Source organism: Malania oleifera, chromosome 1, assembly GCF_029873635.1.
Source record: "Malania oleifera isolate guangnan ecotype guangnan chromosome 1, ASM2987363v1, whole genome shotgun sequence".
Lineage (NCBI taxonomy): Eukaryota > Viridiplantae > Streptophyta > Magnoliopsida > Santalales > Ximeniaceae > Malania > Malania oleifera.
In genome coordinates this window covers 31,891,379-31,963,467 of record NC_080417.1, presented here as the reverse complement: position 1 = coordinate 31,963,467, position 72,089 = coordinate 31,891,379, and the positions used below count along the sequence as shown (strand labels likewise).

General features: G+C 35.3%; 1 protein-coding gene across 2 annotated transcripts; it reads right to left on the bottom strand.

Moving 5' to 3' along the window:
• Positions 1 to 19,881: 19,881 nt before the first annotated feature.
• On the bottom strand, positions 19,882 to 47,897 carry LOC131154695 (soluble inorganic pyrophosphatase 6, chloroplastic). 2 transcript variants are annotated; one of them, XM_058107531.1, is made up of 7 exons: positions 47,592 to 47,897; positions 42,160 to 42,412; positions 40,510 to 40,670; positions 22,924 to 23,024; positions 22,628 to 22,809; positions 20,800 to 20,898; positions 19,882 to 20,398 (listed from the first exon to the last, which is right to left on the bottom strand). In XM_058107531.1, the coding sequence occupies exons 2-7, from the start codon at positions 42,400 to 42,402 to the stop codon at positions 20,306 to 20,308; spliced, it is 879 nt and encodes a 292-aa protein (XP_057963514.1). In that variant the 5' UTR covers positions 42,403 to 42,412; positions 47,592 to 47,897; the 3' UTR covers positions 19,882 to 20,305. The 2 variants fall into 2 exon arrangements, with proteins under 2 accessions (XP_057963514.1, XP_057963513.1); XM_058107530.1 differs by having other exon boundaries at positions 42,160 to 42,406; positions 47,592 to 47,896.
• Between the last annotated feature and the right edge of the window lie 24,192 nt (positions 47,898 to 72,089).

Below are 72,089 nucleotides of genomic sequence, written 5' to 3'. Positions count from 1 at the left end.
TCGACTAGTGAGACACTGCAACTCATCAACTAGTGCCCTACACTCGTCAATGAGTGTCCTAAATCAGAAAAAGTCATCAACATGAAAGTTGTGGGATTTTTTCTTAGCTTTTCAGGGATACTCAAGGCTGCACTACGTTAGTGGAAGATTGCTCTGTTTTTCTTTGTAAAAAAGCCTTTAAATGACTTAAAACATTTTTGGACAAAAGTATATGAAATATATTAAGTCTAATAAAGTTTAATACTTATCCAAGTGAGTTTCCCCATGAATATAAGATATCTTGTTTGATAAAACACATTTGAAAGCTTGTTTTGATATCTTATATGTCAATATGTCCTTTAATGAAAATATGCTTGACTTCTTGAAGCTTTTGGACATAAGACTCGTTTTAATAAAATTGGGATTAAGTATGAAGATGTTCAAAATACTAAGATGTTGAAAACTTGTCCCTTTGGAAAACTGAATTGAGTTTATGAATATTTTGACAAATTCTTTGAATTAACTTTGAAAACCATGAAAGATGAGTTTGTGACTTTAGGTTAAATCTAATAAACTCACGTGTCCTAGTATGCATGTATTTGCTCAACTCTTGCTTAGAAATCATGTAAGAAACAAAATACAAGAGCTACAACATAAACTACCTCAAACACACACCCCATTACATATAATACAACATTAAGCTTCCTTGGATGTGCTTGAATCCTTTCCGAGTACGTGTCCATTTGATCTTCCTATTTGAACGTCAACTCGGTCCGATCTTTGCCTCTGATCTTAGTACTTTGTGTAATTGTCACTGAACCTGTACTAAACATGATCTACAAAGATGGAAAATACTAGAAACCATATATAAGTTAATATCATCAAAACACATAAGACCATGATAGTGTAGCCAAAAAGGCTAACAAAGGATAATCCTTTTATTTTTAATGATGAATGTCAATAAGCCTTAGGTAAAATTAAAGAATATTTGAAGAATCTACCAGTTTTGATGCCTTCAATAGGATGCTATTGATTTTGTAATTAATAGTATCAGGGGAGTCTATGGTTGCACGTTGTGCCAAAATAATGAGATAGAAAGAAAAGAAAAAGTAATTTACTATATGATAAAAAAATTTAACCATTATGAATCCAAATATTCAATTATGGAAAGAACATGTTGTGTGCTCTAGCTCAAGTAGCTCGAAAATTGAGATAGTCTATACTAATCATACAACTTGTATGATATCTTGGATGGATCCTTTGAAATACATATTTGACAAAGCGACATTATTAGGAAGGATAGCTAATTGGAGCATGTTATTATCTAAACATAACATTGTGTATAAGTTAGCCAAAGCAATTAAGGGACAAGTGGTAGCAGACTACTTATCGATCATACAGTGAGTGAGAAAGGAATAGCTAGCTTGAACTTTCTTGATGAAGATGTCTTAGTTATGGAAGTTGAATAATACTAATGGAAAATGTAATTTAATGGTGCAACAAATACTTATGGATGCAGAGTAGGGTTAGCGTTGGTATCACCACAAGGGGAACAATTTCCTATTGCTATTGTCACGCCCCGAACTCGGCAGAGGGACCCAGGGTGTGATTTAGTAACCTAACCTGTCCCTATGTCATACAAAACACCAAAGATACAATAATGACTAAGGGTCCGACCCCATGGGGTTCCCGTACACCCTATACACATTCACATACATGACCATATATGTAGCGAAAAATGTTCTTTCTATACATACATTGTACCATACCAGAGTCTATAAAAATAGAGTCTAAGCTCCGTAATACAAAACATAAACCCAGGTACCAACCAAAACCCAAAACGACAACCCGATATAGTCCTAGTACTTACACAAGTACTTCACGTAGCATACCGACCACTACGCTTCCAAACAAGGACGCTAGTTCTGATTACTCGAAAGACCTGAAAACATGTAGGTACTATAGGGGTGAGATACCCCTTAATAAGGAAGAATCAGGTTATATCGGTGTGTGGCATATAAGTGTTATTATGACACAAAACATACACAGTTCAATACAGTTCTAGTATTTTCACAAAACAGTTCTAGTATAGTTCTCATCACACCCACACACACATGATCAAGTAACTCGGTGTCGTCACACCCTTCGACACGAAGCTGCCCCGCATTACACGGCGTCCCGGGCACATGGCGTAGCCCCAGGATCCCACGGCATCGTACCAGTACAACTGGTGGATCCACACCCTTCGATGATTAGCAAGTAAGAGGCGATATTTTACGCCCTCGGATATAGACTCATACACTCTTGCCACTGACATGTGGTATTTCACACCTTCAGATATAGAGCCGAACACTCTTTCACAACCTGAAACAATTTAGAACCCTGTTCCTATATCTCATTTCAGCAAATCACAACTCATGCATGTTCAATTAACAATTCATTCCACACCTATTTGGTAATCTAAAAACCATGATTTTTTAAAAATACAGTTTAAACAAGTCAAGGCATGGCCATCTCCATAACACAATATATATATCACAATATATCCACGGTTTTCCAATGAAACCAGTGATGTAACCCAATGCCCCCCTTTTTCAAAAAACTGTAGCATGAAAATCCCGTAATTTTCACCCGTTAGATTTCCCCAAATGAGTAGTCAATCAACAACCCATTTGTGGTATTTACAAAAGAAGTAGTTCAATACTAAGGAATAATTACTAGTTATGGTCGAGGATTACCTTTGACTTATGATTATTATGGTGGTTTTTTGGTTGCCAAGGGGGTGAGCCTACAATAGAATCTTTGATGAACTTATTTCAAATGAGATAAGGACCATAACATCAACACACATCTATTGAAAATAATTCCTTTGCAAAGGGATTATTGACACTACTACATAGCCACCCTAAAGGAGAAGGTTGAAGATTTGGTGATAGATAACCTATATTCCAAGGAAAATAAGTTAGGTCAACGAGTAACTCTTATCAGAAGTTTGGCATAGGTTAATCTACATGTCGGACGATATAAAAGAATGGGTGGTCCAAATCAAAGTTGAAAGACCAAATTATGACCTTTCTTTAAGGGAATCCTTGGTTTCATAATCACTAGAAGGAGGATAAAGGTGAATCTCGCGAAGAACTAGGCCCATGCTGAGATGACACCCCTCAAAGTTCATGCAAGAAGTTCGCTTCATCTATATGTTGGTTCAGATATGCTGCCCTATCTTCACCATTCTAAGGAATGTAGTGAACTTTCAAAGGATCCCAAAATGTCAAGAGTCTTTTGAAGATCTAAAAAATATATATATTGGGCCACCTTAACTCTTGAAAAGGTTAGAGAAAGGAGATGAGCTCTTCCTTTACTTATCTATCTTGGATCACTTGATTAGATTGGTACTAGCATGAGAAATGGACAAGAAATAAGCATTGGTGTACTATGTTAGCAATGCCTTTAGTAGGATGATGAAGTGGTTAGTAAAGCTCATAAAATTTAATATTCATTACATCCCCTAAATGCCCATAAAGGCTTAGGAATTTATAAACTCCATTTTAGAATGCTTAATGTTGTTAGATGAGCAATAATGGGGTAAAGAATGCCAATTGTACATGGATGGATTGTTAAGTAAAAGGTTTCTAGGGTAGTGTTGATCCTTCTTTTCCTAAATGGAGACAAGTATGGGTATGTGCTACTTTATAGTGTCAAGGCTACAAAAAATGTAGCTAAATATGAAGCCTTAGTGTTCGGGTTATAGTTTGCAATAACCATGTATGCACAAGGATTTTCAACTCATTGTCAATTAGATAATGGTACTTATAAAGACAAGGAAGCAATGTTGTAGAGGTATCTATCTAATGTTAAATACTTAATACTATATTTGCAATTATTTATCATCCTTTAGATACCTTGGGAAGACAACACACAAGCCAGTACCCAATTAAAGTTGGTGACCATATATCCTTCTTATCTAAAGAGGTTAGTGAAGGTTGAAACAATGACATAGAGTATTAAATATGGAACCAAGATTATGAATATAGAGTTCATATTGGATGGATCCCATCATTGCTTATCTTCGACATGGTTAACTATAAAATAAAAAAGAAGTTGTGAATCTTAGGAAAGATCTATTCAATTACAAAGCTAGCTTGGCGGCAAAAGGTTTTAAACAGGAGTATGTCATTATTTATAATGAAAATTTTGCTCCAGTTGCTTGTATTACAACAATTATGATTTTCCAAATCTAGCAATGCTATACTAGGATCTTGGAATTATTTTAATCCACATGTTTTGCCTCTTCATTTTACTTATCTATGCGAACGACATGATCATTACCAATGATGACATTTTGGGAATTCATGATCAAAACACTCACTTAAACAATAGTTTGAGATGAAAGACTCTAGAACATTTAGACAAGCATATGTTTCAATGGTTCTTTTCTCTCTTAAGCCAAGTATACATATGATCTTATAGGTCTTGTTGGTATGGCTATCACAAATGTTGTTGACAATCTAGTAAAGTCAAAACAAACTTTAGCTATAGATGAAGAATCCCTCATTCATGCCACAATCTGTCAACATATCGTTAATAGCCTTATCGAACTTATAGTACCTTGTCCTAATATCTGTTATATAGTTCACCTTATAAACTAATTTGTGGCTACAACATGCTTAGCTTATTTAGTTGTTGTCCTTCGCATTTTAAGATATACAAAATGCACTTTTTGCATAGGCTTTATTTCTCATCTTAATCATTGTTAGATTTTTGTGCGTACTCCAACACTGATTGAGCAGGAGATCCAATTGATCAACTATCAATCATAGGGCATACTAAATAAGCTACTTTGACACCCAATTCCTAAAGGAATCAAGCTATGGGAATGGGGAAAATTGGTGAGTAAAATCACTTGGCGTTCTTTCACCTTGGTTAGCTCCACAAGGTGCCATATCAACTAGGCTCTTGTCGAGTGCGACATCAACCAAAGTAGCCCAATAAGGTGCTGTAAATTTAGGTCAAAATCAATTGCCAACCCAAATGCACCAATGAAATGCACTATCTCAAAGAATATGCTTATGTAATAATCTTATATTAGGTTTTAGGTTTTTTTTGTTTCTAAAAATATACATTCAAAGAGCAAACATAAACTTTGGTTCCCCCCCCCCCCCCCAAAGTATGTTAGAGGGCTCAGATTCAATCACTTGCTTCATTGGCACCATTCATGGATACAAACCATGTGATTGCTAAAGCATAGAAAAAAAATCATGATTTTCAAAGCAGCTTGATTTTTCTCATTTATATGTGCTACATAGTGTTTCTTCACTCTTGTTATTTCATATAGCAGGTATTTTATTGAAATTATGTTCATTATTAAATTATGCAACCCTTTCCTAACATCAATTATCTTTTGGGGTGTCATAATCTACAAGTGATATGCAAAGAAACTAATTCAACAAATTATATATATATATATATATATATATATATAGCCTCAATTCGCAAGGTAACTTGTTTTTAAAATTTACAGCTTCCAAGTCGGAATTACTAGAATGCAACATCCCTCTTTCCTTTTTTTTTTTTTTTTTTTTTTATTGCCATGAGTTTGCTTAGGCTTACAAATTTTTTTTTTTTCTTCTTAGGTTTGTTTCATCTAAAATTAGCAGCTCTAAATACATAAGAGATGAACTTTGATTTATATCATTACTGCAAAGTTAGATTACATAATTTATGCATTCATGTAAATAGGTAAGAATTTTATGTATTGGGAAGTGGTTATTATAGTTTTAAAAGAAATGGTTAGCAACAATGGATTCTTGTGTAATTTTTTAACCCGAAAAAAAAAATGAATGGTTCGTGTTACTTTTGCATCGAGCTTTATAAATAGAAAATAGATTGACTACTATATTGTTTTTTGTTTTCCCTTCAATTTGGTGATGCTTTTTTTTTAATCTTTATCAAATATTAATTTTGGTAATGTTCAAGTCCTCTATTCGTCTATTTTTTCTCAACTATCATTGTTATGCTTGCAAAAGGCGAAAAATCTTTATGTATAATTTGTTTTTCATATGCAAGCCATTTACTATCTAACACATTATAAATAATATTTACTCTTTACTATTTAAGACTAATAAAATATGCTACCACAATGACATTTTTTGCTTTTGGAAGTCGGGTGATGTAGTGCTAAACTGGGGATAATATTCTTATTTTCATTTTAAAAAGTTATGTTGTCTATTAATCTACATGTTGTTATAGATTAGTTGTATTTTCTCTCTCTCTCTCTCTCTCTCTCTCTCTCTCTCTCTCTCTACATGTTGTTATAGATTAGTTATACTTTTAACGACTTGACTACATACTTAGCAATGCACAACTTTTTCCTAAGTCATTTATTATTATTATTATTATTATTATTATTATTATTATTATTTTACTTTCTTCTTAAAGAATTTTTTTCTCTTTCTCTTTCTCTTTTGCAACTTCTTTTTTAGTTTCTTCTACTTCATACTCTCTCATTCTTTTCGAACATTGTTCCTTTTGAGTTATTGTATGGTTTGACGTATATAAACTAAAATGAAATTTCAAAAACTAGTTTGACATTCACATTTTGAGATTTAAAATTTTAAAATTACTCCATTGAAATACATTGCCGACATAATAAAGTAACCGATCACAAAAACCCATGATTTTAGCACTCTTGGTGATCTATCTCGATCTCCACTATAATTAAGAGAAGGGTAGTGGGTAAAAGCATATTTAGTTGTGGTAAATAATTTTTATTTTTCATTTTTAATTTTCTAGAAAAATACAAAAGTAATATTATTTTCTAATTTTTCAGCATTTACATAAGAATGTTGGGAAACAATAAAAAGATGTTATCCAACTTTTAATAGGAGGCACAAAGCCCAAGGGTCCAATGATAATCATTTCACAACCTAGTTTGAGTTTGGATTAACGTTGTGCAGAAATAAATGCGCTGCTTTAGTTTTGGAGCATGGAGGTTATAAGTGAGACATGCAAAGGGTAGGACATGTTTATACATATGAAGAGTTGTGGGGCATCAACCGTTAATCAAAATTTAAAATGTTAAACTTCTAAATTTACTAATTTCATCCCTCTTCTCTTATTGAAGGATAAGTCTTGAATCAACAATAAGGTTACTCCTGTTGAGAATTCCACTTGTGAGTTTATCCCACATTGAAAAATTAGAGTGGATAATGGGTGCTTATATGCATGATTGGGTCCAAGACCTAATAGACTTAAGCTTTTGGGTCAAGTTGGTATTCACTCATGTGTATCAAGTCCACTTATAATTGTTGGAGCTGGAGACAAGAGAGCCAGAAGCTAGAGACACGTGTGAGTTGAAAACATTTATCTCCATTTATCTTGATTGTAACTTCCCATTTGTGATTGATTATATTTAATTGTGATTAAATATTGATTAAATATCAGCCCTATAAATAGAGAGTTGAGGAATGTAATATGTACAAGAGAGGCACAAGAGAAGCTCAGAGAGCAGAGAGAAGAAAGTGAGGAGGAAGAGAGTGAGAGTTGTAATTTTCCGACGAATAGTGAATTTTTTTATGTGCTCCGTGGACGTAGGTCAATATTGACCGAACCACGTTAAATTTTTGGTGTTATATCTTTCTGGTTGCTCACAGGGTCCTAACAAGTGATATTAGAGCCAACGGTTTGTAACTCTGAGTGAGCGACATCGTAAAAAAATCGAGATGTGAAGTTAATTCTCTTGACGTGCTAACAGTTGGAGGACCAAGTGTGTGGTTGAGACCAATAAGGATCATCTAGGCTACGAATGGATCCGAATAGGGTCAAGACGTGAGAGGTAGGATTAGTATGGAGGCACGTGGAATGCAATTCGACGCACGTAAGGTGCCAGTGGTAAGGCCCATTTGAGCAACTGTTGGAGAATTGAGTTTACTCCCAGAAAGGAGATGATTTTCGTTCAAGGGGGAGCGGTTGGAACTCACAAGTGAGGGGAAGATTGTTGAGAATTCCACTTGTGAACTTGTCCCACATTAAAAAATTAGAGTGGATGATGGGTGCTTATATACATGGTTGAGACCAAAACCTAATAGGTTTAAGCTTTTGGGTCAAGTTGGTGTTCACCCATGTGTATCAAGTCCACCTATAGGCTCCTCCGGTCCTAACAACTCCTTTGTGACCAATGGTCACGAGTTTGAATCTAAGGAAACAACCTCTTTACATAAAAACAGGGATATTGCAGATATTATGACAAGCCTTCCCTTACCCCCGCAAAGCGGCTCAAGGATGCCCTTCCTATTCTCTTGTCACTATCATTAGAGTTGCACAAGCTTTTCCTTGATAAATGCTTAATTTCCTCCTTTGAAAAGTTTTTGAGTCTTTAGGTACACCCTTTTATTCTTCTCTTTCCTTGAGGAAACTCATCCTTCTTGATGAGGAGAATGACCTTGAATTCAAGGGTTCCTTTAGGTCTTTTGCTTATGTTGTTGAGAGTGGAAAACAAGCAATAAATAGCCTTTGTTGCCATGTTCCATGATTGGAGTTCCTATGCTCCAACATGGGAACCCTTATTTAGAGGTTAAGGATTCTTCTTCTTCTATTTACCCTTCTTTGTCTCCACTATCCTCCTTCAAAGAGGAGGGTGCTAATAGGCTCTACAAAAATCCTAGGGCTACCAAGATTTCTTGTGTCTTATGCCTTGATAGCATTGAATCATTTAGGGGTATGTATGAAATCCCTAATGTTTCCTCACTTTATCTTCCTTATCCCTTTATCTAGGCTTGTGATACAAGCTAGGTCAAGTTCGTTTGTTTAACAAATCTATAATTATTGGCCTCCATATTCCTTTTGCTCCATTTATAGGGGTTGCCTTCACTTCTATGATCTTGAACCTGCTCAAATTACTCTCATAGTTGGAGAATCCTCTTGGGGTTTTGTTGTCTCTACATAGATACACAAAAGGGTATTTGCATCCTTGCATTCCAAAACTTCTTTAATTTAGAGAGCCGTGTTAAATAATGGGTTTGGTCTATTTCAAATCTTATAAAGTTGTCACTTGTTACTAAAACCCCCTCACGTCTATCAAAATAGTGTTTTTCTCTTTTCTTTTTGGGTGCAAAAGATCTCAGCTAGTTTATTACTGATGGGGTACTATACCCAAGCTTTGGGATAACACTCCCATCCTCACCCATGAGGAACCATGACATCAAAAAATATCAAGTCCAAACTTAGGAAATTCCATTGAATTTATCGCAAATGAAATATCTTAATCCTCTGTTTGTTTAGTGGCAAGTAACTCGAGCAGTTAGTTGACTAGTACCCTTCTGAATTTCCACATTTTATTTTCTCAAGGGTCCAAAGCCTCCGCTAGAAGGCTAGTGAAAATCCCAAGGGCACAATCCCTTAAAAAAGGAAGACACAAGACCCCAAAGGACAAGGGCAAAACGGTGATTAAGGATACTAGACAAAAGGAGGTGAGAAAATAATTAAGATGCCGGTGCTACCAAGCCAAAAGTGATAGAAGTAAAGTCGACCATTGACCCCAAGTTCGGTTACTGCAATATTATGAGAAACCTACAAAATGAATTGGGTCATTTCCGTTGGCGGGAGATAAAAAGAGGGGTCTATCCTGGCAAGCTCTTCATAGAATCTATCTTCTAAAAGACTCAAAGAAGCCAAATTGACGCCACCTCCTATTTGATAGTGCTCTTCACCAGTTATTAAGGGTAAGGAGATCATATAAGGAGAAAGACAAACAATTAATTGAGTTGTTGACAAGACAATTCAAACAAGACAATGAGCTCTTTTCAGAGGAGGCAGCAAAAGTAGAATGAATGTCGAAGCAATTGAGGCATGTATTGTTAGAGAAGAAATTAAGAGCGACAAAAACATTCAAATTGTGGGATGTCATCTAAAAATGGGTGTACTAGAATGCCCAGAGCATGTAAATTGAACACTCCTTTGCATCTTGAGAAAGTGACAAACCAGGTAATCATTTCAATTTATTAATATTTTTAATTTTAAAATTGAGTTATTTAAGAAGTTGTCAGCATGGGCTTGTCAATAAAAATCCAAACTTCAGACCCCAAGTCTGTCCTTGTCAATTTTCTATCTCCAAAAAAATGTCCCCCATTCAAGTATAGGACTGAATTACTTTAGATTTCACTACAACAGAACATCAAAAAAACAAAATAATAAGTCTCAAGTAACTAGCCCACTAATTACCACCTTACATTGCACAAGTCCAAAACATTTAAGTCACTCTTCCCTTATCTTATTTTCTACACGAGTTATGCCTAACTTACCGCAAATAATATATAGATTTCAGTTGTGCATCGTAAACAATACTTGTCTGAACATTCACACATGCCGACAAGTTATCTGAACTTCTAGGTTACAAGATACACTTTCAGTCACAAGTTATCTGAACTTCTTGGTTACAAGATACACTTTTCAGTTGCAGGACACTTTTCAGTTGTTCCGTCTGGTGTTTTTCTATTTAGAATGTTCATCTCCAAGTAGCACTTGTGTTATATGCAAACCAGAAGATTTGCATAAGAAAATTCTGTTATGCATTTAGACTATCAAGTGCTGAAAATTCTACTATCTTGATCTGCATGTGGATTTTTTGAGCCAGTTTCTAGCATGGCACATGAATTGGTGCATGCAGTTAGTTAACCACTGTTAACTGCCAGCTATTAGTTTTGCCTAAAAAGAAAATTTTATGATACCTGAATTATTTAGATTGAACAAATATTAAGGCAGGCGCAGAAACTTCTAATTTCCAGAAACAATGTGTTTCTGCAGTTAAACTGTGTTCAGTCTAAATCAAGATTCCTTGAATGAGCCAAAATTTTAGAACTTCAATTCATGTTTGATACAAGAACAAGCACAACAAATATGTTGGAAGCACTAGCTAATCCAAAATGTAACAAGCATGATCAAATATCTAATTCTTACATACTCTAATTCAAATATTGGAGGCATGAAATATCATCCAATAAAACTTATATAGACTGAAATAGCAAAATAGCTGAGGGCTGACACTTGGTTTCTTAAAGCTGGTACCTTCCCTAGTTTAATGTTGTCATGTGTTCAGCAACAAGTAATATATGAGGACTAAATTTCAATACCAATGGAAGTTTTGGGGGTGGTGATGAAAGTAGCATTCAGGCTTCATTTTTCACTTCAATTGCTTCATTTTTTTTAGGGCTGAGAGTGATGAAAGTAGCATTCAGGCTTTTCTCAAACAGGCCTTCAGCAAAAAAAAGATGGAACACAGCCATAAGATCAGGTTTGAGAATTCCCCAGCATGCTTGGAAGAAAGCCATTGTAAATCCATCTGGTCCAGGCAATTTATCACCATTAAAATTTTGTATGACATCAAAAATTTCTGCCTCCTCAAATGGTCTATCTAACCAATCTGCATTATCACCGGATATTCTTGGAAATACTAAGACTTTTGGGAATGATCGACTAACTTGTTGCTCAGAGTATAAATTCATGAAAAATTGAGTGATGTAATCAGCAATCATACTTGTTGGCAGACATCCCAATCTGCACTTAACTCACGGGAGAATTCCAAAACTTTTCTGTTGGCAGCGTTGGAGGGGGGTTGGAGAGATGATGGTGGTAGCAAGAATGGAAAGCAATTAATGCCATTCTCAAAATTCAAAATTGAGAAATCATAGCCACGTTATTCGTGACTTGGGTACTAGGAAGGAACAAGCAAAATCAAAGGCAAATGTTTCGGTGGAAATTACTGAGAACGCTAGTGGTAACACAAAATCTTATGTATCTCTGAATATAAGCCTCATATTGCATAGTGGGCCAGATGGAGAATGGGAGGTAATATGGTCCAAAGTTACTCAAGCTCAGGAAGTGGGTTGTACAGAGAAGATCAAGGAAACTGATAAATTTTTTAAGCCCAAAGCTCCCTTCAAGCCAAAGCCCATATCTAATCCCAAGCCCAACTCAGTTTGGCGGCCCAAACCAACACAAGCCCTTCAAAACAATAAGACCCAGAATCCAAAATCGTCATCTTCAACCTTGGGGAGTTCAATGTGAAGGGGCGATGTTGTGGTTCTCAATTCAAAGCAATCTGAAGTTGATCACCGAAGCGTGTCGATGCTAGCCTAGTCGATGAAATCTTCCGATGAAACCAGGACTAATAGTATCGGCACCAATGAGACCAATACTGAGCTCTTAGGCTCCGACGAGACCGATACGGAGCACTTAGGCTATGATGAGGCCGATAAAGAGTGCCTCGACACCGGTGAGTCAGCAAACACATCCGATGATGAGGGAAACTTGCAACGAGACATCCAATTGATTCTTCAAGAACATTCCGGCAATATTTTCAGGAAGTGGGGAAATTCTGAGCACTGTGTGCATAAGCTGTGAGATGGAAGAAGAGTTGTGTTCCAATTTAGATTTCTTTGCCACCTGGTGAAGTCACAAAGGGTTTGGAAGAGCAAAACCAATTGTCTTTGGTTCCGTTGAAGCCTGTAGATATTTTGGAGGTGTTACCAGTTCAATTTAATGGGAATGATGTACTTGTGCAGGATTGGGCCTCGAACAATGATATAGAGGTTGATGAGCTACCTAAGGAGACGGGTTTGTCACCTTTAGCAGTGGAACCACTAGCCTACTCTTTACCCTTGACTATGGAAGGACAGGAAGTTGTGGATGTGGGGAGTCCGGTGATGAAAGTACCTTATTTCGAGTGGTTCCAAAGAAGATTTAAAGGGTTTGGCAAATTTCTGAGCACATCCTTACAGGGTTTGGAAAATCAAGTAACCACTTCTTTGCTAGCTATTGAGGTTGAATTACACCGCAGTGCTACTTTGGAAAAAAAATGCACGTGACTTGAAGAGAACTAATGTGAAAGGTTTAAGAGAACTGAAAGGTTTATTCAGTTCAATTAATTATGGTTCTACTTCATCTAGGCGCAGTGGTATTAATAGGGAGCGGGCTCTCTATTTCTAAATGAATTTGAAGATACTTTCATGAAATGTCAAAGGATTGAATGAGGTTGAGAAGAGGCTTCAGAAGGTACTTCTGGAGGTATTGTCCTAATGTGGGATCGAAGGGTAGTGGAAAAGGTGGAGGAAGCAGTCGGGTATTTTTCTATTTCACGCAAATTTAAAAATGTTGGTGATCAATTTGAGCAAGAAGCGTAGGAAAATGTGGGAGGAGTTGACAAGGCTTATTAGTTGGTGGGATTCGCCATGGTGCCTAGGAGGTGATTTTAATATAATCCACTTCCCATTAGAAAGACTAGGGGCTGTAAGTTACACTCGGGCTATGCATGAATTTTCAGATTTTATCTTTTCTCATGAACTGATGGATATATCAATGGAAGGAGGCCTTTACACCTGATCCAATTCTTCCTCCGCTTCTAGAATAGATCGGTTTCTTGTCTCTCCATTCTTGGCGGATCACTTCACTCAATCTTCACAGACAAGGTTGTCCAAAATACTTTCTGATCACGACCCAATTCTGTTGGAGGGGGGGAGTCATCAGAGAGGTAGAACTCCTTTTCACTTTAAAAATATGTGGTTGAGGGTGGAGAACTTTGTTGATAAAGTGAAAGAGTGGTGGGCATCCCATTCTTTCCAAGGAAATCCTAGTTTCATACTAGCTAAGAAATTGGCAGCATTGAAGTTGGATTTAAAAAAGTGGAACAAGGTGGAATTTGGGAATGTCACTGTTAAGATAAAGCAACTTTGGAACAAATTGAATGACTTGGATGTTAGAGAGGAAACTCATCCTTTAACTGCTGAGGAAGAGTTAAAACAAGCTACTCTCCGCCCCGCTATTGAAAAGCTCACTCTTTTAGAAGAGATTAGTTGGAGGCAAAAGTCTAGGGTGCTACATTTGAAGGAGGGGGATGCAAATACCAAATTTTTCCATAGAATAGCTAATTCTAATAGAAGAAATTATGGTATTGAGAGCCTTGTGGTTGATGGTGCCTTGTCTTCCGATCAAGGTATGATTGCTGATTACATCACTCAATTTTTCATGAATTTATACTCTGAGCAACAAGTTAATCGATCATTCCCAGAAGTCTTAGTATTTCCAAGAATATCTGGTGATAATGCAGATTGGTTAGATAGACCATTTGAGGAGGCGGAAATTTTTGATGTCATACAAAATTTTAATGGTGATAAATCGTCTGGACCAGATGGATTTACAATGGCTTTCTTCCAAGCTTGCTAGGGGATTCTCAAACCTGATCTTATGGCTGTGTTCCATCATTTTTTTGCTAAAGGCCAGTTTGAGAAAAGCCTAAATGCTACTTTCATCACTCTCGTCCCTAAAAAAAATGAAGCAATTGAAGTAAAGGATTTTCGCCCTATTAGTCTTGTTTGGGGGGCTTTATAAGATCATTGCTAAGGTCTTAGCCACCAGACTTCGCACGGTTATGGAAGATATAATTTCAACTTCATAGAATGCTTTTGTGAGGAACAAGCAGATTCTTGACCCTATACTTATTGCTAATGAATGCCTTGATAGTAGATTCAAAAATGGGGTGCCAGGGCTACTTTGCAAATTAGATGTTGAGAAGGCTTTTGATTATGTAAATTGGGGTTTTCTTATGCAGTTATTAGAACGGGGTGGGTTCTCTGCCAAATGGAGGCAGTGGATTTTCTTTTGTATATCTACAGTTTGTTTCTCCATTCTGATAAATGGCACTCCTTGTGGGTTTTTTGAGAGCTCTAGGGGGTTGAGACAAGGTGACCCATTGTCTCCTTTGTTGTTTGTCTCGGTTATGGAAGCCCTAGGGAGAATGTTGGATAAAGCTGTCCATGATGGTCACATGTCAGGCTTTGGTGTGGGGCGTATAGAGGGAAGAGCTTTGGTAGTGTCTCATCTTCTCTTTACGGACGATACTCTAATTTTTTGTGATGCTGATCTGGATCAGATTTTGTTTTTCCGTGTAATACTTATGTGGTTTGAGGCGGTCTCTGGTTTAAAGATAAATTTGGGCAAGTCAGAGTTGGTTCCTATTCGTACGATGTTTAAGTCTGAGTTATTCTTGCACGTCCTTGGTTGTAAACAAGGTAATCTTCCTATGAAATATTTGGGGCTTCCCTTGGGAGCCAAATTCAAGGATAAGACAATATGGAACCCAATTTTGGAGAAGATAGAATGAAAGTTAGCAGGGTGGAAATGTTTGTACTTATCTAAGGGAGGTAGAGTCACGTTAATTAAAAGCACTCTATCTAATTTACCCACTTACTTTCTATCTTTATTTCCTTTTCTGCTGCTGTGGCTAACCGTATTGAGAAACTTCAAAGGAATTTTTTATGGGGTGGCATTGGTGATGAACCAAAATTCCATTTGGTTAAATGGGATACTGTTTGCTCTCCCATTTCTTCAGGTGGTTTGGGGATAAGGAAGGTAAGACAGTTTAATGAAGCTTTGCTTGGGAAGTGGTTATGGAGATTTGGGATGGAGAAGGCTGCTCTTTGGAGGCAAGTTATAGAGGTGAAATACGGCTGTGAATGGGGTGGTTGGTGTACAAGGCCTGTTAATGGTCCACATGGTATTGGCTTGTGGAAAAATATTAGTCGGGGATGGCCGTCTTTTTCTTGCCACATTCTGTATGATATTGGAAATGGGTCTAAGGTGAAATTTTGGCAAGACCATTGGTGTGGTGAGACATCTCTTGCAGTCAGCTATCCTGATTTGTATAGATTTTGCCGAGATAAAGAAACTAGCGTGACTGAGTTTATGAAGTTTGATAATGGAGTCTTGTTTTGGGATGTAAGTTTCTTTAGGGGTATGCATCTTCGGGAATTAGAGGCCTTGACTGGTTTTATGGATACCATATATGGTGCACCGGTGAAGGGGTCCGGTGAGGATAAGATGTGCTGGAAATATGATACAGAGAAGGGTTTCTTGGTTAAAGGTTATTATGGTATTTTAATGGGCTCAAAAGATTGTGGCTTTCCTTGGAAAAGTATTTGGAAACAGAAAATTCCATCTAGAGTAGCTTTTTTCATTTGGACTGCTGCTTTAGGGAAATGCTTAACGATTGACAATTTACGAAAAAGAAAGGTTTGGACATTGGATTGGTGCTACATGTGCAAGTGTAATAATGAGACGGTTGATCATCTTTTTATTCATTGCCCGGTTGCAATGGACTTGTGGGTTATGGTGTTTGGTTTGTTTGGAGTGAGCTGGGTTATGCAATCTGTAGTGGGACTTCTAGCATGTTGGCAAGGCAGATTTGGTCGTTATTGAAATGGGTTTATTTGGTTGATAGTTCCTCATTGTTTATTGTCGTGTCTTTGAAGGGAGAGAAATAGTAGGTGTTTTGAGGATAAGGACAGATCCATTTTGGACCTGAAGCTATTTTTCTTTACAACTTTGATGAATTGGTTGGCTGCTTTGTGAAACCAATCATTTTCTTCTGTTTTTTATTTTCTAGATTCTTGTAATTTCTGTTTTTGATTTGTTTACCCCAAGTACACTCCTTGTGTACTTGGTGTTCATTTTTTATATCAATAAACTTATTGCTTATCAAAAAAGTAAACAATCTGGCCGAAATGTGATTAAACAATTCAACGAACAGTAACAAATAAATCAAAGTGTAGGTGTTTGCATTTGGGAGCACAAGAAATGAAGCTCAAAAGCATGAGAAACATGATCAATATTTGAAACTTGAAGAAAACACATTCAAAAGACATGAGAGACCAAAAACAAGGAAAATGATCAGCATTAGATTCAAACCAAAACAGATCCAAGTGAAAATAAAGAGATCTGCAGATGAAGAATAGTTGTGTACCTCTGCAAACACTGGAGCTCAAAATGGAAGAGAGGAGAACCAGAGAACCCTAGCACGAAGAAAACGGCTCAACAAGCGAATAAGATGCTCTTGTATCTGCCATTGCAGCTTCTTAGGCCTTACCTAACAAGTAACTGTAGTGGTCTAAGAACCCTGAGAGAGATGATAAGCCCTAATCCCAGTGGGTTGAGCTGCTCAAGCAAAGAGAGAGCAGGTTGAGACTTGGAGAGTTGAACGAGAGCTCAATTCGTGAATTTCAAGCATAAAGAGGGTTGAGTGGGATAAGTGGGGGACTCATTTTAACTCTTTCAATTAATGGGTCAAAATGAGTGACCTATTTATTACCCATTTAAATAAAAAGGTCTACCTATATTCATTACTATAAGATGGGTTTGGTTGAGCAAATGGGTATGGATCAATATTGCCACCCCTACCCCCATCAGAACCAACTTCATTTTGAAACCACCATATTTTGTATGTTGAAGCATTGGTACTGCTGCCATGGAGTTTCAAGTGGAGCTGGCAAAGCAATGGCCTGTTTCCTATACAATCTCAAGTAGCTATATATATTAATGATTTCATGTACCCTGATCGATAAATAATTATTCACTTATTTATCTACAGGCAGTCCGAAATTGACTTCATTTATTTTACCTCATAATAGGGAGTATGTAGCAAATATCAGATGTCATTAAGGATATGTATGGTAGAGCAACAACTAGCATAGGATTACATGAGGAGAGTTTAGAGAATTTCCAATTACAATATGTCTACATCAAGTTTCTACTTTGAGCCCCCATTTGTTTACTTTAGTGATTGACAAACTCACTAGGAATATCCAAAATGTGATCCCATGGTGTGTGTTGTTCACATATAATATTATTTTGATTGATGAAATTAGGAGTGGGATAGAATCAAACCTAGAAATTTGGAGAACTTCTTTAAAGTCTAAAAGTTCTAGGATAGATAGAAAGAAGAAAGAATATATGAAATGTAATTTCAACCATGTAAGGAAGAACATTGAAGATAAGATTAAACTTGATAATCAAGAAATCAACTGCACTAATAGATTTCAATATTGGATCTATTAGCAAGCGAAGGAAGAAATTAAAGAGGATGTTGTACATAGATTTAATGCAGGTTGGATAAAACAGACAAGTGCTTCTATTGTGTCATGCGATTGTACAGTACCATTAAAAATTTAAAACTAAAAAATTCTATAGGATGGCGTCATGGCGATAAGACTAGCAATGCTATATGAATTAAAATGTCAAGACAAATAAGAAACAACATATTCAATGACAGAATTTTCAGAATCCTTGGTTCACAATTTGACATCTCTTCGAGCTATCATCCACAAAAAGACAGACATATGGAGAGATTTTTAATGGGCTACTAGAAGAGTACCTATGTCATTTCGTTAATGCCAATAAGAAGAATTGGGTGTAACTACTTGATGTGGCTTCGTCTATTTAAACACCCAAAAGGGGCCAACAATCAACAAAAGTCCTTTTGAGCTTGTTATAAGCCGACAGTCGTTGTTACCTCACAAAGTGGACAACCTATACAGAGGAAAGAGTCTCAGAGCATACATCTTCACCAAAGAATGGAGACAGAATGCCGAGATCACTCGAGCCACGGGAAAGCTTCAAAGTTGATGAAGAGATGGACAGATCAGGGGAGAAGACCACAACACTTCAACGTAGGTGACTTAGTACTTGTTAATGTTAAGCTCAATCCTAAACAGATCAAGTCACTACGAGGACAAAATAAGAGACTACTTTGTAAATATGAAGGACCAGTCCCCATCTTGGCCAAAGTGGAGAAGGCCTCTTACAGAATTGACCCTTTGGCTTGGATGAAAGTGCATCCCGTGTTTCACGTCAACTACCTCAAGCCGCTCAATGCCGAAACCAAATATCCAAGCAAAAGTCAGTCAACCAGAGAAAAAGTGAAGATAGTGCAACCCGACATACAAGAAGTTGAAGACGTCCTTGCAAACAGAGAGTTCGCATCCTTAAGGAAGAAGGGGCAAGAGTTCTTAGTGAAGTGGAGAGGCCTTGGCAACGAAGAAATCATCTAGGTTTCTGTAGAAGATATGCAACCATTTGTGGACAAAGTAGAAGTGTACCTAGCGTCAAAGTCTACAAGGACATCGACCGCATAAGTGGGGGAGCATCACGAGCCAAGCTTGTTCAGGGCATTATGCTTGGCTATGGCCACTTGTCTCATGCGTTTGGGATGGGCTTTTCCATCATGTAAAACTAGTGTAGGGTTATTTTTTAGAGATAGTTTTTCCCTAGGCTAAAAAGGGGAGTATGACTCCTCGATCATATTGATGCTTCCTAGTGCTAGAGTGAGAATAGCATAATAAGCTCTTTAGGGAGGGTAAGTGTTCATCAACTTGTAAAACTCACTAGCTATTGTAAATGTGTTTAACCTACCTACCTCCCTCACTAGACACATATTGCTAATGGAGGTGTTGATTAATGAAATACGTTACTTCAATGTTTACTGTTTGCGTGCCATTGCTTTCATAAGTTGCTTACTATTTCCACTTCTTTGAATGACTATGAAAGTGTTTTGTTGGTGAATCGTGGTAAATGCTAGGTTGGCTAGTTAAACAAAAGTACTTTAACTAGCGCCACACAGACCTTCACAAAGGTGTCAAATATTCGGTCCGTGACACCTAGTAAGTGGTTGAAATGTGCATGTTAAGGTGGATGAGTGGTAAACATAAGAGGATAAATTAAGGAACGAATATATCCACCAGAAGTTATGCATAGCACCAGTACAGGATAATATTAGGGAGAGATGGTTTAGATGGTTTGGGCATTTAAAATGCAGTGCTAGCTAGTCATTATTAATGGTGCAAGAAGAGGAAGGGGATATACCTAAAATAACATGAAAATGAGGCAGTGAGGAAAGATTTAACAGCTCTTAAGCTAGTCGAAGAAAATGCCTTTGATCGAGTGAATTAATGGGAATTAAGGCTTGTTATTGTTGTTGTTGCTGCACCTGACAGCTTCCATGCCTCTTTGTCAAAAGACTTGCCGGGGGGGTGGGTGAAGAACCAACAAAATGGTGGGAGGAGTTTCCAAGTCCATTTCCCCTTTTTAACAAAACAAGGGATGGTATCATATTTTAAGTAAAAATACACATCTGAGATTATTCCCTGCAGAGTCACACTTTGATGGGAGGAGTTTCCTAGTCCATTTCCCCTTTTTAACAAAACAAGGGATGGTATCATATTTTAAGTAAAAATACACATCTGAGATTATTCCCTGCAGAGTCACACTTTGACATCTGCATTACAATTCAATGAAATGGGATAGTGTAATAAAAACCAAGGGAAGAGAGGAAACATTTTCCTGCTCAAAAAAAAAAAATCTTTCTTTCACATCAACAAATAAATATTACCATCTGCATCACTGCCAAAAAAAAGGTACCATATGTTGCCAAGAGCTCCAGCAGCAGCAGCAATCTTAGTTGTGGTAGTCTGCTGCAGACCCAACTCCACAAATCTACGAACAGAAATTACACAAGGGAGAGCTCGCCAGAAGGAATGGATCTCTTAACTAGTTTAGCCCAGGATTCGTTTGTCTCAGTGATGACTTTAAGAGCATAATCCTGTTTATGTCACAGATATTCACTCCCAAATCAGAATTTAAAACAAAAAACAAAAATACAATGAACTCATTTAAAAACTTGAAGGATAACCTATTGAAAGGCTTCTGGTATTAAAGAATGTCATACAGCAAATCATTTCACTTTTGGTAGGTTCTACACATAAAGCATCTATGAAAATTTTTGGCTGAATAATATAAAACCAAAAACCAGATCATACAAAAAACTCAAATTCAGTGAGCATATATGCAATTATTTGGAGAAAAAAAGTTACCAATCAAGGAAAAGTTTTTTAGCAGCATGAGGCTTCCCTAATTAGGGAGGAAAATGATGCATGAAACAAGCATTCTTACAAGGATTTAAGCAGGAAAATTTACCGTGGGATAAAAATTAAAAATACCTACCTTGCTTGCTGCCTTGTTGCCAAGACCAAACTTATTAGCAGGTTTTCCATCAGGAATCTTGTAGTCCCTAAACCAGTCCCTAATTGTGGTGAGAGTGCCCTGAAAATAACAGCATGATTAGACCCAATGGAATTTTTCTGAACTGTCGCTGCAGCTGTACAGTGATTTGCCATATTTGCTGTAAAATTATTCAAGTCTTGATAATTAATTTCCAAAGAAAAAGGTTGACTGGTTTGACTTTGGTAGCACCATTTCAAATTCCAAATCGCTTGGTTTTCTTGTTAATCATGGAGTCTATTCAAGTGACAACCATTCAAATGTTTGACACTGATTATTCCTCAATTCTCAATACTACTATATATTAATCAATTAAATTAAACCGTTGACCATTTTTCATTACAACATCAGATTTGATAATAAAAAAAAATTTTAAATATATATATATATATATATCTAACGGATCAAGCAGCTCCATACATCTGCCTTAACAGTCTCATGAAAGCTCCAAACACATGACTCGAAGTCCAACATATGTATTGATACACGCAACCAACATCCAACTCTAGAGAACATGACAGGCAGTTATTGCTGCATAATTTTGCTCCATTTCTCTCGACATCAATGTCATCATTTCATTGAAGATTGAAGAAAGGATATCTGGCCTACGTCTACAGCTAAACCTAAAAAATAAAAAGAGAATATGGAATATCTTAAGAACAGACAAAATATAGATGCTGGAACATGGATATAATGACTTTCTATTAAATAAGAGTTTCCACCATAACAAGTTTCCTAAGAGCAGGTCCATGGCCTCTAATTACCGAATATACAAAGATTTAAGAAAATTTTTAAATTTTTTGAATTACCTTAGATTTACTACTCAAGCAACATGTTTTCAAAGTAATCCTGCAAAACAATACTATGATTTTATAAAAGAATGATATCCAACCAGTTGAGTACAGAAAATCAAATAAAAAAAAGGTTAGGGGATACAGAAATGCCATTGGTAGCGCACTGATGTGTAACCAGCTCATCAGAAACAGGCCCTCTCACCATTTTATCAACTCAATTTCTCCTGGATTATTTTCAAACTATTACCAGAACACATGTCACAAGCTACCTAGATATTTCAAAGGCCATGTCCCAGGTGACAGAGTACAGCATGGGAATTAATTTATTTTTTTCTATTTTTTAAGGATATTTTATTTATTTTTATTGGGTAATATCTTTATGATTCTAGGGTATTAGTTTTAGGATAGCAGTATTTTCATTTATTTCCGAGTAAAATTAGTTTTCTTATTCTCCAGGCATTGTAAGCCTATAGAAAGGTCTCTTTGGTATTAGTTTTAGGGAGTCAAACAAATAATTAAAATCGTTGGATGCTTTGTCCCCCTTTACAAGGATATTGTAAATTGGTACAACATTTCTGCTAGCGAAAAGAATGTAAGCCTACTTTTTGTCAAAAAAATACTCCACATCCGCAAAACCTGTTCATTATCATATTTCTAAAATTATGTTAACGTAAGCCTATTTTTTGTCGCAAAAAATATTCCACATCCACATAATCTGTTCATTGCAAGTGTTTCTAAAACCACGTTTCTAAAACAATACCCATAGTTATCAATAAAAGGATTGGCATTGTTTGACTTACCAATTTCAATTATTACAAAACAAAAAAATTGCATATTTTTCACACAAAGTTCTAATTACAAATTGTTTCCAAATTTCGAATAGATAGAAATAAAAATCATGAACATGGTGTGGATGCAGGTATGCATGTCTCTGTTCTTAGGGGGATCCATGCACACATAGGGGAAACAAGGCATACCGGGAAGTGCTTCTCAACATCATCAACATCATTCACTAGAGAAGCTCTTGGATCATCCACTGAAATTGCAACTATTTTCCAGTCAAGCTCCCCCTCATCAATCATAGCTAAAGCAGCTACGGGCTTGACCTTAAGGACCTGACCAATCTTCCCTCGACTTTCACCAATCTCAACAACATCAACTACAAATCATATAGAAAATTCAATAAATATCGAACAAACTGATAATTTAACAAAACAAAAGGGCAAAAAGATAGAAGAAAGACAAATATTGAACCAGTATGAGGAAGGTTTACCAGGATCATTATCTCCTAATGCCCCTTCAACTTCTGAGTTTGCGAAAGATGGATCTTCCCATGTTTGTGGAAGTAATCCATAGTTCCAATTTATATTGTAGCTAAGAAACAAAAAGTGAGATGACTAAAGGATATATTATAAAGGAATAAAGAATTACTCTAGAAGTGAACAAATAATAGAATGTAACAAAAATAAAAATAACTGAAGAAATAATGAGCAAACTCATAATCACAACAAGGTTAAATGAGTGCTAGACATTGAGTTCTTGATTTTTTAACATTATTATTGGATGCCAAGTGAAGTTAGAATTATGACATGCTTAGAGTAGTTCTAGACATTAAGTTCCTACTTTTACATTTTTATTGGTGAGTCGACACAGCACACTTAAAAGAGAAACCTTAGTATATGATAAATTCTTAACGATGGGGAGATTCTTAATTCAATCCTTTGAGTTGGCCCATTACCCACTTAGGGGTTCCTTCGAGGGGCAATCCTACAACAAACTCATTTTGGGACCCAGTCCTTGAGAGAATTCTAGGAGGCTGGATAGGTGGAAAGGAGCCCTTTTTTCACTTTATAGGGGTCATATTGCCCTTATTAATGCTTGTCTATCTTCTATCCCTTTGAATTAGTTATCCCTTCTAGAACTCCACTGAGAGTTGTCCACAGATTAGAGAAGTTGATGACGGCTTTCTGGGGTCTGGGTTGGGGAGGCCTGGGTCTAGGTAATTTGGTGTCTAAAAACATTTTCTTGGTGGGAAAGTGGCTATGGTGTTTTCCTTCAGAACTTAACTCTCTTTGACACAAGGTTATTCATAGTAAATTTGGTCTTTCACAAAATGAGTGGGATGCTATAGCTGGAGTTAATATTACTTAATCGAGTCCTATCCTTGGAAATTTGTGTCTCAAATCTATCGGCGATATCTTTCCTAATGTTCATTATAAAGTGGGTAATGGGAAGAGAATCTGATTTTGGAAGGACAATTGGATTGGGAATGTGCCTTTGGCTATTGGTTTCCCTTTTTGTTTTGTTTATCTGTTCTTCATGAGTCACCTATTGTTGCCTCCCTCATTTTACAAGAGGGTGCCCTTTCCAGGGATTTTCACTTTGGGAGGAACGAGAAAGAAACTAATGACTAACATGCTTGACTCTTTTTTGTGTCCAAGTGCATAGTGATAAACGTGTTGAGTCTTGATTCTTTTGAAGATTTCTCCTGCAATCTTCCTTCTCTTATCTGATCCATGACCCTATCTTGATTCTTCTGAAGATTTCTCCTGCAATCTTCCTTCTCTCATTTGATCCATGATCCTAATGTCAGCCCCTTAGCCCTTTGTTCTCTTATCTAGAAAGCTAAAATTCCTTCAAAGATCACAGACTTTTCTTGGGTTTCCGCCCTTGAGAAAATCAATACTAATGATTTACCTTGAAAAACAAAGAACTAAAAAGCCCTATGTCCTGATATTTGTGTCCTCTGTCCAGGAATGGAGAAACTTGCTTTCACTTGTTTCTACATTGTCCTTCTCTTGGGAATTGGTTTGGTATACTTGAAGAAAATTGGGTGAGCCCGGCATTTTTTTGTTATTATGTTTGGAGGTCTTGGTAAGAGGAAAGAGAGGAAAGTTTTGTCCTGTCGTACTGTTATGGCTATTATTTGGAGCACTTGGTTGGAAAAAAAAATGCTAGAATCTTTAAAAGTTTTGCCACTTTAGTAATATGCTTTGGAGCAGAGTGGTCTTCTTGACGTCCCTTTGATAATCATCAAATGGATTCCTTTGGCATGTTCCTTTGGAAGGCATGCAGTGGGTTTCGTTGGCATTACTTTATTGATTTGTCTTGTATTTAGTTTCTTTTCTTCAGCTGCTTTCCTTTTGTAATGGGAGGATATCTTGTTCTACTTGTTTTTTTTCTTTTCTTTTTTTTTTTTTTTTTCATGTTTATACTCCTTTCTTTCTCTAATACAATTTTTTGTTATCTAAAATATTCTTTGAATTCCGTTCTTGATTCATGCAGGCTCTCTTTAGTCTTTTTTATGGGCAAGAGACTGTCCTCGTAATTTTTCCTGCAAATTTTTTGTCAGCCCCAACTGATATTCCTTTCCTTTTGGATAAGTTCATTTGGAAGGCCAAGGTTCCTCTGCAAGTTAAGGTGTTTGGTTGGTGCATGATTCTCAACAAGATAAATACCAAAATTTCTTGCAAGCTAGGAGACCTAATAGGGCATTGTCACATGATATGCATGTTGTGTTAGTGAACCTATTTTTTCTCACTTTTGCCAACACTGCGACTGGTACTATTGTGTAATCAACTTTTAAGCATTGGAGAAAAGGGTTGGGTGTGCAAAAATTTTGTACATAGTTGTTTCTCTAAAGTTCTTCCAGTTTATGGTGTACAAAGGACTACCGAGTTAATGAAACTGCATTTATTTGCTATGGTGTCACGTATTTAGCCAGAGAGTGGAGAGGAATTCAAGGATCTTTATGGGTATTTCTCTTAGCTTCACTATGGTCTTGATGGGCTGGTTCATTGGAGGGAGTTCCTATAACTTACATTCAGACTTCAGAGTTACTTGAGAGCTTCAATTTTCAGATATATGTTTCTATTCTCTTGAATAGAACCTTTCTTTTGCATTAAAAAAGAAAGTTAACAATAAGATTTTTTTTAGTTGATAGGACTAGAGTTGGGATGAATTCTCAGAAGTATTTATGTATCTACTTTTGAAATTTTTTTCCAAGCATTTTAAGGTTGTGTTTGGGAATATGGATTTCAGGCCTTGTATTTGGATTTGTTTGGATTTGGATGAAACTTCGTACAATTTTATACTGCATTTTATCCAAATCCGCACAAATCCAAATCCAAGGTCTAGAAATCTAAATTCCAAGCTCACAAACATGGGGTAGAGGTTTATGGAATAATTATCAATAATGGATACTTTTAACTATGCTTTGCAAAAATCCTTTTTTGGCATATAATTTTGTATGAACACTTGAATGAAATGAGATGGGAGGAGGACAGAGACACAAGACGATGTTACCTACAAAGGAGTGGGATGAAGAAGGAAACTGTGAGACCCAAGGCACAAAAGCAGCAGCTGCAAATCCGCAATAATATTCTAGCACCAAGAAAAAGAGGAAAAGAGTGCAGGGTCTACAGCTAAAGGCAGTCTGGCCAGGACCTGGCCTGAGACACTGTTGAATAAAGCTGAAGAAATTTTGGTAAGCCAACAAGAAATGGAAATCAGAATGGCACAGCAAAAGGCAGAGTGGCTCGAGTTATCAATGTATCCATGGTGGTTGATCGCCCAGGATGAGAGTTTATCTCACATTGACTCAGTAGAGAAATTTAGAGTATATAAAATATTGTTGAATAAGTAGGTTACTTCTAGCTTTTGGCTTGATAGTAAAAAGTTAAAATTAAGTAGCTTACAACTTACATTACCTGCATGAAGGATGGGTCGTAACTACTCATGCTATTTTTATTTTTATTTTTGGATAACAGAAAGTTTAATAAAAATCGAGTCCATGTACAATAGGATGGGGGGTGGGGACAAAGTGTCCTCAAAGAACAATGATCAACAACAAAAAAGATTACAATAGTGCTGTCCTCCCATCCCTTAGAAGGTCGGACAGCAATAATCCACGAGAGAGAGAGAGAGAGAATGGTTCAAAAAGATGCCAACAACACCATCCTATCCCATGGTAAACAAGGGAAGTTCTGCAAACCTTAAAACCTCTCAATCCAAAGAGTCCATAACATAGTGAAAACTGCCCCATTCTATAAATGTAGCACTTTCTACTTGAGCCCAAACCCCAAAAATTCATGAGCAATATACATCTCACATTCTAAGGCTCCACCAAGCTTCTCCAAGGTAAGAAAAGAGAGCATTCCAAAGATAGGATGCCACCTTACAATGTCGAAAAAACTGAGCATTTGTTTTGTTGGGCTTGCCACACATCAAGCATGTGTCAGGACTAAGAGACATGTAGAGCCTTCTTATTTGTAACATGTCATGAATATTAATCCTATTCAAAGTCACCATCTAGATGAAGGTCAAAACCTTTTTAAGGAACCTTAGCCTTCCAAATGATGTGGCTCAAGGGGGAAAAGTTCAAGGAATGGGATTTTAAGAGAGATGAAAATGATGATTTTAGAAGATTACAACCCCAAAGAATCTCCCTCCAAACTAACTCATCCTCCCCATTGGAAGGAACAAAGAAAGTGGTCCAACATGGAAAGCAAAGTGGTAAGCTCATCAATCTATCTTTTATTGAGATTTCTGGCCCCAAAAAAATAGATAATTAAAAGAGTGGAAATCCCACAAGTGAACACAACCCACCCCCCATCCTCCCAAAAAAAAAGGTTGATAGGTGCATTGTGGAGAGAAGCTTAGGCACCTTTAAGTCCAAAGAATCTTTTCCCACCCAAGCATCCTCCCAAAACTGGACCTCATTACCATTACCCACTTTGAAACAAGTGAGAGGAAAGAATTGACACGCTACTCAGGACAAGAACTTCCAGGGCAATGCACGAGAAATCACGCCACTTCCTCTAGTACCCCACACATTTTGATGGAGCCCATATTTTCTTTTAATCACCTTGTGCCACAGGGAGTTCATCCACAACCATCTATCCAATTAGGGAGATGTTTTAGGGTACCAAGTTGCCAAGCCCCAGCCCAGTTCAGATTTGAGTTTTCTAACAACCTCCAAACAACCAAATGGTCTCTCTTCCTCTCACAAGAGCTGACCAAAGGAAATCATGCATCAACCTCTTTAGAGCCCTGGAAACATTCAAAGGCATTCTAAAAGTAGAAAGGAATTTTATAGGAATGTTGGAAAGTGAAGCACTATTAAATGTAATGCAACCTCTAAGAAGCAAGTGCGGCCCTTCAAACTGCCAATTTCCTACCCACTCTCTTAATCACAAGAACCCAGAAGGCTGAGGAACTTGGATTGCCCCTAAGAGGGAGACAAAGATACAAAAGCAGCCATTCAAAGGGCACACAACCGGCCAATGTTTTGAAGTTGTCCAAATCTCTAAAGCCAAATTGATACCAACCACCCAACTCTTGGACAAATTGATCTTTAGACCTAAGATCTTTTCAAAGATTTTTAGCAAGGTAATGACCTAACAAAATTTAGCAACACTGTCCTCAAGAAACAACATGGTATCATCCGCAAAGTGGAGATGAGACACATCCACTTTGATTAATGGGACATTAAATTATTGGAAAAAATTGACAAGACACGATAAAGCCAGCTAGGTTTCATTAAAAAAATATTCTATTATATTGAAATACAATAAAACAAAAAATATGCTGATAGAATGGGTAAAATTAACATAACCATGTTAAGAACGATAAGTAGGATTGTCAGAAATAATACAAAGATCCTTATGAAAGGTTCATTTACCAGAAGCACAATCAATGCAAATAAGGAAAAAAAAATTAATAACTAAATAATAAGCCATGGCTCTATGAAATGATGACAAATAATTGCACCAATAAAGGCACAACTTGAGGTAGAGGTGCTAGTGCTACACAAACATGAGAGGCCACAGTTTGAGTTTAACAGTAAGCTGCAAAAAAACAGCAAGACTGCAACTGGTTTAGGGGAAGAAAGGGAAGCAGTAGAAGAGGACGAGGACAAGGTGTCATCTAGGTACAATCAGAAACAACCAAAAAGATTGTGGTAGAGCTGCCTTCATCTCTTTGAAGGTTGCACAACAATAAACCCCAAGAAAAGCCAAAAGAATAGGCCCAAAAAGAAGCAAGAACACCACCCTATCCCATAATGAACAAGGACACGTTGTGTGGCCCTTAAAAGTTCCTATGGTCCTCTGAATCCAAGCAATCCCATAAGATAGTGACTACTGCACCACTCCAGTCCAAATAACGCAGTCCTTTCTACTCAAGCCAAAACCCCTATGTCTCACAAGCAAGATATCTCCCACATTCCAACGTGCCACCTAAGCTTCACCAGAGTTAGAGAAGAGAGCATTCCAATGATGGGATGTCACCTTTTAGGTAGAAAAAGTTGAGCATTTGTTTCACTTGGGCTTGCAACACCATTAAGCACATGTCAAGGCTAAGAGATACGCAAGGACTTCTTAAATGTAGCACATCATGCGTATTAATCCTATCTAGAGGACTCCAAATGGAAGTCTGAATGTTCCAAACAACAGTGGCACCTTCAGCTCCAAAGAGTCCTTGCCCACCCAAACATCCTTCCAAAAGAGAAATTTATAGTTCTTTCCTGCTTTGAAGCGAATGTGAGAAAAAAATTGACTCGCCACCTTGGAATTGAACTTTCAAGGGCATGCAGGAGAAATAATACTGGTTCCTCAAGTCTCCCACCCATTCCAATGGAGCCCATATTTACTTTTAATCACCTTGTGCCATAGGGAGTTCACTTCAAACCTCCACGGCCATTTACCAATTTGAGAGATGTTTTTGGATGCCACATTACCAATCCCCACTCTGCCTTCGAATTTGGGTCTTCTAACAACCTCCCAACTAACTAGATGGTCTCTCTTACTCTCCTAAAACCAAGCTAGAGGAAGTTGCACATCAACTTCTCCAAAGCCCCTGCCACTTTCAAAGGCACTCTAAATGAAAGGAATAAAAATGGATGTTGGAAAGTGAGGCACTAATGAGTGCGATGCAGCACAAAGAGACAAATATGCCCTCCTATCCTACCCACCCTCTAAATCACAAGGTCCCAAAAGGCCGAGGAGTTTGGATTATCCCCAAGGAAACCAAGAAAAAAATGCAGTCACACATAGGAAACACAGCCAACCAAGGTTCAATAACTCTCTCAAGTCCCCAACGAGCAGATTTATACCGACCACCCCACTCTTGGACAAGTTGATCTTTAAACCTAAGATCTTTCCAAAGATTTTAAGCAAGATAATGATATTACAGAGTTCAGCAACATTGTCCTCAAGAAACAATAAGTTATCAGCAGCAAACAGCAGATGAGATACCTACACTTCCACCTTCCCCACGTAAAGGGGCTTCTAATCACCCCAAAACCCTATAAGCGTGAGCGTCCTACTAACAAATTTTTCATTCTAAAGCAACCTTTGAACCACTTTCTCCATACTTCCTCAAAACCTTTCCTGCACATTACCTAATATACAAGCCTCAATTTACCATAACATCCGTTCTCTGCTTCTCAAGGGGATCCGTTGTCCCCTTTTTTATTTACCACTGGTGGTGTATACCTTGAGTAGGATGGCACATGCATGCTCAGGGCTAGGGGGTGATCAAAGGCCTTCACATAAAGGAGGAGGAAATGAAGGTGTCCCATCTTCAGCTTGTCGGTGATAACATGTTTCTTGAGGACAAGTTTGCTAAATCCTGTAAGGTCATTATTTTGCTTAAAATCTTTGAGAAGATCTCCAGTTTTCTCCTCCTTTATTCTTTTTTCTCCCTCTGTTATGTTCTCTGCTCTATCCTTAATTCTCTATTCTGTCCAGCAGCTTGCTTCTTCTCCCTTCTTCTCTCCTTTTCTTCTCTCTCTATCTCTCTCTCTCAATTCTCTCTTTTTTATTTCTTTATTGCCCTACATCAATTTGGTAGCAGAGAAAATAACAGTCTTCTTTAATTATCATTGGTAACTGATCCTCCATCAAATTTCTAACTCCTAAAAACAATGTTTCAAACCACATCCACCAAACAACTGAAATTCACTTCCAAAGACTTCAAAATGTTGCACAAACAAAGTTTTCATAAAATTTACAGAAGATTCATCTGCAACTTTTTACGGTTGTGCTCCTTAAATTCAAACTCTAAATTCAAGGCATACTTTTAATGCACCTTCATCACCATTCAAGAGAGGCACACCTAAAGGAAATCCCTTGAAACATCATCGCAGTTTAATCACCGGAGAACCCCCATGTGCCAGCCAAACATTACTTTCAAAATCCCAAACTTTATGACCTTTGCTTGACACACCGCCATCACAATTGAAATCACCACCCCTTGATATGTCACCAGCCTGAATTTCATTGCCAAAGGAGTCAGAGGCACATGTGCTCCACACACCAGAGACATACATGTGAGCAACTACCAGTCATGCATTTTCTAGAATCACAAGAAATTGAGTTAGACATGATATCTTGGATCTTTTCGCAATATTTTGATCTATACTACAAGATTTTGGAGTGTCAATGCAAATTTCAGTTTTTCAAAGGTCTGCTAGGATTTTGATTGAGACTCAACTATGATCATTTGAGATTTATTGCAACAAATTACTTTTCCTTCTTAAGATTTTAATGTTGGCTTGAAGAAATCTAGCTTCTCTTGATAATTTTTGGAGGATAAATTTTGCTCTGCAACACCCTATCCTAACCAATTTTGTTGCTATTTGTGGGATTGTTTCTGAGGATTAGAGAAATTGGGAGTTTGAGATCTGCATGACTGCGCTGAGAGCTTGAGACTCATTGCAATTTGTGCTTAGAGTCTTTGTGAGTAACCAAAGTTCTTCCATTTGTCTTGATTAATGTTTACATGGTTAGGAAAATTAGTGATTTGCATAATTCCAAGTTTCTTGTCACCATTTAAAAACAACCAACCAAGCCATAAGTCCCACTAGGCAGGGTTGGCTATCTAAATCCATTGGTTCATTCATTGCTTGAATCCTTGCTCATACGCAGACTCTCTTCTTGTAATATTATGTACAACCATATCAACTCATGTGCATCATATGTACAAAGGCTTAATGTGTGTGCATTGTAGTAATTTTAGAGTTCACATAACTTGGGAGTCAAGTTTAGTCTTCCTTAGCATCATTGTACCATATTGCATCATCAATGGCCACCAACAAAATCACTGACACTACCCCCATGGAAACTACCCCACATGATACCAAATCTTTGTCTAAGAGACTTCCGGATCCTATAGACCAAAATTTTGAGCATCTCACCAAGTTCACACAAGTTGTGAAGTTGTCGAGTAAACACCATGTAGTAGATGGCTGAGGACAATCAGTTAAGCACCCTAGTGAGTCCCTATATTCAGTATGACCAATCACTCCAGGAGTTCCTATAGCACCTAACAAAATGACTCAAGCCCCAACACAGCCTAGCAGCCAGTTCAGGCCCTCCAGCCTCAAGTTAACCCAGAATCTAGGTTTGAAAAGGATAGCTTTTGATGAGTTTGACAATGTAGGGTACCAACCTAACCATAGGCATACTCCACCTTCCCCTAGACATGACAACAAGGACTGTGGAGACATCACTAAGAGGGTCAAGATAGATGTGCATATCCATGATGGTGAATTAGACCAAATTCCTTCTTGAATTGGATAAAAAGGATGTGTGACATTGGGTCGTACCACTTAGGAGGGGAGGACAAGGTGTGGTTTGCCAAGATGAAACTTGTAAGACCAGCCAAGAAGTATTGTCAAACTGTTCAAGAAATCTAGTGGTCAGATGAACCGCCCATTAACAAATGGCAAGTGATGAGACAACAATTGAAAGAGAAGTACCCTTCCTTCCTATAAAACCAAATATTTACTAACCTCTTGAACCATTGACAAATCATCACTGTAGCAAGTTATTTTTTAGTGATTTCAGGAGCTATTGTTTAGGCCCACGGTATTGGTGAGGTCACACATTACACAGTGACCAAATTCATGATGCTGATTGTTAGGAGAGAGGTCGGCCCATTTTCATTTGAGTCTTTAGAGGCAACTTATGAGAAAGCTATTGCCATTAAAAAGTACCTCAAGACCCCTTGTAAGTTGTCATCTCAAGTGAGCAAGTCACGTCAATCCAAATTTTTCCCTCTCGTCAATCCACCCCTAGAGAGAGTACTACAAGACATAGCTGCAACACATTATTCGTTGTGGGTCTAGTACTCCTCAAGCTAGTAGCTCATCTGTGCAGTGTCTCCATTGCCATGCTAGAGGTCACATAGCTGCTCATCGTCCCCAACAAGGCTTGGCTTTGGTGCATGAGTTGATGGCGTGCCTAACTGGCATGAGTACTCTAAGACATGAAGGTGAGCTTCTTGATGACTTTGAGTAGGACAATAACCATGTTAGTGTCCTTAGGTGTCTTGTCCACTACTATGAATAGTTAGAAGTGGACGCAAACCACTATTTTTCACATTCCCATCAGATGTGGGATAGGAAATGCAATCTACTTATAGATGGGGGTAGTAGCATGAATGTGATCTCCAAGGCTGCACTAGGTATATAGAAGCCTAAAGGACAGCCACACTCCATTAACACGACAAATCTATGATGTAGGACAAGAAGCAAGACCTTGGGAAGATCCTTGCTGGAGAATAATCAAGAAGAGTAGGGTTAAGGAATAGCGAGGTTAAGTTAGTAGTTTACTATGTGTGTGTAGTTTGCATATATTAGGATTATTTATGTTGGGGGCTTGTTTGTAGTAATTGTGTATTCCAGAGTTACGGTTGTAATGCAACGTAGTTTTAGGGGTATGTGTGTAATTTCATGTCTTTAGAGGTTCTCTTATAAATAGTGTGTGAAAGCCAGGACATAGGCACTTGTTGATGAATTTGAATTGTTGATTGAACTTGAGTTACCCCTGGTATCTCCTCTCTCCTCCCTTCCCCTCCCTTCCTCTGTTCTATTTCTTCTAAACCATGGCTGCAGAACCTTGCGCTGCCCCTGCATCATTTGGTATTGGAGCCCAACCATGATCTCTTTCTTCCATTTCAATTCCTCCATCTTTTCCCTTTCAATCTTCTTCTTCCCCTCTTCTTCTCTTCTCCTCTTCTTCCTCCCCCAACTGTTCTGCAACTTCTATCTCCCTCTGCTGCTGCTGCTTCTCCTTCTCTTCTTCTTCTTTCCTTCTCCTCCTCTGTTCTGTAACTTTCCCTCCATCTCTGCTGCTGCTTCTTCTTTCTTCTCTTCTTGTTCTCTGGTTTTCTGCTCAGCCTATGTTCTGTTCTTCTCCTTCTTCTTATTCTTCTACATTCTTCCTTCTTGTCTTTTTTAGTCTCTCTATTTCCCTTCTATCATTGTCTCTGACTCTTCTCTATTCTGAAAATTCAGTTTATACACACACACACACACACACACACACACATATATAAACAAACGAAAAGCAGTTCTGCAGTTTCTAAACTTTTTCAGAAATTCCAATCGTGTCCCATTTTTCAAAAAACCACCTTCCAAACCCTTCCTGCAACACCACTCATCATATTGAAAACAGAACCCGCTGAAACGCTCACCCTCCAATTTTCATCACCATATGACCAACAGAGGAACCCCCACGTGCCAGCCAAACATGCTCCAGCCATCGGCCTTCAAGAATCCCTAGTGTCTTGTGTTTTTCTCATCACACCACCACCATCAATGTGCTCCCCACCCACTGATCTGCAGTCGCCTGAAGTTTCATAGCCAGAATCTCACCACCAGCGACTCACCCTCCAGTGAAGCGAGTGAGAAAGTCTCCCAGAGTCTTCTGCAATTTCCTGTCTCGTGAGAAATTGCCTGCAGCCATGAAATTTAGAGTTTCTCCATGATAATTTGTCTGCAGCTTGATATCACAGACACAATATATTGTAAGAAAGTGCAATAATTTGGCACGAAACCCTAGAAATCATCACTATCAGCATCAAAAATCAGGTTTTTTTGCTGTAATTTGTGAGTTTTCTTCGTGAATTTGTTTCATTTCAGCAGGACAATCAATATCAAAGTGAATTAAAGATAGTTTTTGAGAAATTGGGAGCAAGGCTTGTGGGAAATTGTGTTAAAAGGTTGTGATATATAGCTGCAGCATGTATATGCATAAATTCAGCAACATGGTGACAAATTATAGGAAAAAGGAATGTCATTTACCAAACTTTGGGTACAATTTCAAACTTTTCAAGACCTTCTCAAATGTGGAGAAAAGGTTTGCAAAATCATCATTGATGGAAGATGTCCAATGAATGTAGTTTCCATAAATGGAGTCATTCGTATGCAACTTTATCCGAAACCCCCATCCAAAGCCTTATGACATATCTTGGATTGATAACACCACCTTACATGTTTATGAAAGATGTTTGGTTCCCATCCAAATGGGTGAATATTTGTTTAATGTTTTGTGTGATATCCTACCTATGAAGATTGGCCATGTATTCCTTTGTTCTCCTTGGTTGGATGATTTGGGTGTGTCTTAAAGACTTGAGAACACATATGCCTTCCACTATAATGGAAAGAAAATCATTTTGATGTCTACTCTACCAACCAACCAAGACAAAGAATCTAAGATTATTAATCATGTCAAAGTTACTCAACTTGAAGACACTACAAACAAGGAAATGAATGTGTTTGAAGACATCCAAAGTCCTTCAAACATTTCTATTTTAGAGTTTGTCATCCCCAATGAGTTCTTTGATGCTAATTCTCAAGTCAAGTCTATGGTGCTGCCAATGAAAATGGTTTCTTGCCTCATTCAAGCATTGGCTTTCAAAAAATCCAAGTTTGTTTTTCCCTTTTGATCTTTATGCGACCAATCATGGTAGAGAAAACACTTTTATGTTTAGAAACAAAGATAAGATCATTTTGAAAAACCCTAAATAGCCAAAGGACAAGGATCCCATGTTTAGGAACAAGAGAACCCAACAAGTCTCAACAAGATCATAGGGCCTTTGAATAAGAGAACTTTAAAATTAGGTGTTTCTTAGCAATCATCATCCGAGAAGTCCTTCTAATGCTTTATAGCTCCCATAGTGAGTATCCACCCAAGGTATGGGTTATTAATTTTCTCTTCTAGTACCCAAAGAGCATCTCAGTGGCTGCCACCTGCAAGACATTCAATATTCCATTGATTTTATTCGAGGTTCACAATTACCCAATTTTCCTTGTTATAGGATAAAACTCAAGAAAGTGTGCTAAATTGAGTAGGCAAGTACAACTCCTTGAAAAGGGCTTTGTGAGACATACCTTAGTCCTTGTGCAGTGAGAGCTCTTCTAACCCCAGAAGAACGGATCTTGGAAGATGTGAGTGGGTAATAGAGCCATCAATAAGTTCACAATCAAGTACAGGTTCCCTATACCTAGACTTGAGGATATGCTTGACATGATAGCTGGTACTTCAAGATTGACTTGCAAAGTGAATATCAGCAAATTAGAATTAGTCTATAAGATGAGTGAAAAACTGCCTTTAAGATCCACGATGGTTTATTTGGCATGCCCTTTGGACTTTCTAATGCTCCAAACACTTTTCTAAGGGTTATGAGACATGATTTGCAGCCATTCATATGAAAATTCCTAATCTGTTCAATGATATACTAGTGAGGAGCACAAGGTACATCTTCACAAGGTTTTTGTCACTCACTTTGGAAGAAGCTAGGTCGTATACTAACCTCAAGAAATGCAGATCTTTGACAACCTAGACTACTCTTTCTTGGTTTTGTGGTATTTGCGCAAGGAATAGTCACTATTCCTAATAAAATTAGAGCCATTAAGGAGTGACCAAGTCTCGAACTATTTTTGCAGGGCTTAGCTACTTTTTATAGGCTTACTCAAAAGGATTTTAGTGCCATTATAGCTCCCATTCACTAATTTTCTAAAGAAAGGGGGTTTCGTTGGTCTCTTCTAATAAAGCTTTTAGAGAGATCAAGCAAAAGATGACTAATTAGACATCCAAACTTTAGTAGAGTCATTGAGGTTGTTTGTGATGCATATGAGTAGGTATAGGTGGAGTGTTACGTCAAAAGGAGCACCCTATAGCATTTTTCAATGAAGGACTCCCAAATGGTAAACAGATATAGCTCATATAAGAAAGAATTTTATGTTGTGGTGAGATCCCTCTTGGAGATGTTATTTGTTACCCTGGGAGTTTGTACTCTTCTTTGACCACTTAGCTTTGTGATATCTTACACAAAAGACACTGACCCCTAAGCATGTTGGGTAGAGTTTTGAATATACCTTTGTTCCAATCATTCCAACGTTGAGAATAAGGTAGCTGCTGGCCTTAGCAGAGTAGTAGTCACTAGGTTATGCATTCCCTGCACTTCTTTCAGAGACTTTTTAGCTTGGGAGTCGCATGGGTTATCTAGATAAGAGGGGATAAAACCATTGCCTTAGTTGAGGACAGGTTTCATTGGCCTTCTATGAACAGGGATGTTGCCAAGATAGTGTCTCAGTGTTGAACCCATTAGTTAGCCAAATCTAGGAGACGCAATATTGGTCTTCTACCCTTTTGCCATTACCACAAATACCTTGGAGAGACCTAAGTAAAGGTTATGTTCTTGAATTCCCAAAAATAGCCTGAGGACATGATTCCCTTTTTGTTGATAGGTTTTCCATGATGCACTTTATTCCATGTAATAAGACTTCCAATGCGTCTCATATGGTTAAATTGTTGTTTAAATATGTAGTCAAATGGAATGGTTTATCAACTTCCATAATGTCGTACGGATATCAATTTTTCTAGTAACTTTTGGAGGACGCTTTGGGAAATGCTCGATTAGAAGCCCTGAATTTTGATAGAGTGAGAACTAAGGGAATCTTCGTCTTCCTCTTTGAAGCTTGAGTCAAACTCGTCTTCATCCAAGTCAGCTATCCACTTCCCCCTTTTTCAATGGATCTAAATCCCCAACTCCCAAGTGTGAGTTTATCTCCCTATAGGCTGCTGAAAGCCTTTGCAAAGTAGCTTTTAGTAGTTGTTCAGCTCCATTCTGCGAAGACTATATTCTAATCTTCATTTTCCTCTTTGAAGCTTGAGTTAAACTTGTCTCCATTAAAGTCAGCCATCCACTTCCCCCTTTTTCAATGGATCTAAGTTCCCAACTCCCAAGTGCGAGTTTATCTCCCTATAGGCTGCTGAAAGCCTTAGCAAAGTAGCTTTTAGTAGTTGTTCAGCTCCATTCTGCAAACACCATATGCTAATCTTCATCTTCCTCTTTGAAGCTTGAGTCAAACTCGTCTCCATCCAAGTCAGCTATCCACTTCCCCTTTTTCAATGGATCTATCCCCAACTCCCAAGTGTGAGTTTATCTCCCTATAGGCTGCTGAAAGCCTGTGCAAAATAGCTTTTCGTAGTTGTTCAGCTCCATTCTGCAAAGACCATATTCTCCCCTCATCAATCTTGATGATACAGGCCATGGTTGCTTCTTGGGCTCTAGAGGAGGCCCCTAAAGAATCAGAATTCGACAATCCCCTTTATAACTCCTTTGGGCTTTGGTCTGGTCTGTCCATTACCGGATTCCAGCTTTAGGCCTGGAGCTAGCTGGGTTTAAGTTAGCTAGGTCCAGACTAGAGCAGGAAGCTGTATTCAAGCTGCTTGTTTAAAAATTTCCCAAAACCAGAAACCTGTCTCTCATTTTGAATTCCCCCATTTCTGAGACTTCTCTTTCCTACCCAGGCTCATCGATAGTCCTCTATGACCATCAAACCAGAGGTGATTCTCAAAAAAACTGACAACTTCTTGGACTTAAGGTCTCTGCCATGCTCAAGAAGCCACAATCAAGGCATCACAGCTAATGGTAGTTCTTTGCCATGTCATTTCCGAATTATGCCCGCCATTCCCTTTGAAGCTTCCCAGAACTTCTTCCAATCTGACGCCTCATCATCGTTTAGTACGCAAACCAGTTAGGCAGCCCCCTTGTGCAATATGTTCATTGCAAAGAACCAACCAGATGTAATAACTCTCAATTCTAGCATAACAATGTAATTGAGAGCCCTTAAATTCTTCACTCAAGGGTTTGAGGTTTTTGAAAAGAGGAATAAGCGCACTATCACCAGCCATCATCAATCCTCCTCTCCAGGGGAAATGAAGAGACAGCATGTTTTCTGTGATGCATCATAATCTTCCTATCTCTTCAAAGAATAATCGTTTCTTGTTGATCGAGATTATGTTCTCCCACTTGCCGCCAATGGTCACTCAAGAGTCAAGGCCCATCACTAAGAAGATTAACCGTATCTTCGTTCAAAACAAGTTGCGATTGAAGAGGGTTAGGGTTAGGTCTGTGGTTCAGGTTCTACGAGATGGTGAAAGACAATGAATAGCTGCAAGATTGAGGAAGGTTCAGGTTGAAGAAAAGAAGTTATGGTTGTGTGAGAGGACAAAATACAACAACGTGTAGCTCTGGGGCTGGGATATCTGATGAAGGATGCTAATTTGGGGGTGAATGCTATTGCAAGCATGATTGCAAAGTAGATGGAAGTGGGGTGTTTTTCCAGTGGAGAATTTTAGGCAAGGCAATTAATCGCAAGACAGAACAATGAAAAATTCATCTCTACCATACCCAATGGGTTGCTACAATGGCACTCTCAAACACAATATGCTGTTGTTTCAATCCATGTAATTTTATCTTGGAGTTCTATTATTTAGCAAGAACAGAAAGATGGTGTCTTTGTTGGGAGCCAAGGACTATACCCTAGAAGAGTAGTACTCATATAAAGGGATCTAATACACAAAATGATTGTTTTGGTGTCAGGCTACAAATCTACTACATTTTTAGGGACACTTCTGAAGCCAAAGAATTTTTTTTTTTGGTGGTTCAGCCTACACAGGAACAACAATAAAGATATGTTCCAATTGCATGAAAATAGCTTTTTAAAAATAAACATAATTTTTAACATAGAACTTATACTCAAAAAACAACTGCTAAAAAAACTGCCAGAACTTCCATTAGCTCCAGCTGAAATTCAGAACAATTCAACAATGTGGACAATGATAAGTTGTGAAGTATAGACGAAAGGACTTGGCATGAAAAAGAAACGTCTTCAATAAAATGAAAAAAATCTAATGAAATAACAATGTTGCTAGCAAGCAAGATTTGATAGAAAAATTGCTAGGATTTTTCTTTTCAAGCAAAAAAGAGGGTTGGATCAAGAAAACAGTAAATGCAGATGTTAACAAGTAAATCGCTGACAATATTCATTGACAGATTTTTGTAAAAAGCAACGGCTTGTTTGTCCAAGATTCTGTCCAGGCATCCACAGAGGAAAACAGGAGATGCAGATGTTGACAAAGCCAGGAAAATCTCTGACAATATTCAGTGACATATTTTTGTCCAAAGCTATGGCTTGCTTGTCCAAGATTCTGACAAGGCATCCACATAACTTAGCTCTTTTCCTTTGACCCTCCAATTTTTAGATAATTATTGAGATTCAAATCAGTGATCCACAGACCACATATACTAGCCACCATATACAAGAAATATTTTTTTTTTAAATCATATAATAATAGTTTCTTCATTTTTAAAGCAAGATAAATTCTATTTTTCTCAATCAAATTACACAAACAAGCAACCATAAAGCGAAAAACAAATCAGCAAGGATCATCTCCCACCAGCGTGCAGCAGGTTAGCAACATGAGGTCTATTAGAAACAGCTATTCATATTTCATGGCAATGCCAGTAGCTTTGTGCACCAAGCTGCCCCTTTTTTTTATATATATGTATTGCCCAACTCCAAACTAGAAGCTGGCATATCTAGGTTATCTAACTACAACCTAGTTTTTACATGCACCACTTGGGTTGGTTTGACCATTTGAAGAGTCTACCAAACAGCTATATTCATGTGCAAAAACATGCAATGACAGCTATTATACACACTTGTACGATAATAAACTGTACACTACAACGAAATAAAAATTAAAACAGCCGATCTTACGGGTAATATCGAAGTTTTCCCTTTTTTATATCTTGCTTTATAGGAGTGTATGGTTCATCAGTAGCAACTTCCATCTTTGCGCTCGATTCTTTGGGTATTTCAACAATAAAATTAAATACACCATCACCCAAATGCAATGGTATATCGTGCCAAGGGGACAACTGCATAGCAAGCAAATGCCCATTATAGGAGATGTACAGTTGTACCCAATGCAACAAAGAGGCTCCAAATTTTCAACAAGCTTAAAGTACATGCGACTTCTTTATTAGGTACATATAACCCAATTATTTATCTCATAAATACAATAATTCACAAATACATATATGCGCTTATAATTTTACCAAAAAATAAAAACAAAACAAAAAACAAGTTGAGAGTGAATTTTATGAGGCTGATATAATTATTGTACATGCAAATATATATACATATATTTGTGTGCCCGTACAACACCCAGTACACAAGGCTCCTGCACTATATTGAGGGTGGAGCAGGCAAATACACAATCTTATTGCCAAATTCAAATACATTATTTCAGTGACTTGAACCAACTGCCTTCATGTTTGGGGGCAACACCATAATGAGTCAAGGCTTGCCCTCACAAAAATGAAATAAGTATACACAATATTTAAAAAAAAAAAACATAAGAAAGTAACTTCTAAATCAAAAGCAGCCTTTAATTTTGAAAAAGATAAATTTCTCGATGCTTTCGGAAGCAATAGATTTCAAAACAAAAGTACCCTTTTAATTTTTAAGGTTACTTTTATTAGTCATTAGATGACTTGCCAACATATTCAACAAACCCAATTTTACTGACATTACATCCTGCAAATATCGTTTATAGAATCCCAGTTGCATGTGTCTTGAATTAGAAACCAAGAAAATGAAACCAGAACTAAACTGATTCTCGTACAATGCTATGGTTTCTTCAAGACGAGTTTTATTGTTTTCTCAAAAAGTAAAACAAAATAATTTCATTACCTAACTTAGTTTTTTCTAAGTAAACATGTTGCAAATTCTCAGTCTTATGATTACAGATGTATACTCCCCCTTTCCCCAAAAAACAAATGAGCTCAAGTCAGCTAAGGTCTCAAAATCCATTCATTTAACTATATTGAGTAATCATTAAAAAATAACTCACTGGATACACTTGGAATCTGGAGAGGTATTAGTTTGTTACTCTCCCCCTTTCCCCAAAAAACAAATAAGCTCAAGTCAGCTAAGGGCTCCTAATCCATTTGTTTAACTACATTGAGTTATCATTCAAAAATAACTCGCTGGATACACTTGGAATCTAGAGAGGTATTAGTTTATTACAAAAGATTCCTACAACCAAAAATCCAGCAATTAAACCAGATGAAAGCAATATCCCTTTGCCTGGCACTGAGAAAATTGTAAAATACCAAAGAACTTGCAGAGCTTTACGTCAATTGGGGTTTAAGAAATTTAGACTCACTTCCACAAAGCCAAATTTTAGAATCCAAGTCAGTTTAGAGAAGATTTTTTTCCCCTTTTTTCTCGAGGCCCCAATAACAAAAAATCCAAACAAAGGGTCCGATGCAGTTTTGCTACCCCCCATTTTCTCAGCAGCCAAGCAGATCTCACTGGAGAAGGAAAAAAATGAAAAATAAACATAGTGGAAGAATAGAGTACCTTTTTCCCAGAATTGTCGGTGAAGAAGACACGATAGTCTATTGTTTCAGGGCGGCCTTCCTCTGTGGTTCGAAACTGGGGATTGTGAATGGCGGCGCAAGTGAACAGTCTCCCAGTGGAGGGTACTCTAGTGTTGAAGCAGAGAGTGAGAGTCTGCAAACCCTGCTTCCCACAGAGCGATCTTCCGAAGAGAAAGGATGAGTTGGTGGTGCTCGCCACAGATGATATCACTCTGGTGGCCATGTCTCTGCGTCTCCAAGGAGTAGAAGAAGAAGAGGGTTAGTGGCAATTTTTCACTACTCAAAACATCACTGAACTTCATATGATTCATGAATTTCTGGAAACGCCTGTTAAAGGCAGGGAAAGGCTGCCTTGCCACACCAATCAGAAGCCCATAGCATCCAGTCAGCATCCTAGTCAGCAGCCCAGCCAGCCACTAGGGTTGTGTCTGGGAATACAAATTTGTATTTGACATGCATATTTTAAATACACGAACAAATTCATTATTTGCATAATATTTAAGGACTATGAATTTGAAATGCATGTATTTGCAAATTCATTATTTTTATATCTTAAAAACTCATACATTTGAGTTTAGGATCTAAAAAAGTTGACTTGAAAATATAAAGAGGGACGCATTTAATAAGCCCTTGCCACTACCAAGAATCAAGATATCAAACTAAATTTTCTTATGTACACGGGCATGTATGTGAGAGAGAGAGAGAGACTGAATTATACACATTCATGAAAATAATAAAATAGCAACAATTATATTATGAGTCATCAGAAAATGAAGAATAAAATGATTTTACAACATTAAGTGAGAAAAATCAATTCTAATAAAAAGTTTGTTAACGAGTAAAAAGAATCATCTTTAGGTACAACTTTGATTAAATAGAAACATAACGGGTCATCATTTTTATTGCTAGAGAGACTTTCTAACAAAATAAATCCGTCAACTTCACCATTAATCAGTTTTACAATTGATTTAGATTTTTCATACAAATTGACGAGACACTAGAACCACATTTCTTCATATCATCTTTCTTCTTCATGTTAATATACTCCTTAACTAAGTAGCTAAATTTCCATTAACTTAACCTAGTGGGGCATTACAACAACTTCTTCAAATAGTGGGGCATTCTTACTTTAAAAAAAAAATACCCAATTAAAAATTAACATCTATGCAAAATATGGAAGTTTAAAGATATACACATGGTTACAACAACTGGTAGAAAATACATATAATTACAACAAACTAATGGGTAAAGCCCAACAACACTCCCTAAGTTTACTAAATAAGACACTCCTCCCCTAAGTTTTTTAAATTAGACACTTCAAGTTTTTGAGAACTACCAAAAAAATCCCTTGAAATTTAATTTTATGGACAAAACACCCTTCCACTAGTCAATAATTAGTCTATAGTAAAGTTGACATAAAAAAAAATGAAACTTACCCTTAACAAACCTTTTATTCAATTGTGAAAAGATAAATTAAGAAAATGACCATAATTTAATAAATGAAGTTAAGAAAATTGGTCAATTAAGTACACTGTTTTGAAAATTGAACTCGTAACACTTGAACACTAGTTCTTGGGCTAACCTATCTAACTAGTTGATATAGGCAAGACAACATAATTAAATTATTATTTCAACAAATTTTAAAAATAGATGATAAAAAAATAAGTAAATAAATTATACTAATAATTCAGAAAAAAAAATACTTAAAAAATTATAACATTCCAAAATTTTTGTTATATACAATTTTCATGCAAATTAAATGACTAATTATATTTTTAAAAATAAAATATAGTTTAAAATCAATTCATATTGGCTGGTTATAATATTTAATAACATAGCAACCTAGATAAAATAAAGAAAATTTGGTGAAGTGGCCTAAGCAAAGGTCAACCAAATAATATAAATTTGAGTTTTATCATCCATTTTAGCATTCATATTTTACACATAGAAGAACTAACATTCAACTAGCTTTAATTTATGAAGAATAAATTTTAAAATTTTAGTTCAAATTTTTTTAACAATGTGTTTAATAGATTATTTAAATTTTAAAATATTAAACTATCTTTCATTTAAATGTATTTAGTCATTTAATTTGCATGAAAATTACGTATAACAAATATTTTGTAGCCTTATCATCACTAAGTATTTTTTTAATAATTTATTAGTAATTTCTATTTTTTTTTCCCCACTTGTAGTTTGCCTAGTGAATTACTAGGGATGCATTAATAGGCAGGCAACAATGTTTTCATCCCTCCAATTTGGTGCCGCCTAAGTGGATCCAAAGAGCTCACCCAAGTTGGAGTTCTAGGTCATCAAAAAATTAGCAATTTTTAATTTTTGGGTAAAAGACAATAACCACCCTTAGATTTGACAAAAAGATAAGGACCTCCTATGAGATTTCAAAAATTTCAAGGACCTCCCTTGAGATTTTAAACATGCCACAAACCTTACCCGAGCTTTAGCAAAAAGACACTAACTTCCACTCAAAAGACTTATCTTTTTGTAAAATACAAAGGGAGATTTGTGTCTTTTTGACAAACCTCAGGGGAGGTCCCTAGAATTTTTCAAAAACTCAATGGAAGGTCGATGTCTTTTACCCTTAATTTTTTAATATATATATTTTTTTAAATTAATAATAGAATAATTTTGTCATAATGTCAATTGGTTGAGCAAAAGTAATTGGACTAGTTGAATCTATCAATTTGATAACCAATTAGTTCTTCAATTCGCTTACTTAGTTTTCAAGACATAATACTAACTAGTTTTCTCAACTTAATTAATTTATTAAATTGATGACATTCAAAGTATCATTTTGTTAAGGATAAAATTCATTTGTTTACACATACTTAACGATTGGCTAACAGTTGACTAATAGAAGGTCTTCTTTGTCAATAAAATTAAACCTTTGGGGGGGTGGGGGGTGTTAGTAGTTTTGGACAACTCAAGGGGTGGAGTGTCATATTCAACAAACTCAAAGAGCGTTGATGAATTTTATCATAAAACTAATTAAGTTTGAAATGACATTGCAAATACTAACACAATGGCTTGAACTATGCACAAGTATACCAAAATTTGGACTCAATTTTCAATTTTTTCTCAATATATTAAGTTGCTTTTGCATTTACCTAAACAAAAATTCAATTAATTAAACAAATAGCAAAGATATTCCTTTATTTCAATAGAAAACCACTCCAAAAATCTAGCAAACTTAAAAGGCTGAGGACCTTCACTCTCAAGATCCTACTATAGATGAGGATCACTTTATCAACTAATATATTCCTATTTCAAGTAACAAGAATGAAATCAAAACAAGGAAAAATAAATTAGAAACTCAAAAAATAATTTCCAAACATATATGCTGAAATGCATGACCTTTTCTTGGGCATTAATTTAAATAAAAGATAGAAAAAGGAAAACTAGATATATATATATATATATATATATATATATATATGCATACCCATAAGAACTTACTAACTATTAGGTTTTCTAATCAGTATATTTTTATTTTTTTGAAAAAAAAAAAAAGGAAATTGACATGAGGTTTTGAGGCAAAAGGATGTATTCAACACACCGAGCATCAACCACAAACTTCAAAGAAATAAATGAAAACAAATGCACAATAGTAAAAAAACAAAGGAATTTGCAAAAATATACCCCTAAGGACTCCCACAAGCATTTTTCATCCCTATAGTAGCATCCAGCCATTTTCCTACAATCCAAAGTTACTTCTAATCACCCTATGGCCTGTGCCAAAGGCAGTTCACCTGAAATGGTAAACTGTCAATGCATTTACCCAACATAGCAATATTTTATACACGAATATATCGAGGGCTATAACTCCCCTACACTCAGGCCTACAAACAACCTCTCATCCAACCAAATGATTGCTTTTCTTTCCCACTCCATACAAAATAAAATCCCACATAATCTTCTCTACCTTACCAGCTACACCAACCAAAATCCTAAACAGATAAATAAGGTGCCCTTCAGCCCATGAAGATAGGGAATTTAGCCATTACTGGCTCCCAAAAAGCTCAAGACATAGTATTACTAGCCGAGGCAGTAAGTCAAAAGACCAATATGAAACTACACAATGCGTTAAACAATCAAGTTCTAAAGGCCTAGCGCCACTTGAACTAATTGCAGCCCAAACAGCAATTATTTTTAACAGTGGTAAAGTTTAACAACTTACAAGGATATATCCAACTGATTTCACTTGGCTATTGGAGTTTTCTTATATATATGCACATATACTATGGAGAAGAGGTTGAATAGCTTGGGGTTTTAATGGCCCAGAATTTAGCAACTAGTTTAGTGGATTCAGTATGTGCACATGATAGTGGTTTGAGTTGAAATCCATGTCTATATATAACCACTAGTGTATATTGAAGGAACCTTTGATTGATCATATTTGTTCCTGTTCTTATACATGCAGGAATGGGAAAAAAATTGAAAGGTAAAGGCAGAATTAATTAAAGTAAAGAAGATCAAGTATACAAGAAGTATATAAGGCCAGGACAGAGGGCAGCCAATGCTAATAAACACTGTGACTCGATATGCAGGGAAAAAAAAAAAAAAAAAGATACACACACACACACACAAACTCACAGCATTATGCATTCCAAAAAAACTATCTATAAAATCAAAAAGCACATGGTACAAATAGTAAGTTAAACGTCTATTCTACAAATTTATGTGATGGGTGCAAACGAGTAGGATTAATTTCTTCCATAGAGTAGCCAGTTCTCACAAGAGAGATAATTGCATAGATTTGATCAAAATTATTGGAATCTTCATAACACAAAAGTAGAACAAGCCATTGGCAACTTCTACAAGAATCTATTCAAAATTCAAAGAGACCTCCAACTCTAAACCCAGACTTCATGATCTAGAAATTGAGGTCATTGGTGAAGAGTAATTGGCAAGACATGGATGCTATTTTTTACTCGTTGGAATGGTTATGGAACGGTAAATTTTGAATTATAAAATTGAAACAACTTGCCATCAGGAAACAAATTCACTAATGATATGTATTTTATCATTTCCTTACTAATTTGTGGACTGTCTTACAATTTTTTCTCCACTGCTCAAAACTCAAATCAGAGTGCAATAACCACAATAGAATAAAGCAATATTCCATGATCCACATTCCATTTAACATCTCATAACATTGAAATTACAGGATTGGGGAAGAAAAAAAATTGCAATTTCTAAGAAGTTCAGGACAGAGTTATAAAACAATCAGATAATACCATATTCTATCATCCATATCCCGTATTAAAGATTTTATAAGCATTAATACTGATCTACTGATCTATAATCCATACTCTGTATTGAATTTTAAATTTTGTATGAGCTTTAGTTCATGAGAGAGAGAGAGAGAGAGAGAGAGAGAGAGAGAGAGATTACAAAGGTGCGCAGCTGGTCTGGAGACTGCCGCAGGAGGAAGCACGGCACTGCTAGACTGGGAGGCTGGCCGTGTGAGGAATCACACAACTGGTCAGGGAGCTTGGGTGAGAGGAGGGTGTGCGGTGTAGCCGTGAAGGAAGCGATGCTGGCAACACTGAAGGAGGTGCTGGCTGATGCCGATAATGCAAGGAGAAAGAGGTGGTGCGTCAGCTAGGCTATAGCTGTGCTGTGCGCTGTGCGACAGTGCGATAATGGGGAAGGGCCAAAGGGGAGCTGGGGAACTGTCTTCTTGCGAGTTTTTTCCCCTTTTATCTTTTTTTTTTTTTTTAATATATTAAATAATATCTTTTCTGGGAATATATTTCTCAGAATAATCCTGACGTAATCTCGTTACTTCAAGTAGCGAGATTTGCCACGTGTCATTTCCATAAAAAATATATTATTTAATTTATTTTTTAAAAATATGATAAATTGGGAAATAAATTATTCTACGTAATAAATTATTTCTCGATTTATTACGCAGAAGAATTTATTACACAGAATAATTTTTTTAAAATATATATTTTTATATTTAGAGTCAAAATAATAAATTAACAAAATGTAAAGAGAATTATTTAGAGTTTGAAATGGTTTTTATTTACCGTCCCGCGACAAATCCCCAAAATCGTCACCGGTTTTCTCTCCTCTCCAGAAAATCATAACCGATTTTTCTCCTTTCTTAGCCAAAAATTTTTTTTTCCAATTTCTTTTCTTTATTATATTTTATGGGTATTTACACCCAATTTTATACCTTTTTTATATGTATATTCAAAATATTTTTTTTAAAAAGCTAAATTTTATAACTTTTTAAAATTTTAAATATTAGAAAATAAAAAATATCTTCCACGACTAAGCGAGTCTTTAACATTTTTTTTTCTCATCTCTTATAATAAAGATAATTCATCTTTACTTTAAATAATAAATATATACATAATTATCATATCTTAATATTCTCTCATTTTTTTTTATTAATTGAACAAAACAATAAGTGAAAACACTTATGAAGTAGTCTTAGAAAAAGTATCCCACATAATTAGAATCCACAAATAAATACATTAATTATACAAATCTTTGACTTAAGAATATTTAACCTCAAAAAAGCCAACACACTTTTCTTTTTCTTTTTTTTGTCTCTTAAAAAGAATCGACTTTTTACTTTGATTTTTTCTATTCATCGATCATAAAAAATCAGTTAATAATTAAAATAAAAAATTATATTTGGGAATTTGAATTCGAGAGTCAAATTTAAATTTGGGTAAAATTATAAAAAAAAATTTATTTTTTGTACAAATACATAAAAATCATATTCATAATTTAAATTTCAAACTCTAAATATATATTATTATTTTTAAACATTTTTTAAAAATGAATAATATTTTTAAACGTTATATTTTTTTTCCCTTTAACAAACTGTCAGTGCATATATATATATATATATATATATATATGTTGTGTCAATAATATTTGTTGTGTCAATATATATATATATTAACTTTAGGTACAATTAAAATTGGTAATTTAAAATAAAGTTCAAATTTTCAATTTATTATACAATAAATTCTTTTAATATATTTTAAAAAAATGATAAATCGGGAAATAAATTATTCTGCGTAATATATTATTTCCCGATTTATTATGCAGAATAATTTATTTCCAGATTTATTATTTTTTAAAAATAAATTAAATAATTTTTTTTTATGGAAATGACACGTGGCAAATCTCGCTACTTCAAATAACGAGATTTGCTTAAATCTCGCTACTCCAAGTAGCAAAATTACGTCAGAGTCATTTCGGAAAATATTTTCCCAAAAAGGATATTATTTAATATATTTAAAAAAAAAGATAAAAGGGGAAAAAACTCGTCTTCTTGCGCTTAATTTGCTGAATCAAGAAAAAAACCTTAATAGGTATTACAAAAATAATACTAATTATATAAAAATAATATAAAACAATATAATGTATATATAATATTAAATATATGGACTTAGATAATATAAAAATAATAAAATTGCAAAAGCTCGATTAGACTCGATTAAGTTCATGATTAATATTATAAAATTCGAACTAGATGCATCAAACTACTCAAGTAGCTTCAACTTGACTCAAATTTGAACATAACGAAGTTGAATCAAGATACAAACTAAGTCAACCTATGTAGCTTGTGATTTGCAAGTATATTTGACTCACTCAGACACTTGAATCAAAACTACAGTAACATTAAGGTTGGTGTGATTGGGCTCACACACACCACCTAGTTGCATGAGGGTTTTGGCCTTTGGTTAAAAGTTATGATTTATGAATGGGTAACAATATTGTAGTTTTACAGCCTAATCAATAAACATAGCCATCTATTTTAATTTTTATTTTATTTTAAAAAATATATTTTTTCTTTATAAAAAAAATGCATATATAATTAATGGGGAAAAGGTCACAGGCAATACAAACTCTTAGAGTTTTTTCCGAATTTATCCTTTTTTAAAAAAAATATATTAAATAATACCTTTTTGGGGAAAATAATTTTCAGAATAATTTTGACGTAATCTCGCTACATGAAGTAGTGAGATTTGCCACATGTCATTTCGGGAATTATTTTCCTAAAAAAGATATTATTTAATATATATATTTTTTAAAAATGATAAATCAAGAAATATATTATTCTGCATAATAAATTCTTCTGCGTAATAAATCGGGAAATTAATTTTTTAATATATTTTAAAAAAATGATAAATCGGGAAATAAATTCTTTTATGGTAGCGAGATTTGCCACATGTTTTATTACGCATTAGTTTTCCATAATTAGTCATGGGTAAAAATGCGTTAGTTTGCCTGGATTTGGTTGTCTCGATGAAGGATAATGGTATTACTAGTACATAAAGGAAATGAAACAAAAATAACACTGATTGACAGGAGTCACATTCAAATTGAATTATACTTTCTATAAATTTTTATATGCTATAATATTATTATATATAATAAAAATATTAATGATGATATCACAATATTAATATTATTTTTAAAATTTATCTAATATATATTATATATAAATTGTCATATTATAATAAATATTGTGTTTTCAAGAATCAAGATTTGATTCTAGAGTAAGAGGTAAGAATCAAAATATAGACAAAAGGGGAAATATCATTTTGCATGCGGAATTGAAATGAGATTTACAATACGCAAACATTGGGAATGAGAATCAATTATTTCAATTTCAATTCTTATAGTCCCAATTATCAAGCACCACCCTAGTTTAGTTGTGGAAAATATTTTTATTTTTTATTTTTTAAAAATTATAAAATTTTAATTGATTTTCTAGTTTTTAAGATTCATATTAAATAGTTAGAAATAAATATTTTGTTTAAAAGTCAAAATAATTTTTTATTTGTAATTTTAGATTTTTAAATAAATTTTAAAGTAATTTTTTTTTTAAAAAAAGTAATTTATATAATACATAGTTTTGATCACTAATTTTGGATTTGAATTCACAAATCAAAATTTAATATATGAGTACATGCTCTCAAGTCTTAATTAACCAAACAAGAGTTAGAAATCTAAAAAATAGTAAAAAAAATATTTGTTACCTTTTCTATATAAATTTAAAAAATTAAAAAATGTCATTTTTAATTATTTAAAAAATAAAAATAGAACTATTTCTACAAGAAAATAGTGTCAAATTTTTTATACTGTTAATTTATTTTAGAAAAAACTTCTAAAAAATAAAAAATTAGCTATTTTTTAAATATTTTTTAAAACTAAAAATAAAAATTAAAAATATTTTCCATAACTAAATAGACCCTTAATTTTTTTTAAAGTCTTCATGATATTTATTTTTACATATAACTAGTGATTAGCAAGCCATATATGATGGCAATTTTTATATTTTGAGGAATATAAAATTTTAAAAAATGTGACACTCTTATCTTTATGCTCACAAAATATGAAAATTTTAATTTCATACAACTCATGAGAATCTTATGTAAAAATTTTATTTTTGTTATGAACCAAATAGAGAAATGGGTATCGTTTATACATTTTCTATATTGATATAAGGCAAACTAAATAAAAATATTTCACACTTATCCCATTTCTAAATCGTTCTAAAAAGAATATTTAAATCTAGTAAACAAAACAATACTTTTAAGTAAAAAAAATTTCAAAAATATATTAAATAGAAAAAAATAGATATAATTAAATAGGAATTTTCTTTTTTCAAAAATTTATTGTTCCAAAAGTAAGAGAAAGAATTAAATTTTGTTTTATTACGCAGAATAATTTATTATGCAAAAGATTTATTTTCCGATTTATCACTCTTTTAAAAAATATATTAAAAGAATTTATTTCCTGATTTATTACACAAAAGAATTTATTTCCTGATTTATCAATTTTTTTAAAAATATATATTAAATAATATCTTTTTTGGGAAAATAATTCCCGAAATGACACGTGGCAAATCTCACTACTTCAAGTAACAAGATTACGTCAGAGTTATTCTGGGAATTATTTTCCCAAAAAAGGTATTATTTAATATATTTTTTAAAAAAAATGATAAATTCGGAAAAAATTCCAAACTCTTATATATTTATAAATAAATACATATATGGATTCTATTTGAGTAGGCCCTAGCCGACCGTCGTCTGCTGCTAGCCTCTCGCACGGCCACCCTTAGCCATCATCCTCTTCCACCTCTAACCTTCCTACCCTACCGCAGCCATATCAAACCACTCTCTCCTCATGCTTCGACCCTCACCTTCTCCGTTACCAGTCATTCAACATCTCCATAGCCACACAAACTACTTTGTCTGTCGTCCTAACGCCTGTCGTTGCAGGGGCTGTCGCTGCCCGCCTCCAATGTCGCAGCGTTTTGGGATTCCTTACGTCGCAGCGTCTGACGTTGACGACCGCGGTCTACTGCCATTCGCCTCCCGTGCCACCTCCCGTCATAAATAGCATCGCCTGCCCCATCATTGCAGAGGAGTATCTCGTCTTGCACCGTCGCCTGCCTACTTGCCACTTGCCATTGCAAAGGTTGTTGCTGCCCCACTCCAATGCTGACGCCCTAGCCAGTGCCACGTAATCTCCTTACATAGGGAACCGCTGCACGTAGGGAAACGCTGCCCATATGAGGGTTTTCCGCACGCCTTTCCTGTTATAGTCGCCGTCTCTGTCACGACTGTCCCAGTTTCTCCTTTAAAGGAACCCTGCATGTAAGGAAACGTTGCACGTATAGGGGGTCGTCATCGCCGCATGTCTTCTTTGTTTCCGTCGTCGTCGTCATCGTCGTCTCTATCGCCACTCACAGACACCGAGGGGACTGCCGTACAGCCACAACAACAGTAGCCTCTCCTTCGCACCGTCTCCAACCACCCGCATTTCAGGCCACCAATCTCTCCTCACAATAGCAACGAACCTCCCCTTACAACAGCGTCACCACTGCACACAAAGCTGACATCTTTCCACAAAGAGGTTGGTTTTTATTTTTACATTTTCAATATAGGAATTTGTCTAGCATATGAAAAGTTAGAGTTTTGAAAGGTTATTGGAACTCGTAGTGGGGGTCTACTAGGGTTTGGCTATGGAGGTTGTTCCTTCTTTGGCACCGCCTTTGGTGGGGGTTTCCGATGCCTGTTTTTTTTTTAAATCCTTTGCTCAAGTTATGGCTTCCACACCTAATATATCTTCGGGTTTTAAACTCCCTATAAGACATCCGGTTGAGATTCATGGTGAACAAGCCTTTGTTTTTTCTGAATCCGAGATGGTTAAGTATATGTACAACAGGCAACGGTTCCTAACAATTCTTCTTGATATGCCTCGGTTTACCGCACTTAAAACAATTAGAAGTCCCAAACCAGCATTCACCCCTATGTCTCTTGTTATATTTCTGGCATACGGAGTAAGATTGATTACCCTAATAACCAGAATAACCCAGATCCCTTGTCTCCTGTCTCGGACACACTGTGTTCTTCTCTTTCTTCTCCGATCCCTAACTGACCTCAGCCTGAAAACTGGATGGTGCAAGCCTCTTCTTCTGCTTTGTAGGCTCTGTGCTGCTTTGGAAGCTCTGCTCCAGCACCGAAACCTTATCAACCAAGTCTGAGAAATTCTAGACCTAGAATCCCACCACCAGCTCGTAGATTCTGCGTCTCAAGCCTTTTTCAAATTTCCTGGCCTTTTTGGCTCTTTCGGGATCAAGAACAATGCGAAGCGAGATAGCTCCACAAATTTTGTCGCATACTTCCCAACGGTCATATCCCCCTGGGTCAGATTAGTAAACTCTTCAATCTTTTCCTCACTAATAGATAAAGGGAAATACCTAGCAAAGAATAGTTCTTTAAATCGCTCCCAGGTCAGTGTTATCTTTACCAGCCTCTGCTCCTATAGTAGCTTCACAGAAAGCCACCAGCATTTTGCATCTCCGGTCATCTTAAATACGGCATAATGAACCTTTTGGTCATCCATGCAGTCGAGTACAACCATGATCTCCTCTATCTCTTGTACCAAATTCTCTGGAACCACTAGATCAGGTCTTCCTACGAAGGCCAGATGATTCATTCTCATGAACTCCTTGATGTTGCAGGCCTGACCTGCAAGTGGACACTTCTACTCTCTCGGATTCTTCCTCATTTCTGCCTTGACCTGTCTGGCTATACCCCTCAGCATTATGGAGGTATCCAAGTCCTCCTCACTGGAAGTCTCCGCATCATCTCTTCCTTTAGCCTCTACATCCTCATTCCTAGGATCTATCTTGAAAATAGGACAAGAAAGAGTTAAGAATCCCATATCATAATTCTAATAACACAATTATTAAATTTAAATCCAATATACATCCAAGTTCTCCATATAAGGATCAATCTCACAGTTCAGAAACAAAATTATCTAAGGTTTATCGTGGCTTTTCTAAGGCTATCGACTACTTCAGAAAAATCATAGGAAATAGTCGACGTATTTCCGCCTCTAAACTACAAAACAAAATCTTATACTTCTTAATGTCTAACCTATCCATCTAGTATCCTCATCTTAACTAATTCCTATACTTTGGTATAAATCATCCCTAAGTTTGCAGAACCCAAAATCTATTGCTCAGATACCAAAATGTAACGCCCCGAACCCGAAAACCCGGTCCAGTGCGTTATACTCAATAAACCGTGCTTCATGGCGCCTCGAACCCATGGTGGGACCCGGGTGCCACGTCATTCATTTATTTACCTAATACCTGACATTCTATTATCATTTATGAAGTAGAAAACATAAATACAATAATCCAAAAATAAAATACCAGAGTTTTCTATATCTATCTACATTTTAAAATAAACCATTCATTCACCTGTATCCACATATATACATATCTCCAACATCTAGTATTCACAACCATCCATTTCTCAGAAGACTTAAAACATAAAACATAAAGCTTAAAACTTAGATACAACCCAAAATATCATCACAAGTTTATACCATTTTTCTGAAAAAAGCTATAACAGCTCTGAGCTTTCTAAGCTTGATCACGTGGAGGTCCTCAAAAAGATAGATTTGTATTTGGGTGAGATGCATCTCAGTAAGGGAAGAAATAATATATTAAATCAGCGTGTGGCCAACATCAGGTTTGTAAATAACATATTATTCATCATTTGCAAATCATTAACATAATTTCTGAAATCATTTCCTAAGCCTAGTCAAAGCACATGCAAGGTATTTTACCCATGAGAATACCCAAGGATTGGGATGATTACCCGCCCATACAAGTAACACCCCTCTGATCTGATACTTTAGGCAACCCATGGTCATAATTGAAGCATATCAGGGCACTTACCTTACTCAGTAAGCTCTCAAGTGAAAAAGTAATCTCGTACTCACACTATTCATACAAAGGTTTACCAGCGAAGGCTCCCGAGAATAAAGAAATTTACCCGCCCATACAAGTAATTTTTCTCTCCCCTAATACGTTATGCAGCCTACTGCTACATCTGATACCTACTAGGGCACTCGCCTTTCTCAGCAAGCTTTCGGGCGAAGAGTTTACCCCGCCCATAATTCGTACCATGTTATATTAGCATAAATACTGATAATACCATAATACATTATTCTGTTTGTCATTTATTTTGTATTTCTCATCTGTTCATGTTCTCTGCTTTTACATTTCGTAGCATTTCACTTTACGTGACTCCTTCCCATTTTACATCATTTACATTTCACATTTCATTTCCATATCATTCACATTCCATTTCATTCTCATTTTCATTTCATTTCCCTTGCATTCGTACTACAGCACCTTCAGTTGTACATTAGTTAGTCCACATAGATATGCGCTAGCCTGCTACTACAGCTCCTTTCAGCTATCATCAGTTAGTCTATAACTCTTTTCGATTGTTCATTATTCCCATGGTTACATTAACAATCACATGCAGCATAATTCATAACACATTTTCATTCTCATTGCATTTCCTATATAACCTGCATCTCATACATATAACATAATTTACACAGAATTTCCATTTTACTCATGCCACACAATTTAGCAGTAAAATTCATATATTTCCTGTAAAATAAGCTAATCTACATTTAACATTCATATACTGAAAATATACCTTTATTTTCTTACATAATTATCCTCAAAAATATTTCACTTTCATTATTTCATTTTCACATATATATAAGTAATAAAATAGTCCTAGGCTCAGAAATCATAATTTAAACGGTTAGTATTTTTAACTAATGAGAAAACGTATACATATACATAAATTATCCATTTTTTTATATGTTTAGTTCATAAAATCCTGGTTTAATATATATTCCCCCTTACTTGGCTTCTTGAACTACGTCAACAAGGACCCCAAAACGATGCCTGCGATGTTCACCCGAATCTTGATTCAATAATCCTAGTTCAATTAAATCAACCCTAAATAAAATACTATTTTAACATTTCCTAGGCCCATACATTCCAAATAAATAATTGAACTATCAAATATAACCAATTTACTTAATTCCGTAAATCTCACTTTCGCTTTGGAGTGATGCCTAGGAAACCAAAATTAAAAATTTACTCTGACTAAAATGACGACTATCGAGACTAGGACCTCGTGGTGGTGCCCGATCGTCGATTTAGCTGAAGATCTAAGGAGAAATTGAGTAAAAAAGTGAGGGTTTACCTTACCCCAGGAGTGGTGCCTACGTTGCTCTCATGACAAATTCACTCCGATAGAAATGTCGGTAACGGAGATAAGAATCCAACTGTACCTTTAGTTTTCTGATCAGCTGAATATTTGCCAAGAAATTTTAGAGAGAGAGAGAGAGAGAGAGAGGTGGCCATGGAGGAGAGTTGGGGAGAGAGAGGGCGTGAGGCTTTTGCAAGAGTGAAGATTCAATTTTGAAATTAAAGACTGCATGCAATAGTAATACTAACCACTAACCACTATAATAATATTATATCTACTTTAACCTATATATATAAAATATCATAAACTTACACACACACACACACACACACACACACACATATATATATATATATATATGTATGTATGTATACTTATATATTCATCCTATTATTTATTTCATTAATTCAATTTAATAATAATAATTAATTAGTTAATAATATTATTATTATTTTTCAAGTCTTTACAGCATGTGCTATTGCAATTGAGGAGTGAATGTGACTTTATGCATGCATGGTCTCGAGAAGGGAGAATTTTGGTAGGGGCACTGTTTCATTTATTTGGTTTGGACAAAGGATTTTGAGCTGCAAAAGGAACCTCCTTTTGCATCCTAATTGATTTTTCTTCCAGGTTTGCCTCTTCATCTGTTCCGTTCCAAATGCTTGCAAATCTTTGCGACTAGGTTTGGTAGATATTTGGGTATTGATCATGCAACTTTGAACAAGACCAGGGTGTTGGAGGCTCGGATGTGTGTGAAGGTGGATTTATTGATGAAATCAGTGCTATGATTTCCCATTGTTGTTTCAGCTAATAGAATTATTTAGCAAAAAGTCAAGTACGAGAAACCTGGGTTCTATTGTTCTAAATGTCATAGGTAGGGACATACTTCGCCATTTTGTAGGGTGGGTGTGCGTTATTCTGATGGGAAGATGGAAGAGAGAATGGATAAACCTGTATTGGCTCCAAAAAAAATATGATAAGAGAAATAGAGCGTCAAAAGGGAGAGAAGTGAGTCTTTCGAAACAGGTTTTGAATAAAGAACCTCTTAAGGCGAATACAGAGTTCGATCAAGGAGGGGCTTCAGATTCAGGTGAATTTAAACAAAGGCTAGCGGATCTCGTTGTTGAGGAACTGCATGAGACGATGAATCAGGAGCTCAATTATGATGTTTTGGAAAATTAGGAAATATGTGAGGAGATTGATTGTGAAGCTGATTCGCATGGTGTTGTCACTGCTTTTCAAACTATCTCTTTAGAGGTAGTTGCTTGTGATACCACAGATGATTATCGTACCGAAAATACGATTGCCAATATGGTGAATAATGTCCTGTCTATGGAAGTGGAAGATGGTTAGTGTGATATTGTGTTAGAAGTTTTGGCTCTTGAAGGTGAGGGAGTGATGGTTGATAAAGGAAAATTAAAGTTGAATGATTGTGATTATTCATTGGATAGAGAGGAAACACGAGAAGAAAATTTGATGAATACAAAAAATTATGAGACAGATCCAGGAATTCTAAGGTCTTCAAAGAAAAAGAATCATGGGAAGATGGGGAGCTGTGATTATCGGGACACACAAGTTGTAACCCATTCATTAAAAAATTCTTTATGATTGACACCATTTTAGTGTGGAACATAAGAGGGTTGGGTCGTTCTCGGAGTCGTCTGAAAGTTATTATTCGGAAGTTTCATGTTGTTGCGGTAGCTATTCTTGAACCTTTTCATAATTCGGTTGCTATGCCGAGGTTAGCTTCTTTTTGGGGTTTTCAATATTTTTGTTGCAATGAAGATTCGGGAGGGAAAGTCTGGATTTTATGGAAGGAAAGTTACCATGTGGATATTATTCACTCTTTGGACCAAGCCTTGTCGGGTTGGGTTCATTTTAATGCTAGGAAAATTTTGGTTTCTTTTGTCTATGCTAAGTGTTCTCATTTGGAGCGACACTTTCTTTGGGAGGATCTTCAGAATTTATGTGATGGGGAGTCTCCATGGTTAATGGTTGGAGATTTTAATGTCATCCGTAGTGATAGTGAACGAATTAGGGGTAATCAACGTCCATTGGTGGTGATGTCGGAATTTAATAATTGTCTGAATTATTGTAGTCTTCTTGAGATGAGATTTCAGGGTTGCAATGGGCATATAGGGAGGTCTCGTAGTTGGGCAAGACTTGATCGTGTTTTGGTTAATGTTGCTTTTTAGAGTTTATTTCATTCGGCATATATGGAATATTTGCCTAGGAAGTCTTTTGATCATTGTCTGATGGTGGTTCATTTGTCGGCTCCTCGGGTACAGTATGGTCTGACTCCGTTTAAATTCCAAAATATGTGGGTTTCTCACAATTCCTTTTTGGGCTGTGTGGAGGAGGTGTGGAAGCTGTTGGAATCTTCGAGTGGTTTATTTAAACTAGCGGCAAAGCTTAAAAAATTGAAAAATGTGTTAAGAACTTGGAATAAACAGACCTTCGGTCGGGTAAATCTTAACATTCACGCTCTTGAAGAAAAGTTGGAGATACTTGAGTTTCAACTTCAGGCTCAGTTTGATCAACAAGTTGAGGCTGATTTTTTGAGTACCAAAATGGAGTTGGCGGAGTGGGAGGCTAGAGAAGAAGCTTGTTGGGCTCAGAAAGCTATGAAGAAGTGGCTTCTTGAAGGAGATCAAAACTCAAGGTTTTTTCGTGCTTCTGTTAAACAGAGATGGAAGAAATCCATGGTGACTAATATGCACTTGGTAGATGGCTCTGTTTTTTCTTCTCTAGAGGAAATTCATCAAGAAGCTATTAATTACTTCCATAATTTTCTGACTGAGGAACAAGAGGTTATTCATGCCGATTTGGATCCTGTTATTCAGCCAATTTTAACAAGAGAGGAAAATTCTATGCTCAGTGCGATTCTTGTGGTTGAGGAAGTTTGTGATGCGGTTTTCTCTATTCCGAAGCATAGTTCTCCTGGTCCCAATGGATTTGGGTCCGGTTTCTATATGGCTTGTTGGGATATTATGAAAGATGATATTGTTGAAGTTGCAACGATTTTTTAAGGGAACAAAGCTACCTAGGTTCTATTCCTCTTCTTTCATTGTGTTGAATCCTAAATGTTGACTTTTTGAGTTCAATCTCTGTTTTGATGTTGACAAAGCACTCGTATCTTATTTGTGTTTTTAAGTGTGTGAACAGGTATATAAATCAGGTCACACATAAGATCAAAAGGACATGGAAACTAAGAAAGAACTTAAAGCTCAATCTGGCATATTCCATGAAGACAAAAGAGTAAAGAAGAAGACGAAGACACTGATTTTAATTTGTATTGCATTTAATTTTTATCTTAATCTGTAATAATGCATGCATCTGCATGATATGAATACCAAAGCTTAGAATGACCATAGAATGACCTTAAGGGACTTAAACCTTTCATTCAAACCTTTTTCAAATGTGTCTATAACTTACAAAGGTTTTAAAATAACTTTAGGGTAAAAAACAAAGTCAAACCTAGGATCCTTATTGACGTCAGTCGACCAACCCATGCACGTTCAAAGTGCCTCAATCAACCGACTAGCCAGAAGTCAAATGTTTGACTAGGCTTGGTCGATCGACCATTTTTTAACACTACTTCCACGGTCAACCGACTTTAAAACTTGGCCTTTCTACATGCCCTAACCGACCGATCTTTTAAGTCAAAATGCCATCAGCCGACCAAGCCTCAAGAATCGACAAATCGGACTTAGGCTCGGCCAACCGAACCTATGAAGGTTTGGCAAATCGCCTTGGCCAGCCGACCAATCATCTCCCATGACCAACCGAACCCAAAATCAATTTCAAAATTTTGTGTGTGTTCAGTCGACCGGCCTTAGCACCAGGCAACCGAACCTCTCGGGTTGGAAATTTTTTTAAGCACTAAAACGTCATTAATTTTTTAATTAAACATTTTCAATATACCGAACGTGTCCCTCAACAGTCAAAATTTCCAGAACTCTATATATACCCCTTCCATAAGCCTGATTAGAAATTTTGATTAGTCAAAATTTTCTCTCAAATTTATTTAGGCTATTTTATTCAAAGTTCCCCCAAACATATTTTTATTGCAAAAATCTTTCCTTTAGGACAATATTTTTACTCTCCTACTCTCTTTCCTTTTGATCATTTGAAAAACTTTTTGAAAGAGAGCATTTTTATTTTAAGGCATTTATTTTTACATCCATGCTTTCATGGATAAATTTTTATGTTGTAAAAATCATTTGAAAAACCAAAACCCTAAGTTCTCCTATTTCATATTGGAAAAAAATTTGGAGAAATTTTTTTATTAGGGTAAAATCTTTGAAGCACTTATTATACACATTATTTTTTAAAGATTAAAAATATTATTTTGAAAATAACACCCTCACTCTCTGAGTATGTTTCATATCATTAGAGAGTGCATTTTAAGAGCGTTAATATTGTACATCTTTGCTTGTATTTAGAAGTACTTTTATGTGTACAAAAATTACATCTTTATTATATCGGTTGGGTTCAACCCGTAAATTGAACTGGAAAGTCTCTGTTCCGTAAGGGAGACCAGTTGGACTCAGCTTGAAAATTTAGCTAGGTTTTGGCACTACTCGTAAAGTGTTGTTGAGGTATCTCTGTCTCTCAAGGAGTGTTGGTTGTGGCTCAACCCATGAATTGAGTTGGGGTTTCTCCGCCCCATAAGGGAGACCAGTTGGGCTTAACCTGGTAATTGAGCTGGGATTTACCTTACCCCGTAAGGAAAGGTTGTAAACGGCTTCTACTCCACCCGTTTAAGTGAGCATGAATAGTAGAATCCTTAGGGATTATGTCCAAGGCGGAGACGTAGGCTGGTTTGGCCAAACTTTAATAACAAATATCGTGTGTGTGTCTCTCTATCTCATTTATTTTCTGCACTTTAATTTCTATATGTGTATGCTTGTTTATTTATTGTTATAATTATCTACATGCACACATTTGAATTAAATAAGATATGTTGCACTCGTGTAGGTTCGCATTAATTGGTAAATCATTTTTACATACACACCTTTAAATTTAAATGGGATATGATGTGGTATCTATATGCCAATATTTAAATTGTTATGAATGATTTATTAGTTTTAAATATTAGCATATCTGATTAATTGGGGGAATTGAGACTACTTAGAAAGACCTTAGGTTGTGTAATACTATTGTTATCTTGAATTAACCTAGGAGAAATTTTTAATACCCAATTCACCCCCCTCTTGGGATCACACCAATTACATCACTAAAGTGTTGGATCGAAAGAGTTTTGATAAGTTTAGACTTATAAGTTTGTGTTCCGTGGCGTATAAAATTTTTTCAAAGATTTTAGTGGCTCGGTTGACATGGGTTTTACATAAGATGATATCTTAGGAATTAGGAGCTTTTATTTCGGGATGTAATATTTTTGAAAATATTACTTTGGCCTCGGAGATGGTGCATTCGATACATAGGAAAAATCAGGGTAGCAATGTAATGCTTAAGATTGATATGGCCAAGGCTTATGACTGAGTTAATTGGTGTTTTCTCTTAGATGTCCTGGTGGCTTTTGGTTTTGGTGATAATTTTGGGGGATTATGGCAAATTGTATTCAGTCTCCTTGGTTCTTTATTATGCTAAATGACTCTTTCAAAGGTTTTTTTTTAAACCAACGAGGGGTTTGCGTCAAGGGGTCCTCTCTCGCCTTACCTCATTATTTTTATGGAAGAAGTCTTGTCTAGGTTGTTATAATAAAATTTTATGTTGGGCAAGAATGGTAGATTTTTCCATCTTGTTGATGCTCTTATCGTTTCACATCTTATTTATGCATATGATTTATTGATTTTTTCTAATAGAGATGCAAGGTCATTTCGGAATTTATTGAAGACTCTTGAGTTGTATGAAAAATGGTGAGGCTAGCATATTAGTAAGGAGAAATTTGCTGTGTATTTTTCTAAGCTCCTTAATATATTAAGGCATCGTGAGATTTACAGGACCTCGGGTTTTCTTGAAGAATCCTTTCCTACAACATACTTGGGCATTCCTCTTGTGTCAGGAAGGCTTAAAGCAAGAATTCTGGAACCTTTGGTTAATAAAATTCAATCAAAGGTGGCGAGTTGGAAGCTTAAGCTTTTGTCGCAAGGTGGTCGGTTAATTCTGTTGAAACATATACTGTCATCTATGCCACTTCACTTGCTGGCTATTCTTGATGTACCTCGTTCTACCCTGAAGAAGGTAAACTTTGTTTTATCCTCATTCTTTTGGGGAGAGAAAAATGGAAAGTTTAAGCGTAAATGGCGGGCTTGGAAGAAATTATGCGTTCCCTAGTTGGAAAGAGGTTTGAGAATTAGAGATTTTGTGGAGGTGCAGAGATCTCTTCACATAAAGTTTGTTTGCCATTTGTTGAAAATGGATAATTTATGGATGAGATTTTTTAAGGCTAAATATGTTTTGAAAGGGCATCTTGCTCTTGCTAGCAATTATTCAGGTTGTTCAAGGTTTTGGAAGTCCTTAATGCAAGTTTTGCCGGTTGTTTGTGAGAACACCATTTGGAGAGTTCGTGATGGACGGGTCTCCTTTTGGTTTGATCGCTGACTGAATTCAGGGCCTCTTTGTTTAAACGTGGAGGACGTCTCCTGTTCTCTTATCCAGGTGAGGGATTACATGGATGACAATGGGTGGAATTAGGAGCGAATGCAAGATCTTATAGGTCCTGATATGTTGGGTGACATTTTGCTCTCGTTGCATAGTAAGAAACAGGGTCTAGATGTTCTAATATGGAACCTGACTTTGGATGGAATTTTTTCGTCATCTGGTGCTTGAGAAATTATCAAATTAAAGCAAGACAATTACCCGGGTATGGAGTGGATATGGCATAATTTTCTCCCAAAAAAAATCTCAGCGTGTATGTGGAAGGCTCGATTCAATTGTATGCCGGTGAATATATGCATCCAGCATTGTGGTATTTATCGTGCTTCAAGATGTGACTGTTGTATTAACAAGAAGATTGAAATGCTTGATCATGTGTTGAGTTCAAGGGAGGTGGCTTTGTTTGTTTGGGATAGAGCGACTTGTATTTTGGGCCTGCCGAAATTCATTGCAGGAACCTGGTGGGGGCGTGTCTTTCATTGGTTTTCTTTAGCAAAAAAGTCTTCTCAATGTGGCATTATTATTGGGTTAATTCCCTCTATAATCACTTGGTATATTTGGCAATTTCAGTGCAAAGTTAGGATGAAAAATACAGTGGAGTCTAAGGAGGGGGTTTGGAGATCCATTTGTTTTTGGATTAGGCGGATTTTGATAGAGCATTCTGTTTTGCAATCCAGGTCTGAGGGGTTTGATTTATTTGACATATCTCGAATAGTGCCTCATAATCTTAGAAGACAGCGTATAGTTGTTTGGGAGAAACCATCAACGGGTTTTGTGAAGTTAAATGTTGACAGAAGCTGTAGAGGTAATCCGAGTTCGTGTGGGGGTGGAGGCCCTATTCAAGATTCCTTTGACAATCTTAAAGGTGTTTTTTCTTCTTATTTTGGACAAGGTACGAATAATGAAGCTGAGTTTCGTGCTTTGCACATGGGGGTGTTGTTATGTAAGGATTTGAGCTTTTGTAATATTATTATTGAATGTGATTCTAAGCTGATTGTTGATTAGATCAATAATGATAAATGCACGATATGATATTTATGAGATTTTTGGGAGGAGATTGTTTCAGAGCTTCAAGGTCTTCGGTTCTCTATTCGACACATTTATATAGAGACTAATTAAGCGGCAGGTTATTTTGCTCGTCAAGGTGAAGAAGGTATGATATATAGTTTCGAGGAAGGGGATGAGCTTCTGAGGAAGCTTAGAGGCATATTGAGACTTGATAGTCTCGGCTTCCCTAGCATTAGATGTTAGGTTATGTAGTTTGCTTGGTTATTTGTCTTAGGCAGGTTTAGTCTGGATCGTTTGGTTAGGTTTGTTTAAATTTGGTTTTTCTATTTTATTTTATTTTTTTGGTTTGTAGTTAGTTTTTGGGAGGGTTTTTTTTTTTTTTTTTTGTGTTTATTTGTAATCTCCCAAAGGCTTTGTTTGTAATCACGATTTTCCTCTATAATAAGTGAGAGTTATTAATAATGAGACGGTGCAACTATGTGGGTGACTTCCAGCTATTTCTAAAAAAAAAAAAAAAAAGGGATTCTATTTGAGTAATTGTTGATTCATGAACATCTAAGATCGAAATTGAATTCACAATCGGGAATCATAAAAAAAAAAATGAAATCAAATTCAATTTTTAAATATTTCTTGAAAGTCCTTTCATTTGCAATGTATCTTCACTATTTTTTTATTTCCACATTTTGGCAAAATGTGCGTAATAGTTTAAGAGTTTAAAAATAATATTTTTTATTTATAATTAATAGAAATTATAGAAGTATTAAGTAGATTAAAAAGTCAACAAATTATGTGAATCAAATATGCTCTTAAAATTGAACATTTAAAAAATTTTAAATAGATTAGAAGTAGATAGTCATTTTCCTTTATTTATTTTACTTATCATAGATTTTAACTTATCAAAACATAATAATTTAGTATCCTCTAATATTTTATACTTACAAAAATTAAAATTATCACAAAGTTTTTATATATACAAGCCAAAGAGATCAAAATAATATTTCATATTAACTTTATGTTAAATGGAGAAACATAATTTAAATTAATTAATGACATTATTTTAATTATTTTCCTTTAATATTTAACTCTTAACTTAAAATAATTAAGAACTACAAATAACCATCACCTGTTCTTCATTTAATTTGAAAATTCCCAAAAAATACTGAAGTTATAATAAATATTTCGATATTTTTACTACAATTATACTAGCTACTAGTATAAATTAACATCGTTTTTTTAAGAAAAGTAACTAATAATTTCATCTTAAACAAAACTCTATTTTGCTTTAGAAAAGAAAATAAAGCCCATTTTTTGCAAAAAAAAAAAAATTTTATTTTATTTTTTCAATTTAATTTTATAAAGAATTACAAAAAAATTATTTTTTAGTTGTACAACGTTTGTTTAAAATAAATGAACAGAAATAAAAAATTTTGCCGTTATTTGCTTATGTAAATAGTTTTATATTCCATTTTTAAATTTTAAATAATTAAAAAATACACCTTGTTTATTAATTTTCTAAATTTATATAAGAAAATTGGGAAATATCTTTTTGTTCTTTTTGACATTTCTAACTTTTTACTTTGCATATAAAGCATGGAACTCAGATCTTAAATTTTGAATTGTTTGAACTATGTAATTAGCTTTTTCCAAAGCTTCAAAATCCATCATTTCCAATACTATCTCATATAATAATTTGAAACAAAAAAGTTGTATTTGTTGAAATTATTTTAAATGTACTAAAAAAGTAAAAAAAAAAAATAACTTCACACGACTAAAAACACATTCTTTTATATATTTTTAGCAAGAACCTTGAGCTAAAAAAATAAGTTCACATTTTTATAATTTTTGAAAAATTAAATAAAAATTTGAAAATAATTTCCACAATTGAACGAATCCCAAAATAATTTAATCTTAATCATTTAAAAAATCTTATTTTAAATATTCTAAGAATCAATCTCTTTGCCCGATAATTTGTATCCAAAAATTTCACAACTAGATAAAATTTAATAAATATTGACAATTATTATTGAAAAATATTAAAGTTGGAAAACAAAAAATAACAAGACCAAAAAAGGTAAACAATGTACGCATGAGCCAGCCTTCATCTATTTTGGAATTTGGATTTTACTAAACAATGACTTTTGATTGGGCCAAACACATACTATCAATCATTTGTCTTTATTTATTTATTTGTTAATAACAAAACATGTCAGACATTTATATAGGAAAAAAAGAAAAAAGAAGAGGGACTTATACTTTTAAACATAAACTATAAATAAAAATATAAATAAATTTTGATTAGCCCATGAAATTGGAAATATATATTTCAAATAAATTGAGTACAAAATTATGATAAATTAATTAAATTATTAAATGAGTCATTAATAGAAATTCAATAGTTAAAAAATCAACCAATCAAAAATTAAATATATAACAACAACAACAAAATCAAGCCTTAAGTCTCACTAGTTAAGGTCGGCTACATGAAATCTTTTTCGTCAATTTATGCGATCACAGACCATTTCTTTTTATAGATTTAGGACTATTAAATTTGTACTCACTATATTCTTCCAAGTTATTTTAGGTGTACCTGTACTCCTTCTACTGTCCCTCACAATAACTAACTTACTCTTCCTTACTGGTACACTATGTGGTCTACATTGCAAGTGTCAATAGCATCTGAGTCGTTCCTTTCTTATCTTATTTTCTGTAAGAGCTACACCTAACTTACCGAGATTATGTTCATTCCTTAATTTATCTTTCAGTATTATACCACTTATCCATTTAAGCCTTCTCACCTCGGCAACTTTTACTTTTGGGATATTCTGTTTCTTTGCCGCTTAACATTTGGATCCATATAGCATAGTAGTCTTACAATCGTCCTATAAAACTTACATTTTAATTTTAAGGAGTATTCTACGATCACAAAGCACACTTGAAACACTTCTCCATTTTACCCAACCTGCTTTAACTCTATGCATTACATCATATTCAATTTCTCCTTCAGCTTGCATAATTGATTCAAGGTATCAAAATTTACAAGGGCTATTTATTTCTTCATCATAAAGTTTAACTTTGTCTCCAATATTCCTCCTACAATTATTGAAATTACATTTCATATATTCTGTCTTATTTCTACTTATCCTAAAGCCTTTAAATTTCAAAACTTCTTTCCATAATTCTAACTCGGCCTCTATTCTACCCCTAGTTTCATCAATTAATGCAATATCATCTGCAAACAACATATACCATGGAATCTAATTTTGAATACTCTTAATCAATTTGGTCTATCATTAAAACAAAAGGATAAGGGCTCTATTATATTATATTATATTGTATTATGTAAGTAATATTTTAGTTTAAGGGCACTTTAGTCTTTGTATCATTATTAGAGTTGGGCTTATTAGTTCCAATGGTATGCAATTATGTAATTAAGTTTGCCTCTTGCATAGAAACTCTCTCTCTTTTGCGATTGAATCTCTTTCTTTCTATTTTTTTCTCTCTCGTTTTGCATTGGATCGTGAATGTTTTCATGGTATCAAAGCATAAACGATCCTAATTTCTTTCTCCTTTGAGCCGTAGCCGCTGCACCACCTTCCATGCAACCCCACCTGCGCTCTCTCTCTCTTTATCCATTGGATCATGAATGTTTTCAGGCTCAAATAAGATCCTTGATGTACTCCTATGGTGATTGAAAATTCTTTAATTTCTCCATTTATAATCTATACAATAGTCATTACTCCATCGTACATATCCTTAATGACATTAGTATACCTACTATATACACCCTTTTTTTCTAAAACCTACCATAGAACTTCCCTAGGTATCCTATCATATGCTTTCTCTAGGTCAATAAATATCATATACAAGTCTATCTTCTTTTTCCTAAACTTTTCCATTAATCTTCTTAAAAGATATATATTTTTTGTGGTAGATCTCCCAGACATAAAATTAAATTGATTTTCTGAAACATTCATTTCTAACCTTAATCTTTGTTCAACTACCATTTCCCAAAGTTTCATTGTATGACTCATAAGTCTAATTCCACAATAGTTATTACAATTTTGAATATCTTCTTTATTTTTATATATAGGTATTAAAGTGTTTTTCCTCCATTCATCTGACATTTCTTAGTTTTTATAATTGTATTAAATAAATTAGTTAACCATATAATTCTGTTATCACTTAAGTATTTTCAAACTTCAATTGGGATCTTATCCGATCCTATAACTTTCCATTTTTTCATCTTTTTTAGTGCAAACTTAACTTCATTAACTCTAATTTTACAAATAAATCTCATATTTTTAGTCTTTTCATCATTTGTCAAATCTAAGTTTAAGCCTTCTTATTGGTTTTCATTAAACAACCAACTAACGTAACTTCACCATCTTTCTTTAATGTCTTCGTCCTTAACCAAGATAATATTATTCTCACTTTTTATATATTTTACATTTTCTAGGTCCTTACTCTTCCTTTCTCTAACTTTAACAAGTTTAAATATATCATTTTCCTCTTCTTTTGTATCTAATCTATCATACAAACTATTAAATGATCTGTATTTAGCTTCACTAACAGCCTTTTTGCATCTTTTCTCGCCTCTTTATACTTTTTAAAGTTATCAATGTTTCTACATTTTTTCCCACGTTTTATACTAATTTTTTTTTTCTTTACAGTTTTTTGGGCATCTTGATCTCACCACCAACTTTTTTTACTATACGAAAATTTTTCCTTAGTTCACCTAAAATCTATTTTGCTATCATTTTAATAAAGCTAACTAATCTACTAGAAAGAGTATTTATATCTATCTCATCCTATATATTCCAATCCTCATCTTTGATCATTTTTTAATTTTATTATATTTACTCCATTTAGGTTCCACCACCTAATTCTCTTACACTAGTTTATTTTATCATTTTTCTTCTTTTTTTTAACATATATATATATATATATATCTAACACTAAGACTCTATGTTGTGTGATTAGGTTTTCACTTGAAATAACTTTACAATCCTTGCATGAAAAACGATCTAACCTCCTAGTTAAAAAAAAAAAAAATTCTATTTGACTTCTATTTCTTCCACTTTTAAAGGTTATTAAGTGTTATTATCTCTTCTTAAAACGAGTATACATTATACTAGAAAAGTGAGGAGGTGTTGAATTGTTTGAATCATGTAATTAGTTTCTTCCGAAAGCTTCAAAATCCGTCATCTCCAATACTATCCCATATAATAATTTGATTTTTTTTAAAAAAGTTGTATTTGTTGAAGTTATTTTAAATTTACAAATAAAAAATACACAACTAAAAAATGCTTTCTTTTATAAAATTTTAGCAAGAACCTTGAGCTAAAAAAATAAGTTCACATTTTCATAATTTTTTGAAAATTTAAACCAAAATTTGGAAATAATTTCCACAATTGAAAAAATCCTAAAATAATTTTATCTTAATCATTAGAATAAAATCTTATTTTAAATAAATCTAAGAACCAATCTCTTATTGCCCAATAAATTTTATCTAAAAATTTCATAACTAGATAAAATTTAATATTGACAAAATATTATTGAAAAATATTAAAGTTGGAAAAAAAAAAGTAACAAGACCAAAAAAAGTAAATATTCTTGGAGGGAAAGAGAAACAAGTGGATTGTAAATGTGATGAAATTTGTTTCTTTTTTATTTTAATGACGTGGGAACTCCAGTCATCGACGAGTCCTTTGGACCCCCCGGTGCGGAACCAAATTCATGGGGGTGAAGTGTTGTCGCCCACCCATTAATGCATCCCTGATAATTTACCAGTGTAATGCCTCAGAGGCAAATCAAATGTGTGACCTTGGGGTCTCTAAAGTCACAATTTCACCCTTACCACTGAAGCCGGTCCAAATGAGTGAGGAGAAGGAAAATTAGATGACTTTATATGCAAAAATTAAAGGAAAAAAAAATGAGAGAGAAAAAGTGGATGTAAGTTAATCATTAAGTTTGTAATAAGTCAACCAATAAAATGAAATCATGTGTTCTTCAAAATTTTAAAAATTCAAGATGAATTTTTGAAAGAGTAAAGAGACACTAAGCAATTATTTTAATATTTAGTATGAATAAATATTTTTAGTATGGAAATGATTAAACAAACTGTAAGATTGTACTCCCCTAAAGAATCATCTAACTATACACATGAGCCAACCTTCATCTATTTTGGAATTTGGATTTTACTAAACAATGGCTTTTAATTGGATTTTTTTCCCAATTTATTATTATTATTTTATAATAATATATTAAATAATACTTTGTTTGAGAAAATTATTCACAGAATGACGCTCACGTAATCTCGTTGCATGGTCCAGCGAGATTTAAAGGGACAGGGCAATTGGGACGTTGGCACGTGGCAAGCAAATCTCGCTAGACCATCCAACGAGATTTGCCTACAAATGGAATTGGTGCATGAGTTTGTCAGCTGCATTCAATAGAAAAAAAAAAACAAGGGGGTTGTGGACAAAGCTGATGCGTGCGTCAGCTGAGCCAGCAAGAGGGGTAGGGCGTGAGAAGGGAGAGAGGAGAGAGAAGGGAGGGGGGTCAGTCACTTCTGTCAGCAAAAAAAAACGGGGGGGGGGGGGGGTGTTGACTTTGGTGCAATCCCAAGAGGGGGGTGAATTGGAGATTTAAAAATTTCTTCCTAGGTTCAACTAATCAAACAATAGTATTACACAACTTAGGGTCTTTTTAAAATAGACTCAATTCCCCAAGCAAGTATGTATGCAAATATTTAAAGCAATTAAAACATTCACAGCAGTTCAAGTACTAGCAAACATATGCGGAATTGAAAGTGCGGAAATTAAACAGAGAGAAGACACAAAATATGTTATCCGGGTTCGGCCAATACTGCCTACATCCCCGCCTTGACTCACAAGTATAAGGATTCCACTAAGGCTCACTTCACGGGTGGAACGACACCGTTTACAACACCTTACCGGGATGGTGCATTTAGCTTTCCTAATCGAGTCAAAGTCAATCTGGGAATTTTCACAGGACAAGTCTCCCTCGTCATTTCCATGCCTGGAATACAATCGACAAATATGAATTTTTACGTACAAATTTAAGTGCTTCTACATAAGTAGATATGTACCACAATACAGTCCAGATAAATATGCACTCGCAGATGATAGTATTTATGCTCAGTGTCAATGAAGTGTGCTAACACTTAGTCTAATGTCAATATACAATCAAGTCCTAGAGTGTATTTTCAAATACTCTTTGAAACAATGTATCAATATTAATTAATCACAACTAGGGTTACAAAGAGTTCCCACAAGAATATTCAAAATATCCCAAAAATAATTTTCTCAAAATATTAGCTTAAAAGATATTTGAAAAATAAGCTTGTGAAAATAATTTTAACACAATAAAAAACATAAGCTTAATGAGTCTTGCAATAATGATGCAAAGACTCACTAGCTACAAGGTTTTCCCACACAATGATTATTAATTAAATTAGGAAAAAACCTTGGCTAAAACTCTCAATCAAAAACAATCAATCAACTGGAACAAGGAGAGTTTTAAGCAAGTGGAATCAAATTAGGATCACTCAAGGACACTCTTTAGAAACTTGATTTATGAAGGGAATAACAAAGAAAGAGTGTATAGGCTTTGTATTTGAAAAATATACTCTCAAAAATTAAGAGTATTTTTAGGCTAATCC

Bases quoted from the DNA above. Each gene is read 5' to 3' on its own strand.
- LOC131154695 (XM_058107531.1), bottom strand. From the start codon at position 42,402: ATGGCCACCAGAGTGATATCATCTGTGGCGAGCACCACCAACTCATCC. The intron at 40,671-42,159 runs GTACTCTATTCT...CTTGCTATGCAG, and splicing joins CCGACAATTCTGGGAAAAAG to TTGTCCCCTTGGCACGATAT. The intron at 23,025-40,509 runs GTAAGATCGGCT...TTTGTTTCTTAG, and splicing joins GGAAAACTTCGATATTACCC to CTACAATATAAATTGGAACT.